The sequence below is a fragment of the Cryptomeria japonica genome, chromosome 7 (genome assembly GCF_030272615.1).
Source record: "Cryptomeria japonica chromosome 7, Sugi_1.0, whole genome shotgun sequence".
NCBI classification, from domain to species: Eukaryota; Viridiplantae; Streptophyta; class Pinopsida; order Cupressales; family Cupressaceae; genus Cryptomeria; species Cryptomeria japonica.
The window spans coordinates 851,000,882-851,072,970 of NC_081411.1; the positions used below are offsets into that span (position 1 = coordinate 851,000,882).

Below are 72,089 nucleotides of genomic sequence, written 5' to 3' on the forward strand. Positions count from 1 at the left end.
CAATCGAGAAAGAGTTCTTACACATCCTGAATTGCTGATCCAACCACTGAGACCTATGGGTATGCCTTGCATTCTTGTAGAAAATATTTTCCTTAAAATCTGAAATAAAATCAACAACACTAACTTCTCTGGAGACCAAGTCACATCTAGAAAATTCACCTCCACTCTTCAAAGTATATCTGACTGTCTCATATCTCTTTTTCTCAAAAATATTCCTTCCAAATTTGTGTTTGATTCCCTCATGAAAACACAAAACAAACTCTAACAAGCCACCACATTGTGTGCACTTCTCATTTAAACAATCATTTCTATACAAAAAGCATCGATCATCTCTAGGACATAAAAATAGATGTAGAAAGTCTCTTGATGATATAGGAAGTTGCATTGCACCACACTCCTACAACATCTCGTTAGTATGCAAAGTAGAGAGAATATAGCATAATAGTTCATGGTACATTGAAAACTCCACATGGTATTTGCAACAACGAGTATTGTGAATATTAAGAGGTATATAATAAAATGGGTTCAAAGATTCAAAATCCCTTTGTGAGATTTGCAAAGTTTTTGATTATGGGAAAAACAAGTTTTGAAGGGACCCTGAAAACCTTCACATCAGCTTACAAAAGATAGATCAAATAAAGTCCAATCATAACAAAATTACAGCATAAACAACCGCACATGACTGAGAGACAACAAAAGACAAACAAAAGACCACTCAACCCACAAAAACAACAAAAGGCCAACAAAATATCAGCACATAACCAACAACAAAAAAAGAGTAACCCATAATTTTAAGGTTCTCCTCAACATCAATGCTAAGTTGGTGCATCTTCTTAGTGATATTCTTCAAGTCCAGAGTGTCCTGAGGCAGTGCAATGGATTTCTTCTTCATACTGGCTCGAGTGTGCTTTCCTGGAGGACCCGATTCATCAGCACCAACAACTATCTCCTTATCCACGTCCACAATAGCCGTATCCATGTGAGATTTCTCCAGCTTGCTGACCATGGTAGACATAGTATCTACAGAAGCCTTCACAATATTCTGGCTAGTTTCCATAATTCCCCAAAGGGTAGCCTCACATTTTGCAATTTTAGCCTCCATATTCACAAATTTATCGTCAGATATTTCCTTAACATGTTGAGTAGCTTCCATATTCCTGGCCAAACAATCTGTCATCACCTATTTTTCACTTTCAGTCTACAAGACACCTACCAAAGTACCCTCAACCATCTCTTTACCAACATCAACATGGTGAGCACTCACCATACCATGCGACAAATCTTTAGCATTAACATGCGTAACTTCCATCTTGGAAGATAAAGACAACTGCTTAAGATTGATGTTTTTGATTTCATAGAATAACCACCTGAAAAGATTGGAAAACCTCCAATGAGTTGTTTTAGGCGACATTGAGCACATCAAAAGGTATCTCCTCTTTAGGATGAAAATCCTGTGGGGGAAAATCCGCTGAATCCTGAGAATTATATTCCGAGCCATGAGAGGAAGAAGACACCTTGATATTTTGAGTTTGGTCCAAGGAATCCTAGTCATCCGAGCTATTAGAAACCTTCAAAGTGGATTTTTGAGATTTTCCCTTAGGGCGTTTACTTGAGCCTCCACCACCAGCTCCAAGGGAACCCTTACTCACACCCGCAACAACTATCATCGCCCCAATTTTTTGCCTTTTTTCTACAATGAGGGGCATAATCCCCATCATCACTATCACTTTCCCATCCTTTCGACTCCGAATCCTCACTTTCATCAATATCTTCAGAAGTAATATGGGGTGGCTTACTGGGGTTTTTAGAAGCCCTAGCTTTCAAATGCTCAAATATCAGAGCAATTAAACCTTGGTATAAAACAGGATTAACATGGGGGTTTTCCTTAAAATCGAAAATACTAGCATTCAATGAAGATAATAAATAAAACGGAAACAACATTTTCTCATTATGATGGAAATGGTTAAGGAACACAAAATGATACCTGCAGATTTTAGTGAACTTGTCATCCAGAGTGAAGAACTCCATAATCACCTTCAGAAGCCCCCACCATATGGCTTTAATCCGCTTCTACTCAAAGTGGGTCTTATTGGCTTTCACCAGGTGTTCACGTTCATTCTCTTTCTTTGGGAATCTCTTCACAACAACATCATAGATTTTTCTATCTCTGTAAAATTAATCCCCTCCCTTGACATTCCCGTCACTTTAGCAATAAGCTCTTCATTAATCTTGGTCACCCTTCCAAATAGATGCACCTTACCATCCTTCCATCCCTTCACAAATTGTCTCGTAACACTTTGGTTATGCCCATGCAACTTCTCCAGAAAAGTCACCACTCCCCCCTTATGCAATCTGTGCTTGAAATGGTAGGATTCTTCTTCCAATTAGCACAGTTAGGAGGTTCCACCTGGTGCCGCTGACCCCCCATAGTATTGAAACTCATCTTAAAGACATCCAAATTCCAAAGAATAGGGTTTGCAGCAAAAAAACCAGCAACGACTTCAAAATCAAATAATGCCCAAAAAGCATACAAAGTCTAGCAGTAATAATAGAAACTTAAGGAAACCAACCCAAACGCTTGCTAGAGAATGATGAAAAAATTAATAACTTTCATCATCGAAAATAGTAGGGAGCTCCTCATATCTTCCATGTGTTCGATCGTGCATAAGGAGTAATCGAACCTCAAAATCCAAAGTGTCTTCATTAAACCACACCTTCTTAGTGTTAATTCTAACCCCTGTGTTAGCGAAATAGTCTGCTACAAAATTACCTTCTCTATAGTTATGAGAAATATAAGACTCCTCAAAAGTATTGATTATATTCTTATAGGCATTAATAATATTTTCAATCGTCCATGAAGATGAACTTTTCTCTTTAAGACATTGAATAATATTATTCGAATCTCCCTCAATCCACACCTTCTTGCATCGAAGTTGCTTAGCAATTTGCAAAGTTTGGAAGGTGCCCATGGCTTTAGCAAGGTGGTTAGTATATGTACCCATGGGGAGTGCCACCGCTGCAATACACCTACCATTCTCATCCCTTGTCACTCCCCACACCCAGCCAACCCAGGATTGCCCTTAGCTGCCCCATCGAAATTAATTTTAACCCAATCTGAAGGAGGGAAATTCCACACATAGTTATCTATAGTTTTATGCCTTTGTCTATGAAATTTAGGTAGAACCAATCTCCATTCCTTAGAAACAACAATCTCAAAGTCATTGATTAGGTTTGAGGAATACAAAGATCCAACACTGAAGGCCATATTAACATTCTCACAAATAGCCTTGCAAATATTTTCAGCAACCACATTAGGGGGGAGAGAGGAGTCTTTGAAAACATGATTATTTCTCTCCTTCCAAATCCCCCAATAAACATGAGGGAAAATAAAGGACCACAACAACTTGAAGGATGGATTAGAAGAGGGGCATCTCCACTATTGAAAGAAATCCAAAATCTGCTGAGGGAAGACCCAACTGAGGCACCACTTTTGGAACAAACAACTCCAAATTTCAAAGGCAAAAGAGCAGTGAAGAACCAAATGAGAAACCAATTCCTCCTCCTACAAGCAAAGAAAACATCTATTGGGGAGCAAAAAACCCCTTTTACATAAATTATCTGTAGTAAGAATTTTATTCTGAAGCATAAGCTAAAAAAAAATGTCAACTTTAGGAATAAGGTTCTTCACCCACACTTTCATCCAACAGGGGGGGAGAAGGAGCACGAGAAAACAAACAAACAACATATGCCACCGAAAAGCGGCCAGAAGAAGTCCCTTTCCAAATCAGAGAGTCCTTAGAGTTTAGACAAGGGAAACAAGAGAGAAGAGATAGCTGGATAGGATGCAAGGAAGGAGAAGCCTCAGAAAAATTAACCCAATCAGATTCTCTCTAGTAATCAACAACAAGAACACCAAAAGCCTCTTTACAATCATCCATAAAAGGAGCAAAATCTGGGAAATCACAGAGAGGACCAAAAGGGAGCCAAGAATCTTCTCAGAATATGGTAGTCTTGGCATCTCTCAACTTCCAAATACTTCCCTTTGAAGCAACCTCCCTGGACTTAAGCATATTATTCTAAAGAAAATAACCAGAAGGGAGAGCATCTGCAATAAAAAAATCTTTCAGAGAGGGGGAACAAAATAAATACTTTCTATGCCAGATCAAGTTCCATTCACGGTTGTTTTAAAAAAATCTCCAAATCTGTTTAGCCAAAAGAGCTTGATTAAAGGATTGGATGCTTCGAACACCCAAGCCTCCTCCAACTTTAGGTATACAAACACTCTCCCAAGCAAGAAGAGGCATACATTTTTTCTCTTCCACCCCAGACTAGAGGAAACGCTTATGAATTCTTTCAATAACTTCAGCAAATTTGGAAGGGATTTTGAAGAGACTAAGAGAATAGACAAGGAGATTTTAAAGAGTTGACTTCAAAAGTTGTAATTTCCCAGCCTGACTTAATAAAGAACCTTTCCAACCAGCCAATTTTTTATTGAATTTATCAATCAATGACAACCAAAAAGAATCAGGCGATTTCAAGCAAAGGGAGAGGCCCAGATAAGTGGAAGGAAAAGAACCAATAACACAACCAAGAATATTCACAATCCTTCTCTATCCAACCTTCAGGGTATTGAAAAAGAAAAGAGATCTTTTACTCCAATTAATCAACTAACCAGACGCTTTTCTATAAAGATCAATATCATTCTTCAAAGTTCTAGCTTCCTTAATAGAAGAACTTCCCAATAAAATAGTATCATCAACGAACTGTTGGTGGGAACACACAAGATTGGATGAAGACGGTCTCAAACCTTAGAAAGAGCCATCTATAACCAGTTTCAACAAATACCTACCAAGAGCCTCCATCAAAATAGTAAAGAGGCTGCGCAAAACTGGATCCCTCTGTCTCAAACGTCTAGAAGATTTGAAAAAATGAGAAGGGGAACCATTAACAAGAACCGCAAAGGTGGGCGTGGAGACCAACTGCCAAATGACCTTAATAACTCTTTCACAGAATCCAAACGCATGAAGGATTCTGGAAAGAAAAGACCAATCAACTATATCATAAGCTTTAGAAAGATCCAACTTCATAAGAAAGCCCTCTTTACAAGACACTCCAAGGAATGGATGTTCTCATACATCGTAATGATATAATCCAGAATCTGCCTACCAAGGACAAATCCATTCTATTGAGGAGAAATGATATCCGACAAGATGGACAAAAGCCTCAGCGTGAGAACCTTAAAAATAATCTTATAGAATGAATTACAAAGGCTAATTGGGCGGAATCTGTTCATAGAATCAAGCCCAACACATTTTGGAATCAACACAATAAAGGTAGAATTGAGTTCTTTGAGCAACGATCCAGCTCCAAAAAACTCTTTCACCCCATCTAAAACATCCTTCTCTACAATATGCCAAAAGGTTTGAAACAAAAATAGAGGAAAATCATCTAGACTCAAGGCTTTGTTACCTTTAAATGAAAAGACAACAACTTTAATTTCATCTTTAGAAAGAATAGCAGTCAATAACTTATTATGATCTTCTTTCACGATAGAGGGGATGGCTCCCAAAAGAGAATTATGAGCTTCAACATCAAGATTAGCCTCAACCGAGAGAAGGGAAGAAAAAAAACAAGAGGCCTCCCTATATATTTCCTCCTCTTTCACTAGCACACCTTCATCCACCACCAGCTTAGATATCCTATTAGCAACTATGTTTAAGGGTAGTTAAATGAAAAAAACTTGTGTTCTTGTCCCCAACAGACAACCATAAGGCCTGAGATCTTTGTCTCCAAAAGACCTCTTCCTTAGCTATGACAACATGATACTTTCTCAGAATATCATTCTCCTTTTCGAAATATCCTCAAGAATAACCCTCAACTTGAATTTTATCCTGAATGTCTTTCACCTCACACTGAATAGCAGATTTAGAAGTAGAAAGGTTGCCAAACACATCTTTATTCAATCATCAAGTTGGATGTGCTTCAGAAAAAAAATTGTACAACATTGTTTAGCTTGATTCCAATAAATGTTTAGGATATGGTGTGCAGTTGCAATTGCCAAATCTTAACTTTAAAATATCCTTTACATTGAGTTACAATCTAGAGTTAGAGTGCCAAAATTGTTGAATTTCCTCCTTTACATTATTGGTCAACTTCTTATCAGCACACGAAAACCTCCCAACAAAAGTCCATGTATCATTTTGAAGAGGATCGTCGAGTCTTTCTCTTCTTGCAAGTGCTCTAGATCCAAATTTTTATGGCCACATCTTCATATTGGACTGCCAGAATCCCAGTGGCTACATTAAAAGAATTCAAGTGCTCTTCAACTGAGACTTTTTCATCTCCATTATATTAAGGTAGGAAATCCCTTGCCCCTTTTGGAAGTGGATTATGAGCTACGAGAGCAAGAGGTCCAACAGCAGCACCCCATGGTTGGGCCATAATGAACACAGGATAAATGGTTACTAGAGGAGGAGCTTGAACTCCAGTAAGCGTTAGTGCTTGCCAAGGGTTTGAAGAAGAAGGTATAGGAGTAACTCTGATAGGAGAGGAAGGCTTGCTCTTAGTGTTTCTTTTGGGAGTAAAGTTTGTGGCGAATGACAACCCTTGCAATTCTTCAAAACAATTATCAATTATTCCTTCTCTCCTTTGTGATCTGGTATATGGACGAGAATCCAGTGTTATCACCCTTAGGAATCCTAAGCTGTTTAAGCAAATCTTAATCTCAACAGTTTTCCTGAATTATAGAACTGTGTCTTTGACAAAACAAACTCTGTGAATTTTTGCTGATTATAGGTTCAACTTTGTTATGTCTATGGAATACCAGTCTAGTGAATGTTTGGTTTTCCTTTTTTTCAACTCCCCAGCAAAGTCGTCAAAAATCTATTAGTGAACAGATTTGTCCCTTTTTAAAATGATCAATTTTGAACTCTGTTGCCTTCTTTTAGGAACAAGTGTTCCACTAAACAGTTGGGTAAGTGTTGTATAAACCACTTCCCTCTGAATTTTCCATAGGTACAACTCCCTTTTCAGTTATTTAAGGATTTTTTCAATTAATTTTATTTTAATAGTAGCTTTTAACCTGAAAGCGTGTAAGGCTGCCTACTTCATTCTTGGATGAGAGGCCAATATTTCACACATATTTTAGAGAAAAACAATCTTTCCTATCTTTTCAAAACAAGAGATAAAGGTAACTGAATCAAAGTTCAGTGCGTCATTTCCACAATTTCAATAAAGAATGAACAGATTAAAGAAACTGAACCTGTTCTTAAACACGAATCTTTTCTAAGAGTAAACAAAAACTCGAAGGAAGAAATACTAGAAGAATAATAATTTTCTGCAATGGAAAGATCGTTACTGTTATTTGATTAGATAAGCATATGCAAAGATATGTATCTATACAGATTCAAAACCCATGGATTTTCCTTCTCCCAAGAACAGTATGATCATTGTATATATATATTCTTATGCAACATAGGCACGATAATACATGTATAAATCTTTTTCCATTCTAGATTTAGCAGTCTGATTCTTCCTTCTACAAAATAGAAAATTCACACAAAAACTAACCAAAAATTGGTCACCAAATCTCCCCCCTATTCTATCCGTCTTTCCTTAATTTATAGTTTTAGAACAGGGGAGGTCTCCCTAAAAACTCGACCTCCCCCTAAAATAGTTATGAAACCAACAAGATGTATTTTGGGACAGATGTCCCGAAGTCTTTGCATAACCATGAGAAATTACAAAAATAAAAGGGAACCGGGCCTGAATCAATGCATTATGCCGCTTTTCCATCATCATCATCCTCTCCACTTTCGCAGGCGTCGTGAGCGGTTGTGAGTTCTTGAACAATGGATTGGTTTAGAACTTTCATCGCGTTGAGCTTTTCCTTCGCCGCCTCCTTATTCCACCAGTGCTTCACCATCTTTTCAGCATGTTTCGACAGCTGGTCATTTCCAATGAAAGTCATAGACTCAATCCTAGCCACCCTTGTTATATTTTTCGGAGTGAAATTACCCTTAGCCTTGATTTTCTCCATGTTTATTCGGAAAGACCTGATTGCATCCTGTGTGTTCAACCCGCAAATTCCCAATTGCCAATCATCATCAGGGTTAACCACCTTGTTATCATTAACTATGCTGCACTGGAGATCCTGGAGCTCGTAAACAAAGGTCTTAGTGTTGGAGATCACAAACATGAAGGTAAGCACTCGCCACATTATGGTTTTCTTGAGCACAAAAAGCTGACATTCATCCGCCACCAGCTTAATTGAGTGTTCAGTTAAAAACCTAGTAACTCCATATTCTTCTATTTTGGCAAACAAGGGCAAGATATTCTGCCATTTGTGTTCCTCCTTCTCCCACGACACAAGCTGATTTTGAACTTCAGCAATAAGACTTTGTATTTCATCGCATAGCCTCCGGGAGTCGGTGATGTACTTCTCACCGTCCTTGATTATTCCCTCAATCCATTTCTCCACGGCTTCAACAATACTCTTGGCCCGTTGAACTTGGCTCATTAACTTTTTATTTTCTGGCGAAGTTGGGTTGAAGTTCTCTGTAGCATGAGATATTGGGAGTGCCCCAAAGCAACCAATACTGTCGATGAATTGGGCCAGAACATTTATGTGTCGCTTTAGCTCTCTCTTTTCTCGCCCATCCTTCTCTGACCTAGTGAGCATTTTCTTTGCCGATACCTGGAAGAAATGATTGTCTGTGTCTCTACTCATGTTTCCCAATTCCACCTTCATGATCTCGAAATCATCGGGGCTAGCCTCCTTGTTTTCGTCCTTGGGTTTGTACGAGGCGATTTCAGCAACCTATTTTCTAGTTCCCTCATCATTGTCTAGGCGAGCGACAGTCTTGAACCTTTTCGGCTTAGGACTCTTCTCTATGTACTTTACAACCATTTCCTAAATCAGAATAGTCACGGGAAGAAAACTCCGCTTTTTGTTCACCGAGGTGGTCAACCACTTAGGAGTTGCACTGGAGGTGGTTGTTCCTTCAATCGCTTTGGAAGGTGGCATCATAGCCACAGACACTGTATGAGAATCCAGGGTATTGGCAACATCGCTATCCAAGTCTTCTACTTCAAATATCTGAGCATCGAGAATTGTATCTTTCACCCCTGTATCCTTTGCTTGATCCATCTTTCTTTGAGCGGCACTTCGGGACCGGGTATGCCGAGGAGTACAGAAATCCAAAGATGAATTAGACTTATGTCTAAGCTGGGGTGACTTGTTATCCTTACCTGCACGAACAGGCATAGAAGCATTGTTAGAAAAATGCTTTGGTGAACGTAGAGGGTCCTCATTACTTCTCGCAGAATTAGACTTAACGCCTAATTTCACTGCTTTCTTATTGGCAACCCACGCCGCGATCCTTTCCAAAACTCCTTTGGTCCTCAACTGTATATCATCTTTCTCTTCCTCATCCCAGTCAATTGGAGGCATTTCAATTTCTGCACAGGCTAAGTATCCTAGTTTGAATAGCTCTAGATAGTCCTCTTCGAGCCCCTTAGTATCCAACTTTATCTACAATGAAACGACTTGTTCTAACACCAACCTCATGTTTTCCCTTTTGAACACCTCAAGTTCATCAGTACAATATTCCCATAAATCTTCTAGTTGAGGCATTGGGAGGTATGGCATTAGACCAAGACTTCAGGAAAAACCCTTGTTATCGAAACCTTTCCTTTCATGATACAGGGAAAAATTGAAATTCCTGAGATGTGCTCCAATACTCAAAGCATCGGACATCGAACTACAGGATAACACGCCCAATTGGATGGGGAATGACCCTCCCATTTATCCCTGGGTTGTGCCTTTTTAATTACAGAGGTTAGTTGTCTGCATATCTTCGCCAGAACAAAGCAATCTGAACAAAAGTGAGGGAGCTTGAAGGGCTCCTCTTCAAAGCCGCCTACCCTTATGTAACAGAAGCATGGAAACTGGATATAAAAACTACCAAACCTCTTTATCAAAGTCTGTGCATCCTCGGAGATTCTTTTGGCTTTCATATTCTTCAATTCATGACACAAGTCACCCAAAAAAGCATTGTGCACCCTTCTGAAATCCTGTAAGGCCTTATCCTTTTGCAGCATGGGATAGAACTAATATACGGAAACATCCTCCTCAGTGAGTTGATTTGGTATTCCGACCAACTCCTTAACACAAGCCAAACAATACAAGAGATACGAAGACATAAAGAAGTTCTGTTTGAACTATTTAGCCATACTTAGTTGTTCTCTCATTGAATCAGCAATCAATTCAGACCAATCCAAGTATTGCTTCCCTTCCAAAACTAGCTGCACGTAGCAATAAATCCAGTCATCAAAGCTATAAGCTTCAGTGGATCCTCTGGCCCAATGCAACAAAAGCATAACGTCATGAATGTGAGGCAACATGTGATTCTTATTAGGATTCTTGGGTAACCTGGAACCACCTCTTTGAGGAACCTTCAACTACAATTTTGCTACATTGTTTCGGTGTCCGATTCTATCTGCGTTGAACTCGATGATTGACTGAGTAGGGGAAAAGTTGGAGAACTGATAATTAGGTATCTTGAAGACTGAGGAAATTATTTCACGATTTATGGCAAGAAGGGTTTCACCATTGTCTCTCCTAATGGTTTCAGACACTGGGTCGTATCTAGCAATACATTCTCGAATCAATTCTGGGCAAGGAATGGCTGGGGGAAAAACTGCCACTTCTATGAGACTGCTACTCAAAATCTCCACACCAAAAGATTTGTCAATTCCCTTGAACACCCTCTCTTTCAACACCTCAAGATTTTCCCCTTTTAGGTTGGAATCACTAACTATGGGTTCAGTGGATGCCAAGCTAAAAACATTCCCAAACAAATGTAGTGTGGACTTCATAATTCAAAGTAGTAAGCCTAAACCGGTTGCAGCAAAACTTTCTATGAGAGAGAAAATGCAAGCAAAAAACTACTGGAGAGAACGAGAAAAGGACCCACCTTCACAGTCAAACAACCACATGACGACTAGCAGCAACCAAGACTCCTATCGAGGAAAAACAAAAACTGTAGCAACGAGGAAGAAATGCAGAGCACTAATAATCCTTCATACCTTATAGTGAGGGCAATGATACAAAACCATTGAATGCAATAATTTCAATTATCAGTCTGAGTGTGTTAATTTTGTGGATTATACATCGCACACATGCATTGAATGCATGGCAGCATTTTTGAAGTAACCACCAGTTCCTGAAATGATTACTTACTTCGAAAAACCAAGGATTGACGTTACTTAAGACATGGTTAAGCTTCCACATATTTGGTAATGAATGCACCATCAAATCATAAAAACCCATGGGACCCACCAACTTCGTACACATATGAACATCCTGAGCAGACTTCATGGGCGTTCAAGTAGTTCAAGGTGTACGTTGTGCTCAAGGAAAATCTTGCCGAGAAAATTAATTATACCAAGTTGTTGACCATTTGTACTATATTGAACATGTTGAACACATTTGAGCCTCTTGAACTTGGTTCAATGAGTTCAAAACCTGGAGAGAAATAAAGTAACATATCACCGAACAAGAAACTTTTAGAGAGTGCTGCAAGACACTTGAAGAAAATGTTAGTATGAAAAACCTCCCTGAACACCTAGGAACCTAAATGAACCTGTTGAACCCGGTTCAAGATGGTTCAATGTGTTCACAGAGTTCAACCAATTACCTAAACTTGACATTTGTGATTGAAAAAGGACTTGCAGACGTACTAAGGACTTGAACCGAGGTGTCACAAGAAAGATAAGGACTCTGAATGAAAGTTTTATAGGATGACTCGTTCTTATCATGAGGAATAAATGACGCAGTAACAATATTATATATTATATAATATATTATTAATATAAATAATATTGGATATCTAATATTATTCGATATTTGATATTCTTCCATCTTTTCATATGGGCGCCAACAATTTGGTCGATGCCTTTTCTCAAAGGTATTGGATATTAGATAATTTTCGATATCCGAAAACTTGTTTAGGATAGGGATAGAAGGGGAAAGGAAGAGGGAGAGGGAGAGATAAGGAGCAAAGGGGAAAGTTCTCGAGGGAGTGGGCAAGGGAGAGAAGGGGATAGGGAGAGAGAGAGATGGATAGAGAGAGAGGGGGATGAATAGAGAGAGAGAGAGAGAGAGAGAGAGAGAGAGAGAGAGAGAGAGAGAGAGAGAGAGAGAGAGAGAGAGAGAGAGAGAGGGGAGGGGAGAGATGAAAGTATCAACAAAGGAAGAGATGGTGGGAAAGGGAGAGGGAAGAGAGAGGGAGAGAAGGGAAAACAAAGAGGGGATTGGCAAAGGATAGGGGGGAGAGGGATAGGTAGGTAGATAAGGGAAAATGGAGAGAAGGGAAAAGAGATCTAGAGATAAGAGATAAAATAATTAGATTGAGGGGGAGAGGGGAGAGATGGAAGTGTAAAAAAAGGGAGAGGGAGAGAAGGGGAAAGGGTGAGGGTGTGGGCAAGGGAGAGGGGTGAGAAAGGGAGAGAAGGGTAAAGAGAGAGGACCTTGTCCACACCCTCTCCCTTTTCCCTTCTCTCCCTCTCTCTTTTTTGATACTTCCATCTCCTTTCCTCTACCCCTCCCCCTAATCTCTCTCTCTCTCTCTCTCTCTCTCTCTCTCTCTCTCTCTCTCTCTCTCTCTCTCTCTCTCTCTCTCTCTCGATACTTCCATCTCCTCCTCTCCCCTCCCCCTAATATCTCTCTCTCTCTCTCTCTCCCTTGCCCACCCCCTTGAACACTTCCCCCCCTCTCTCTCTCCCTCTCTCTTTTTTGATACTTCCATCTCGTCCCCTCTTCCCTCCCACTAATTACTCTCTCTCTTCTAGATTCCCCCTCTCTCTCTCTCCCTTCTCTCTCTCTCTCTCTCTCTCTCTCTCTCTCTCTCTCTCTCTCTCTCTCTCTCTCTCTCTCTCTCTCCCCTTATCTCCTTCTCCCTCTCCCTTTCTCACTATCCTAAACAAGGTATCGAATATCGAATATTATCTGATATCCGATACCTTTGTGAAAGGGCGCTAACCAAATTGTTGGCGCCCATATGAAAATATATTAGATGTCGGATAATATTTGATTCTTTTTATTATTAATATATTTATAATATATAGTAATATATAAATTAATAAATTATAATATTAATATATAATATAATATATTATTAATATAAATAATATATTATATATATGAAAAACAAAATAATAATCGAATATCCGTTACCTCCAACAAAAATCTGTAGCCTTGGTATTTGCCTTGGGATTGCTTTGGGATTTGGCTAGGACATGCCAAACCTAAAAGGTTAATTGAAAAAACATGTTTAGGAGTTTTCCTTGTTTTTCCAGACTTCACGTTTTCCAGACTTCACTAAATATTTTTTCTTTAGCCAAAATTGATGAAATAAAAAGGGTTTTTTAAGGAGATTCTCAACTTTCCAACAATATAAATTTTGCCTTATTTTGACTTTAATAAATAATATTGTTCATTTTCTAATTGAATTTTGACTAAAGTCCTAATTGATAGGCTGATTGAAAAACATCTATAACTCTCAAATGATTTCACATTTTTTGAATCTAAAACATGTGTCACATTCTATGCTTCACATACTATAGGATTAAAGAAAAAAAAAGAATTTCATTAAGTTTTGACCAAGTTATGGTGGTCAGACATATGAGTTTTTATATTTTTAAAAAGATAGAGTAAAAAATTCATAATTAATTATTTATTTCAAAAAAATAATATAAAAAACATGTGTCATATCCAGACACGAGTCTTCTACTTATATCTAAAATCTTATAAAAATTTAATGATTTCATTGTGGTTAGGGTGATCAGACAGACACCTGCTTCTTATCTTTTTCTTGAGATTTTAGTACTACTACATTGAAATTTCAATTTTTTGTCAAATAGATTTTTTATTTATTTATTTTTATTTTTTCAGAAAACTACTAGTATCTTATAAACTACATTCAATTTTCTATAGATGCCATTCTTACATATATTTTTAAATAATGTCTGTAACTTATTCAAATTTTTACGTCAAGTTGCCTAACTCCGTTTTTCTGATTTTTCATTGCGACTTAAGGGCTTGTTTGGCCCACCATGATCCTACACACCCATATAATATAGATTTAGTTTTGTGCCACCTCTTCCCTAATATATTTGGTTATCTTGGTCACTACCATCATTTCATTATTCCTCTCTTGCTATCTCACTATTTATATTAGATTATAGAGAATGATCCAAATTGTTGATAAATTTTTTACATATTCAAATCCAGAAATCTTGTACAATTGTTTACAAAAATATGTAATGTAAAATAATATTAGCAACTTATCAAGAGAGATTATTTGTTGTTATGGGGAGGAAAAGTAGTAAATATTTTATAAGAAATCAAGACATTTAATATTAACAACTTATCAAGAGAGTAAATTTATTGTGATTTTATCCCTAACAAAATTCTTAATATTTTAACGTGAAGGACTTTTAGGGTAGATCTAGATACTTTGCTCAATATAGACAAGGAAATAATTAGGTTGCAAACTATCAATGAAGACTAGTAGCACAAATTTTATACATCACGTGATAGTGCTATTGGTCATTAAGAAGGCTTTGGAGATGTAGACTTTAAATGTGATTGTATGCCTCATGGACACCCCTACATAACATAGTACATTCATATTTATCTTCATGATTTGTAGGTTTTTGGTCATGTTTGAAAGGATATATAGTAGAATTAAAGCTCCCACTTCTACCTTGAGACCTTTGTTGCAGGGGGACCATCATTTGCTAGATATCCTAACACTTGACCTCATGTACCATACAAACATTTGCAACTATCATACTGATAACTTTCCTAATTGACCTTCCACACCTCTTCGACGTACCCATTACACACCAAAATACAATTGCTAGTTTTATAAAATTATAAACAATACACTTCTTTTTTACTACTTTTAAACCAAAAAAATTATCAAAAATCTTCCCTATATATTTAATGATTTTAAATTAGGCGTGCAGGTGGTGGTTTTCCAATTACGAGGTTTTCCAAGTACATAAGAGACTTCTCCTCCACGATAACAAATAAAACAGTAAGTCCATCGATATATACGAACTTTCTATCACTTAGGCACCAGTCCAAGGAGGAAATCCGCTCATACAAATAGCCTGCCAAACAGAAAACCTCAAAATCGGGCGGTTAATGCACAGATTCAATGTGACATCTTTAACCTTCCCTCTGATACCATTCACAAACTAATAAAATCATCCGGTGGAATCGAAGATAGTGGATTTCCCAAAGCCCACAGGAGGAACTATAAATAACATAGCACGAGAAGCACTCAAACACAATCTTGCCCAATCACATAGAATTGAAAGTTTGAAAGTGAAGTGATAAGAAGTCATGGAGGCAGAAAGAGCCGGAGCATTAGTGGTGATGGGTCACACGGAAGGCATGAAACAGGCAGGAGCTCTTCTCAAGGAATTTGGGCTTCCAGAAGGACTGTTGCCTCTTGCAGATGTGGTGGAAGTGGGTTATGTGAAGAGCAGTGGTTACATGTGGATTGTACAGAAGAAGAAGGTGGAACACACTTTCAAGCTCATCTCTAAGCAGGTCAGTTATGACAAAGACATCCATGGGTACATTGAGGCGGGGAGAATAAAGAAACTGAACGGAGTGAAGGCAAAAGAGTTGATCATCTGGGCTCCTGTCAGCGATATCATTTTGGAGAATCCTCCAACCGGGAAACTACAGTTCAAAAGCCTGGCTGGAATCACTAAGACTTTTCCCGTTGATGCATTCGCTGCAGGCCAGTAATACCTTGAGATTACAAAAAACTGATTAGTTTATCCATTAGTTTTACATTCCATGCTTTCAGTTTCAATCTCTGAGATTATTATTGTAGCAAGATCGTAATGTTTTCCAATTCCCCCTTGTACGAGATCCATCGATCTCAGTTTGCAGATAGCGTAAACAAATTTCTGCATAGCCATGGCTAAACCATATTTGAGGATATGCACTGTTTACATGTTCGTTCTTATTATAATATTGTTTAACTGGTTTTTGGAGTGTGATCCTAGGACGATGTTATTTTGGTTCTATAATGACATATGGTGCGACTAACACGCAATGTTTGTCTCACATTTTTTACCGTAGATTTTTTATTGGATGGCTGAGATTGTGTAACACGTCGCTGTTAGTGACAGATTCTCCCATTTTGGAGCCAGAATAGCATCGTCGGTGATCCTAAATGTTGATGGTAAAAAATTCGTTAATACAATCGAATCTAGAAGCTCCACATTAATTTACTATGGATTGTGGAAGTTTGATATAATTGATAATTATTAGTGATTCTGGCTTTTTTTTTTCCTAAAATGAGATGCTAAAAATATTTTGAAAATGAATTATCTTCAATTTAATTGATAGAAAATCTAATTTCTTAAAAGACAATTAATATAGTATCATTATTATTGTGGCTGAAATAATGGTCAGCGCAAAGGAGGTCGATTGATTACATGATTCTTTAAGAAAAAAGGTTTAGGGGAAAAAATCCATTAGTTGAGCACGCTTCAATAGATGAGATAGCGTTTGTTGATTTAATGTTCAATAATTTTGATAATATAGCACTAATAGTTGTGACTTTAAAGTTGTTAGTATTGATCATGAGTATATAGTTATGCATATTTGTGATTTTTATATTTATGACAAATTATTTGGAGTTAACAACAATACGTGAATACTTGTAAGGATTTGTTTAATTGATGGGGATATATGTAGTTTTTTACATGGTAGATATCTAGTTCTTCAACATTTTAGTTTGTAAGTTTTTTATTTCTAGTTGACAACATGTTACATGTGTTATTGGGTTTTGCACCATCTTATAACCAACATAGATTTGTGGGAAGACCTTGAAATCCTCTCTTTTTTATATTATCCTAGGTGAGGCATTTTTTATAACACACTAACAACTTAAAGAGATTGCACTTGGGTGAGCTAAATTTATTCCAAAAAAAATTTAGCAAGGAAAATCCCTACTCAAACCTTTTTTATGCTCTAAAAAATGATAACCAAGAGCAACCAAATAGGATCCTTTAGGTTCATGACCTCCACATAAGAATATACATCCTCTCCAAGGAGAAACAAAGATAAATAGAAAAATGGAAGTAAGAGTAGCCCAAGATTTAAACATTCTTCCTCTAAGCCAACCAATGGGCTCTGTACAATGATATTTTTGGGGACCCTCCAAATAGTAGAGTTCTTAAGAACTACTACTTTTGACCATCATACACCTTGAAAATATTTGTAAATGGTAGGGGGATGGGTATATTTCTTTGTTCTGGCTATAGATTTGTCCCTGTCGGGCCGAACTACTAAAGGGTCAAAAGTGGGGAGATGGTCAGATAATTGGGAGATGAAAATCCAAGAAACATTACAAAAAATAGCTCCATCCCTTTTATTGATAATCTATAATAGACCTTCCTTAACAAAAGAATCCCCTTCATAACGTTGTTTCAAACTATATATACTTTCGTAACCATTTCCATTTAGGTAATATCATCCTTAGGAACTTCTCCCAAATATTTAAAATTAAGAATTCTCACTCAAAGTTTCTCTCAATGCTTGCATCATCTCTAGTATAATTTAGTAGTTGAAGCCTCGTAATTGAATTCAATTTTCCTTAGCCCAAGTCCACCATACCTTTTAGGATTATAGATTTTGTCCAAACTAACTAAACTACCCTTTTAGGTTCAAATTCCCCACCCATAAGAATTTTCAAGAAAGAGTATCAAATTTCATGAATAAACTCTTAAGGGGTGATAAAACTTAAAATAAAAGATTGGGAGAGCCTACAAAATGTATTAAAAAAACATTAATTCAATTTGAATAAAAGATAACCACATGAATATCCAATTACTAACCCTCATATGAAATCTATCAATAATTATCTCACTTATCATGTTTTAGATTTCCAACTTAGATAAAGGGATCTCTTATAATCCAAGGGGAGATTACCTATTTTAAATTTAAAGATCTAAGCAATCTTTACTGGATAAGCATGAGAGAATGAAAAAAGGAAATTTTGGATTTATCTTAAATAATTAGGTGACCTAAAGTAATAAAACATATAATCCAAGACTTTCCTAAATTTGAATGCCTCGCTAACTTTTAAAACCCCCATTTAGGCTAACATCATCCATTAACAATAGGTGGGAATGAGGTTCATGGTAAGCCTAACACCAACCCTAGATGACACTATTAGCTCTTTGATGCTTAATTAATTTATCCGAATATTTTCCCATTCAAATATAAATTTATTGAGAAAGTGGATCTCCTTTTGAGAGTATTTTAGAAGCAAATAAGAGAAAAGGAATGCCATTAGTAATAAATAAGGTAGAAGAATCTACACAACATTAGATAATCAATCCACCACAAGAAAATTCCAAGTTGGTAACACATTCTTGAGGAAAGATCACCTAACTCTATCATATGATTTGGACATGTCCAACTTAATGATTTTCCCCCCCTTAAAATTAGACATATAATGGGTAGTTTTCATGAAATAATAATATCTGGCATCCTTTAAAAAATCTCCCTTGCTCAAATAAATTAAGAGAGGCTAGCAACTTCTTCAAATGGTCAACAATAAGTATAGTGATTATGCTACATAAGTACATTGCAAATGGATATGAGATGAAATAAATAAAAAAAAATAGCCTCGATTTAAAAAAAAATCAAGGCTAGAAAGATAAAATTGATAGATTTAAGCATCTACTTGTTGGTCTATGATTCATCGACCACCTCTAAAAGATAAAGTTTCAGAATATCTCAAGATTCTTAGAAAAAATTGCAATGAAAGCATTGTGATCAAATTATTTTCCTTTCTTCATTTAAAATACAATAATTTCAACTCTCTCTCTCTCTCTCTCTCTCTCTCTCTCACACACACACACACACACACACACACACACACACACACACACACACACACACACACACACACACACACACATAGGGGGGGAGATAATATAAAAAAAAACCAAAGAGATATACATTCTAAAATGATTTGCACCTCTTTCAAAGTCTTAAGGTCATTTACCATGAACAAGGTAGAAAAATATGAAATTTCCTCAAGGATATCTTGGAAAGAGGTGAGTTAGTCTCCTTGAGCTAAGAAGAGAGATAATATAACATTTCCACTTGTCCCTTTTTAATATAATTAAGGGGAAAAATGTCTTCTTATTGTTCGAATGTGAAGTCTAGCCCTTCATTTATAATGCTTCAATTCTTCAAACTATTTATCTTGTAAGGACCCACTAGTCCTAACCTTAGAAAAACTAACATAACTGATTCCTAATTAAATCTAAGTAATTTTTCACTTACATAATTGCAATGTGTTTAAATAAATGAATAACTATCAACATTATTATGAGTGCATTCACTGAAAAGAATAATATAAAGTAAGATCCATAAGTTATGAATAAGGAATGACAACATGGATAAATACAAACAAGTTAAAATAAAGATAACCACATGTTAATGTTTATGAAAAATGACTTTTACAAACTAACTTCTAACCCAAGCGTAACGTATTCAAGGAAAACTCATCAAAGAGAATGCTTACGTAATGGTTCGTGCATATGATTAATGTAAACTTAAAGTATGCATTAACTTAAACAGCATTCATGAAATGAAGGAAAACCAAGCATGGAACACACATTCCACAATCATACACAAGTAGGACACGTGTTAGTGGGTTAGTGGTTAGTAGTTTTCCTTATTTTCTGTCAGTTGAAGAAGATCAGACAGCTTAAATCACACACACTAAGCTTTGATTTCTAGACTTAAAAGTATTAAAACGCTCAAAATTGACTGACATTCTTTACGTTTAATATATTGCTTAATGTATGATTTAAGACTGGCCGAAGAAGATACATACTAGAAAATGCAATTACTAAGATTATTTCAAAAGAGAAACCAGAATTCTATAAAGCTTCTCTTACAAGGTAGCAATAGGCGTTGCTAAGCAGCTGACTTCTTTTTTAAATTGGGCGTGCCATCTTGTGCTTGTTTTTCAATTACAAGGTAATTAGATTAGTTTGCCCGGCCTCAAACAAAATAGGTGAGCGCATTGCATACGCCATTTAACCACGACCTTCTGTCTCCTGGAAAACACTAAATACATCGATATATACAAACCTTGTATTGTATTACTTGGGCACCTGTCCAATGACAAAATCTTCTCACACAAAGAGCCTGCTAAACAGAAAACCCCAAAATGGGACGATCCACACATAGATTATAGGTCACATCTTTAACATTCCCCCTGATACCATTCGCAAAGCAACAAAATCATCCGGAAGAATCAAAGAAAAAATTTCCAAGATGGTGGATTTCCCAAAGTCCATAGGAGGAACTATAAATACCATATTATGAGAAGCACTCAAACCCATTACTGCTGAATTACATAGAATCGATAGTGAAGTGACATAAGAAGACATGGCATCAGAGAGGGAGGGAGCAGTAGTAATGAAGGGGCACACAGAAGGGATGAAGCAGGCAGGAGCTCTTCTCAAGGAATTCGGGCTTCCAGAAGGACTGTTGCCTCTTGAAAATGTGGTGGAGGTGGGTTATGTGAAGAAAACTGGTTACATGTGGATTGCCCAGAAGAAGGAGGTGGAGCACACTTTCAAGCTCATCTCTAAGCAGGTCAGTTATGACACAGACATACATGGATACATTGAGGTGGGGAGAATAAAGAAACTGAAGGGAGTGAAGGCAAAAGAGTTGCTCATCTGGGCCTCTGTCAGCGATATTATCCTGGAGACTCCTCTGACCGGGAAAATACAGTTCAAGAGCTTCGCCGGAATCACCAAGACTTTTCCCGTCGAGGCATTTGCTGCAGGCCAGTGATGGTTCCCAAGTAGAAATAGTAGCACATAGATTATCTTATATACCCACTTACCGTATCTGCCTGGTTTGTCCATTAGTTTTAAAACTGTGCTTTCAATTGCTATGATTATCTTAGCAAGATAATAATATTTTTCCAATTCCACCCTTGTATGAGATGCATCTATGTTCGCAGGTAGTATGAACAGAGTTACTGTATGGCCGTGGCTAAACAGTATTTGAAGATGCAATGTTTACATTTTCGGTCTTATTGATTGTGCAAAAACTATAATAGAAGTTTTGGGTTTTCTTTAAATTTTACTTTGCAGATGTTTTCCATAATGGTAGAGAAATAAAATATATTCATTTATCTGTCAAATTTCATACGACACTAAGGTGAAGATCATTTGGATCATAAGGCTCAATATTATAACAGGTCATGTTGTGTCATGTCTACGGTTAAGAGATAGAGAGACAAATAGATTCGAAACAATCTATTCCTTTAAAATTCGACTTAGAGTAGTTAACCTTGAGACAAATAAATTACTTACAGCAGATTTTAAAACAAATGAGAGTGGACGCTCAACAAAAACTAAAAGTAATAAGTCAAATAAAATTAAAATCAGTAACACACAAACTTCTAATAAAGCATTATATGAATATGTTCTACATGATGTTCATTGTTTATTTTTGTTGAGACTATGAAGTCCAACAGTCATATGATCTTTCGTCTTCTCTCGTCTTTTCATTTACTAGCTAAATATTTGTATAAATAGATGAATATAGATCATGTACTGTATACTTATTAATACAACATATTTCCCTACTTTCCGATGGATGTAGTCTTTAATGGTGAACCATGTAATTTCTCGTGTTATGTGTTTTGTCTCTATTTTTCATTTTGTTGTTTTGTATGTGTTTATTAGTTTATCTACTTGTTAAAACTCAACAATTGGTATAAGAGCTCAATTAGAGCCAACGAGCATTTGTGAAGAAATTGAGCAGATATGGAAGATGCTAGTGCTCTTATTTTAACTACAATAGAAACTATAGAAAATGTCTAGGTGCTTGATACGGGAGCATCATTTCATACTACTTTGTGCAAGAAGTTTTTCAAAATCTTTCAAAGCGGTAATTTTGGTAAGGTATTTCTTGCAGATGATAAATCTTTTAATTGTTGGTGTAATTATTTATTCATATTAGATATAATTACTCTTTACTTAGGTACATGCATAACATAGTAGTTTGCATATGAGACACTTAGGGAGATGTGCATACATTGAGAGTGTGTATGTAGAAGAATTTCCACCTTTTATGGTGTGATCTTGTTGTTACATTCCACTTTTGGTGGGTGATCCACCTCATGTGGAATATTTTACTATTCCTCCTACCTACCTCTACCTACCCTTGCATTTCATTGAGCCACATGTCATTATTGCGTGCTCTCTTGTCTCTTAGCCTTGCCTTTATAAGCAGGTTCATCTACAGTGTATATAACTTGATGATCTAGTTGATCAGTATTTTCATCTTGATTGGAGTACAATTTATTCTTATCAATCTATTTTGTCTCTCTATTGTACTATTCATTATGCCCTAGATCTTGACAATCTTCAACAAATTCTCACATGGTATCAGAGGCTATAGGGCTTCACTGAGTAGTCATTTTTGGAGGCTTTTATTTTTCGGATCTAAGGAGCTGCTCATTTTGGGTGCATCCTATGGCGATTTGGATCTCACTGTTGTGTCTGGGTGGCCATTTCCATGAATTTTGAGTATAAACTCGGCCTATTTTGGTGAAAGTGAATTTCAGGGCCTTGGAGAAAAAAATTTAGCCTATAAGGTTAGCAATACGACTTTGAAAAAAAATAATAATAAAAATATGTATTTCATTTCTGCAAAATATTTATTTATTCTGCATTATTATTTTTTTGCAAGTTATTTTATATGTAATTTCTTTTTGGTTTGATTGTAAAAATTTTCCTTCCGGTGGCCATGCATCTATTCCTGTTGTTGCTTCTACGTTGGCCCATGTTGTTCCTTTCCGACACCGCAACTGCTGCCCCCGACAAACTCCTCACCTGGCCTGGTTTCTCCGACGATGATCTTTTTTCCGACCGCCCACAGCTCCGACAGTCGTGTCTTCCCCACTCCGACAATTTGCTTTCTGGCCCCACCACCGCTTGACGACCCCATTCTTCTCCGACCAATTCTTGTTCGACCAGTGCATTGCTCTGCGGTGACTCAACATTGTCGTCCCTGCCTTCTCCAAGCAGCCTCTCCTTATTTGCTCACCTGGCCGACATGCGGTGCCTTGTCAGCAGCCACACAGTGTCACGTGGCGCCGTCGTATTAGGCCACAGTCACCTATACACTCAGTAAGCGCCACATAATATTGCCACACCAGTGTACGGAGAATACAATCATCATCCACATAAGCACTCCATACAGCCTAGTCACCCTGCCACGCAATAGTACATCTTGCCACATCACAATGCCACTTGTGTCATCCAGTCAGCATGCAGAATACAGTCACTGTGCCCCCATAATTAGTTCGAGCCAATCAGATTTCGACATGTGTCACAGTTTGTACAGTACAGACAACCTGTGTAGGGGTGCGACAACCAGATGACAGTCAGATGATCGTCAATTTTAAGCTAGTGGAATATTGACGTCATCACTAAGTCGGCATTTTAGAAAAATTTTGGACCCCTCGCCATTTGGCTTTTTGATTTTGCAATTCAACTTCAAGAGGCCATATCTTGCTCATTTTAGCTCCTTTTTTGGTGCAATTTTTTTTATTTTGGCTAATTTTTCGTTCTCTTTGCAGTGGTCAAGGAATTTTCCGATTTTGATGGACATATTTTTCACAAGTTGCAGTTTTTTATGACTGTACCTGTCTAATCCTCAATTTTGCAACTTCAGAGGCTTCGTTTGGGGGTCATACGACCTCCTTTTCAGGTGCCATTTTTTTTGAAAGTGCATATTTTTTTGTCTAGTTTCATAGTATTCCATCTGTTTGCAGTGATTTTGAGTAGAATACTTTCAGTATTTGGTCATTTTTGGCCTATTTGGTACTTATATTTTGCTTGGATCTCAGTTTAGATCACTTGCAATATTTTTTGGGGTCTCTTATAGCTTATTTGAGGTAGTTGTAAAGTTTAAATTAGAAGTCCACCTTGCCTTGTTTTGCAAGTGGCCATTGTACACACACTAAGTATAAATTGCCAAATCATCATTTTGGGGGGGTTTTCTTGAATGAGTGATTTGGGGGGGTGTCTTGTGTGATTGTGACTCTCTCTATCTTATGTTTTTTCATTTTGGTGCTATGGGTTCTCCTAAATTTGGGGGGGTGTCGTGTGTGATTGTGCCTCTCTCTATCTTATGTTTTTTCATTTTGGTGCTATGGGTTCTCCTAAATTTCCACTTTTAACTTCACATAATTATGTAACATGGAAGGTTAAGGCATGGAGTAAACTAATGGAAAAATGACTCATTCATTATGTAAATGGAACAATATCAACGCCACCGGGTGAATTCACAAAGCTGGTTCCCACTTTTGCCAATGAAGATATTTGGCGAAAGTGGGAACTTCGATTTTCTAGGTGTTCGAGCGAAATAGTGGTATTCGCTCAAACTACCCCTGGGAGTTCGAGCGAACCACGTTGCGGACTTGGGTTCGCTCGAACCGCGGGTGACTTTGTACGGGCTGAAATCAAGCCTATTGGTTCGAGCGAATGGGGGTTTGCTCGAACCATAATGGATTCGACCGAACCCCATTCACTCGAAGTATTGTTCATTCGAACCCTCTAATTTGAGGTTTCTCCCAAAAAATTTCAGAATTCTGAAGAATTAATGAATTTGGAGCTCTGGTTCAAAGCACAAATGAAATAATCTTGATAACCCAAAAATATTAGATTGTAGTACTTGGAGCAAGCTTTCCAACGAGTATAATTTTGTTATATTTTGAATTTATTATGTTCTTGTTTTTTTAATTTTATGGAAAATTGGTTTTTCATCGAACATGAACTTCTTTGTTCAACGCATTGGGAAAAATAAGAAACTAATTCAAAAAAAATCTGAAAAAAATCTATGCCCCTGGTATTGATGTCTTCTTTCTAATAAAAAAAATAAATATGATTTTCGATTTATATAGAACAAGTTATGTGTTCAAACGTAAACCTATGTCTAAATTATGACTAGTCGGACTTCAAAACTTTATAAAATGAAAAATATTGAACATATAACTATAAAACCAAATGCAAGCCCTGGATATTGATGTTCCAAACCAAAATTCGAAAGAATTGAGTTTTTATCATTTATAGAAAAAAAGTTATACATTTCGGGAGGCACCTCACTCTTAAAAAATGTAGTTTATTGTAAAAAACTACTTTTCGAGGGAGATGGAAAATTTTAAAAACAAATCCTTCAAAAAAATTTGAAAAAAATGTATATAGAATCTACAAACAAAATGCTAGAAATCACTAATTTACATCATCTTCAAATTTTTAATAGTTTAAAAGTTATAGTTCTCAGAAGTTGAAGATTATTTTAAAAATGTACATCTCAGTGTCAAAAGTGGCAAAAAAGTGGGAACCATTATTGTGAGTTCACCCCACCTGATCCTAAGGCTGATCCTAATGCTCAAGTTGAACGACTCACTAAAAATTCTATGGCACTTGGAACATTGAGAAAATATGTATTAGATGACCTCATTTTTCACATTGAGAAGTGTACAAAAATTAAAGAGGCTTGGGATATTTATGAAAAATTGTATGGCCAAGTTGATGAGATTAAGGGCTACAAGCTTGATAGTGAACTCACAACATTGGATCCCAAGGGTTTTGATACAATGCAAGATTTTGTCACAAAATCAAATGAGCTAAGAGCAAAGCTAAATGATTGTGGCATTGATAAAAAGGATGCTCAATTGGTTTACAAATTATTGGACAAGCTTCCATTAGAGTATGTAGCCTTTGTATCTATCTTTGACACCCATTGGTTGGCTCAAGGTGCCTCCTACACTCCAACATCCTTTGATGCATTCACGAAGATGTTGATTCTTGAGCAATCTAAGTTGACCAAGATGGGGATTCTAAAATATTCAAAGTCACAAGCATTGGTGGCTAATAAAGGGAATCAAAGCAATCAAGGAAAATGCAAAAACCAAAAGCAACCTAAGCTCAAACAAGATGGAGCACAATCATCCTCTCCACAACAAGGTGATTCCACATCCTCACCTAAGAGGAAATCATATAAGGACTTTTTTTTTGTGCATATTGCAAGAATTCAAGACATGATGAACAACGTTGTTACAAGAAGGATATTGATGAATTGAAAGATCTTCTTGAGAAGAACGAAATCAATTTGCCTTCTAGAATGTCTACATCGGCTTCTTTTTCCAAAGGAAAGGATAAAGGGAAGGATCATACTTTTGGTACAGATAAAGGAAAGGGACAAGCTCTTTGTGCTACTACAAGTCATGATTCAAGGAGATGGCTTCTAGATTCAGGGGCTTCTCATCATAAGGCATCTTCGCAGTCTATGTTTTCTTCATTTGAGCCTTGCATCATGCCACAAATTTTGATAGGCAATCATACATACATGGATGTGATTGGGAAAGATCTATTGCCATTGGGGATAACTCCTTCAACGATGTGTTGTGTGTACCCCATTTGACAAACAATCTTATCTCCATCTATCAAATCACACATGGGGCAACAAGGAAAACTATGGAGTTCACACCTGATTCAGTTATCATCAGAGACTTGGAGACTAGAGCTATCATTGCCACTGGGGTGGTTGATCATGCATGTCGGTTGTACTCCTTCTCACATTTTGCTCCTATTGATGAGGTTGATTCTTCACATGATGATTCAAATTTGGAGGAGAACTTTGGGTACTTGAACTCGGGGATTCTCACATGTGACCCCATTCTTGAGCCTTCCATTTCATCTCCTTCTATTTATATCACATCACCTATTTCACCTGATGATGCAGATGTTGTGACAATTTTGCCTTCTTGTGATTCAGTGCAGCAGGGTACATATATTGTCTTCCAACTTCAGTTCATTGGGATGACTACTTGATAGACATTACAGGTTTGTTTGTGGAGTCCTACATTGTAGATTTGGGAGACATCATTAATGACATTCATCTTCTCTTTGATGAAGATGATCCCTCTTTGATTGTTGTGAGAGAACATTCTGACCCTCTTGTGCATTCTCTACATGATCCTTTTTTTGAGGTTGATATTATTGTAGATTCTTATGTACAACAATTGGAGGAGGTCTCTTTATCCTTAGAGGAGACCTATGAGTCTTTGGATCTTGTTCTACATTCATCTCCACTAGATCTTGGAGTGCTTTTTTCAGTAGTGTGGATCAGTACACCACCTTTGGAGGGGGTATCTTTCAACATCGACATGGGGACACTTGAGCAGTTTTCAAAGATTTCATATATCATGAGTTTTTTTCCTACACCTTCCCTTCATGATTGGGGAGGCTTCATGGATACACCTTTGGTTTTGTTTCATCCTAAGGGGAGGAACATTGTTCGACATTCGTGGAGCAGTTTCTTCATTCAGTTTCGATCTTCTACCATTGGTGCAGATTCTACATTGAGGGGAGGCTACTTGGTCTCTCTTCTTCTCTCATATGGGGGGGGCTTTTTCCTCACATGGGGTTTTGTCCTTCACATAAATATTTGAGAGTTCTTTGTATATAGTTTCCATCTCTCTTTTGGGGGAGGGTTTTTTCCCATTGGGTTTTTCTCTCTTTCCCCGCTTTATGGGAGATTGTATTTGCATTTGTACATGGGTACCTAACATGGCCTTGTAGCCAGGACCCATCTTGCATTTCTTAGTCGAATTGTAGACTTAAGTGCAATCCCCTAAGTTGCACTTAAGGGGGGTGTTGGTGTAATTATTTATTCATATTGGATATAATTACACTTTACTTAAGTTTACTTAGGTACATGAATAACATAGTAGTTTGCGTATGAGACACTTAGGGAGATGTGCATACATTGGGAGTGTGTATGTAGGAGAATTTCCACCTTTTATGGTGTGATCTTGTTGTTACATTCCACCTTCGGTGGGTGATCCACCTCATCTGGAATATTTTACTATTTCTCCTACCTACCTCTACCTATCATTGCATCTCATTGAGCCACATGTCATCATGTTGTGCTCTCTTGTCTCTTAGCCTTGCCTTTATAAGCATGCTCATCTACATTGTATGTAACTTGACGATCTAGTTGATCAGTATTTTCATCTTGGCTTGAATACAGTTTATTCTTATCAATCTATTTTGTCTCTGTATTGTACTATTCATTGTGCCTTAGATCTTGGCTATCTTCAATAAATTCTCACAAATATTGTTGGAAAATGAGATATTTTGTTGAAACTAACAAATGGAAATAGTTGGCCACTAAGAGATGTTAGGTATTTTTCTCAGCTTAAAAATAACTCAATTTTAATTGGGTAATTGGTCTCTCAAGGATTCAGTGTTTCTTTTAAATCAAATAGATGGAAGGTGACCAAAAGGGCCTTAGTAATTGCAAAAGGCTGCAAATTAGGCATCTTGTATGTAGAGAGAGACACTAAAGTGGGAGTTGTTCAACCCATGCTGACTACTTTATTTCCTATGTAGTCTCTATCATTGTGTGAGGCTTTGACTACTCAAAAGAGGATTTTGGAGAAATTCGATGTTGTAGCTGACTCAATTATTGATGAATTCTTTAGTATCTCAGAATCTGGTGGTGACATGTAGCAGATACAATAAATGAAAGGTGTTGTGGCTGCCAAGGTTGAAGGAGATGGAGACTCACCAATATCTGTATTGGAAGATGAGGGATTTCATCATGTTAAACACAAAATGGAATCAACTGAAGAAAAATATGAATCATTGATCAAAACTATTTATTAACAATTTTTATTTATTAATTGCATCAACTTTTCAAACAAAGAAAATTATAATAAAAATATATTATTTCAAATAATATCATTTTAATTAAACGTTTTAACTGTTCCAACATTATTAATATATTTTTTTATTATTACAATAATAAATTACAAATAACTAATAACTAATAACTATTACATAGAATTTATTTAAAAATCTTTCAACATGTTGAACATAATATACATGAATTTAATACGAACCTCACATCTACAAATGAAATTAAATGATTTTGAAAGAGTCCATCAAAGATACATTTTTTTGAGTGCAAGGCCCTCACACTACAAAGAATGAGGTTGGAATTGTTTCTAAGATGCATACTCCCAATCAAATAGTTGATATAAAACCTTGAAAAACAAATATTAACTAAAACAACAACCAAAAAAATAGAATTTTTTTTAATTACAAACACAAAAAATTGTAAAGGGCTAATACCTTTTCAATTGCATTTCTTAAAATTTTAGAAAACCTAGTTTTGTGGAGTATAGACTAGGGGAGAGGGACTTGTAGTCATGTAGGCTAACTTTGTCAACATGTAACCATTACATAAAATATTGTAAGACTTCCATTTATTTTAGAAATATAAAGTGGACACTTATCTACTCATCATCTAAATCATAAAATAGTGTCTAGTGCGAAGTGTCTTAAACATGACTTTTTAAAGATCCAATGAAAACATAATCTAAAACTCCCTAATAGTTGAAGAAGAAAAAATTCATTTGTTAATATAATATAATATTTTTATTTAAAATATAACTTATATGTAACCTAAATGGACCAATTACCTATTAGTAATCATAAATCTTTGTTATCTCTAACTTTTATATCCAACACAAATAGACCAATAGTTGAACACAAAACTATATGTTGTTATAAAAATAACACATTATTATATAAAATACAACTTATGTCCAACAAGAATGGACCAATAGTTGAACACAAAAATTATTTGTTATTATAAAAACAACACTTTAATGTTTGTGATACTTAAAATGCATGAAAAGCAAAAAAAAACATATTATTATTTTTTAATTTAATTTAATTTATTTTCTCCTCCCATGCACTCAATTAACGAATTTCTAATTATTTAATGTTGATTATATCTTTACTTCCATCTCTCAACTATCAGTCAATTTGTCTATGTCCATCATGCAATCAATAAACCTCTAATTATCTCAATCTAATATTATTAATTATGGGGGATTGAAATGTCCCTACATAAAGTCCACTTTTTTATCTCAATATTATAATGAAAAATCTAAAAAATAATAATATATTAATAATAATTATAATATCATAATATAATAATAATAATTCAATATTAATTACAATATAATAATATAATAAAATTTTAAGTGGAATAGTGAATAGATAAATAAAACTATCTAAAATAAATATATTGTAAATAAATATTCTATAAATAAATAAAAATATATAGATATTTATTAGTTTTATTTATTTATCTTAAAATATTTATTTACCATATATAATATAAAAATGTGACAAAACTGAATATTGTAAATATAAGTATCTGAAAATAAGGTACTGGTATAGTGTTTATAAAATAATAATTTCCTCTTTTTACAATTGGGGAAAAAGTATTATTAGAATAGAAAAACAAAATTCAAGCGAAGGATAATGAAATTCACAAAGGTTGAATAAAAAGAATAATAGTACGGTAGCGACGAGTAATAATAGAATCTACATATACACAGACAGCAGGCAGACGATTTTTCCAATTCTCTCATTGGGTAACCCGTCCATTACTGTTAAAAACGCCAATCTCAAAATCAGATTCTACATAGCCTCCAAAATCAGTCATGGCCAACGGCGATTATTTCCGCACAGGTTGTATGTCACATTTAAAGAAACCCCATTCACAAGGGAACAAAATCATCCGGTCCATCTAAGGAAAGATGGTGGATTTCCCAACGGTCCCAAAGAAACTATAAATAACTTACAAACTAAGCTCTCCAAACACAAGAAAATAAGATCAGAGTGCACTCAAAACTCAATCTACGCTTTCTTATTAGGTTGACATTATTGAAAGTGATCAGAAGGCCCAATGGCTTCAGAAAGAGAGGGAGCTGTCGTAATGAAGGGGCACACAGAAGGGATGAAGCAGGCTGCGGCTCTGCTGAAGGAATTCGGGCTTCCAGAAGGACTGTTGCCTCTTGCAGATGTGGTAGAGGTGGGTTATGTGAAGAGCAGTGGTTACATGTGGATTTCTCAGAAGAAGAAGGTGGAGCACACTTTCAAGCTCATCTCTAAGCAGGTCAGCTATGATACTGAAATCCGTGGGTATATTCAGAATGGCCGTATAAAGAAGCTGAAGGGAGTGAAGGCCAAGGAGTTGCTCATTTGGGCTCCTGTGGGTGACATCACTGTGGAGAGCCCTCCCACTGGGAAAATACAGTTCAAGAGTCTGGCCGGCATTACTAAGACTTTTCCAGTCGAGGCCTTTGCTGCAGGGCAGTGAGGCCTTGCACTCATTAAAACTGCTTAGTATTGCATAGATTGTCTTACCCGCCAGCCTGATTTGTTCGTTGCGCCTTTTATTATTATTAAATCTAGGCTTTGAATCACTTAGTATGATTTGCTAGCAAGATATAGGAATTATTCGTATTCTCCATTCATTGTATGAGATGCAGATGCATCTTCATCTTATGTTTACTATAATGTAACCGTGCGTTTGATCAGATTGCTTCACTTTCAAATGTTTGAATGTTTAGTTTGTTCTTTTATTCTGTAAACAAAAACAGAGGGACGCAGCTATTCTGGTTTTTAAAAAATCATGATTTTTGTATAACATGAAGGTTATACGCATGTTATTGACCGTTGATTTTGTCATTTATCGCTGCGATTTTTTCAGTTGTCAATATCACAGTCTACTGATGAAGTTGAATGGTTCCAAATGAGCCCACCAAGGAATGGATACCCCTCAGTCTCCTGTCCCCATATCTCAATTAAAAATTTATAAAAAAAAAATAAAAATATTATGTTTTTTTTTTTAAATTTGAAGTATTGTATAATGTAAGGAAATTTGTTTTCTTGAAATTAATTGTATTTATATACATTCTAGTTGGATTTTTGAATTTAAAAAAATAAAAATGATATTAGTAAGATTATTTTATTTTTAATAAAATGTGAAAAATCTTTCGATATATATAATTTTTATTATAAATTATATTTAAAAAATTACATAAAAGAAAAAATTGATATGTTGAATAAAATAAATAAAAAATATATAATTTATCATATTTTAAAATTTTAAACGATATATTAAGTAAGGAGAAATAATAAAGAGAAATCATAAAATTTAAATAGTATTTATTTGATTAGTTTGGTCAATTGTTCCTCTATATTATTATGAAATAATCCAATCTTAATTTAGAAACATTAAAATTTATATAAAATATAATTTTTTTATAAGACTATGCACATTGAAATTTGGAAGTATATATCAAAAAATTGTTGAATGTTTTAAATGAAGTAATATTGTTCAATTAAATAAATGTAATTAATAGATATAAACTAATTTAGATTAATTAACTTTTTTTAATGGGAATAAAAGGAATGAGTTTCTCAAGGGTTTTCTAATTTTTTATTTTGGTACTTCCCTCTATATTTTTTGCTCATCTATTTATCCTAGTTCTATATCAATAGATCTAGATAGTGTTATGAAATCTATGTTGTTTTGGTAATAAGAAAAAATGGAGTTTATAAAGAATGTATTAATTTTTTAGGAAGGATTGTGATATGTGTAATCTTTAACATGTAATTTCTTGAGGATTTGTACACATGCATTTAAAAAAAATAAAAAAATGTTATAACTTTCTAAAATACAATTTAGAATACTTCATAGTCATATTTATGAATGAATTTGATAAACATATGGTTTTAGTGGAAACCCTTGTTTTTATCAAAATGTTTCTTTATCCAAAAGGGTTTCAAAACATCTTAAAAAACATTCGCTATGACATTGGTTTGGATATAGCCTCCGAAGTTGTGATCCTATCTATTTTTGGAGTGATTGTGAAAGCCTTTTGGTCAAACCCTTCTCATGGAATATAGTTTTGCTAATTGATTGGCCTTGTCTCCCATTTAATTTTTTCTAAATTTTTCATCCTTTCAAGTTGGAATTTCTCTTCAATATTTAGAAAGATACAACTTTAACTCTCTTTTTAGGTTGTTTGGTTCATGTTCACTTTCCTTATATACTAAAGTTGTGATTTTTTCTAGTGTGCTTATGTAGATTGAAATGCTTGCTCACAATATTGCACTAGAAGTTGTGCATTTGTAGATGATTTTTTATCACTAGGGTAATGCTCCCTACATGATTGCCAAGGTTCCAACTCTTGTATCCTCCCCGCCTCATGGGTATATGCATGGATTTGTTTAATCTACTAGATGAGATCAAGAATCTTAGTCCCAAGGCTTGAAGGATCGTGCTATTCATGGGTGACCTCCATTATTGTGGATACCTTTTGCCACATTTCATAGGCATAGTGCTCTAAGCTATCCAAACTTTGCCAAGCTCCTTCACCAATAGTTGGTTATTTCCCTTATTCATGCTTCATAACTTTTTTTATGAATAATATATTATCGTCATTTAATTAAATAAAAAATAAAAAAAACAACTTCGTATATAGATTGTGGAAACCTAATATCATTAACTTCTTTATATATATATATATATATATATATATATATATATATATATATATATATGTATATGTATATGTATATATATATATATGCTAAATAAAGCAACTATAGACCTATGTCAAAGCTGTACCCTAATTATGCTAAATTAAGCAACTTTTCACCTCTCAGATAGTCCTTACTACAAATAGGCCGCCTTAAATATCGTCCTTAGACTGAAAGGTCTCTAGGTACATCGTTTACAAGAAAGGAGACACATTGCCATATCAATCTGCCCTACTCTAAATATATCGTGGAATGGAAGCAAAAAATAGCACTCAAATTCTAATCTAATCCATGTCAGGTAAAAATACAATTAGCGCCCATTATCAAATCTTAAACAACCCATCGATTTTAAAACACAAAATAATTGTTCAGCTTTAAACCTGTTCAATTCAGATAAAAGTATCTATGGCTTTATGCAAATTGCAACTAAAAATACTCAAATCAAAGAAAATAAAATCTACAAATGCTGCAACTCTTGATGATTAAATTTTCATTATCTGATCTGAAAATAGATAGAATTATCTTATAACTCAAGACATAATAATCCTTTTAAATTGAACTTCTACTTTTGACAGCCATTTGTCTTTAAATTTAAGGCCTGTTTCTACAAGATCTCAGATAAAATAAATCATAATGATTTTATGTCCTTCAAATGGTATGACCAAGCAACAGGGAGGCCAGAAAACAAATTATAAAAAAGATTTAACATTCATAAGGATCATTTGTTAAGAGTGTCAAACTAGGTGATCAATTTTTCAGAAAACTTCCATGACCATGGCCAAAAACAACAAATCATTTCTCACAAAACACATGGCAATAACAGTTAATCTTAAGCATAAGCACCACTACCAAAAGATGGTGAAGGATCATCACACAGAGGGTAATTTAATCCAAAGAGATCAGATCAGTCTTGCTTATAAAGGAATTACAAGATTACTACTAATTAAATGTTGAAAGATCATCACACAGAGGGCAATTCAATCCAGAGAGATCAGATCAGTCCTGCTTATAAAGGAATTATAAGATGACTACTATTACTATAGAAAGTTTCATACGAAGTGGCTGCTTAAAACATTACTGAGTATTGTTTATGAATAACTGTTTTGAACGGAGGCGAGCCTGTAGACTCATGAGGGTCTCCATTCGATGCAAAGCTAAGTGCACCTGCCGCCTCACCAAATACCCACGAAACACAGCCTGTAATTTCACCAACGCTTTCAGTACACTGAATGCCTGCTTTGCCTGCCATTACAACACACAGATTAAAAGCATTTGGAGAGAAGATTTCTACGGTTTATGTTAAATTCATATATTCTGCTTTTGAAGAATTTTTTTCATCAATGTTTCGAATCACTTTGAATGCTGATGCAAAAAAGTTTTACAGAATTGAACCTACAAACACTAATGCAAAAAAATCTACATAACTGAATCTAGAAACAGAATATATGCAATTGTTTGTTACCAGATAGCCTCGATAAGCTGCTTGGATTTTGATAGCTGCGTGCTCCTCTCTTGACCATCCCAAATCTACCTCGCTCATACTTCTCTGCAGTGCACTTGTTTTAGCTATTTGTGGTGACCCATTCCAAGCTGGTGTTGTATGGATGGAAGAAGGGGATTTGATACTGCTTATTATGAAATCTTTCACACTGCTCTCCTTCGCCATATCTCAACCAAAATCAGAATAAGCGTTTAAATCCTGAGAATTGTGATTAAATAAGGAAAGCAACCGCGTATGAGTGATCTGGCTTAGGTAAGAAAGATCACACAGTGTGAGAAACATGAGGTGTTGTGTTGAATTTCCAATGTCCATACGTAAGATTCAGTTGCTTTGTAAATTTTGTTATTCCCAAAATATTAGCTGTTTTATATTATAATAATTTTTAACAGTGAAAGAGTGGTAATCATGGAAGACGTTAGCTGTATATAGATGGGTATTCGAAAATCCAAAGAGATTACTTACATAAGAGATGACTTTTGTGAAGAACTCGAACTTTTTAATATTGGAACCTGTTTATATGCTCTCTTACTTTTTTAATATAGAAAATCTGAAATACAACTCACATATTTCATTTTTCTAGATGTGTATAAAACCGTTTATACCTGTTCCTGTGCTTCCGGCATTTAGATTAACAGATAAGAATAATAGCAGCATAGTATCGTCCCCCTGGACGATATAATTATTTTTTACAGTTGTAGGAAATTGTTATCCAATTTCTAGAATGCACCAAGTATCTATTAAAATGTATATATAATATATAAGAAATAATGATATCTTGATGCATTCTAGGAATTGGATAGCCATTCTTCAAGAAAAATACAAATATCAGCCTACACAGTTAGATTACTTTACAGCTGGAATGAAAAAACTCAAAACTTCCAGAACAAATAGAAAAATCCACCAATAAGATTAATCTTGTTGAAGAAAATACTCAAAAATTTAAGTTGACCAAGGCAAACCATGAAGATCAGCCAATACAGTTAAATTTATTTATTGAACAAAGGAACACTAATTACTTTTCATATCCACTAAGCATAAATTTGATGGGTGTATGCCCATATTTATACTTTCTATCTTTGAAGTATTTGGCAGGTCATGAACAATTCAAAAGGGTTAGTAGTTATACATGTAGTTTATGAAATTTTTTATGATCAAAGTGTGTATTAATATTTATAATAAATAATATTATATATATTTATTAAAAAAAGGGTGGGTGAATATAAAATTGCATTCTTAGATTTCATATGGGTAAATGTTCATATCATAAGAACAAAAATAAATAAAGAAATCATTAAGTGGCAACAATAGTAGCATGGGGGAGGAGGAGGAGGATCCCAATCAATCAATTTACTCAAAACATTAGCAGGGTCTCAAGTATTTGTAAGAGGGTCTTAACCTTCATCATCCTTATCTTTATTTTTATCTTCTTCTTCAGGGGATATCGAAATAACAAGATCTAGCCAAGGAAACTTGTTGGAATCACACTAGCTATACACTCAACCAAAAGGCCCCTTAGAAGTCCCCCTATGAGAAGCAGAGAGGTGGAATGTCAATAAGAAAAACATATTAGTTGTTTTATATTATAATGGTTTTTAATAGTGGAGGAGTGATAATCATGAAAAACATTAGTTGTACGTGAATAGGTATTTGAAAATTCAAAGAGATTACTTACATAATAGGTTCAAGGAGATTTTATGGAAATGGTCTCTCAATCTATATCAAAATATGTACACTGAGATTGATAATCCTCTTCCAATGAGCATCGCTCTAAAAGTTGATAAGGTAGAGTAGATCTAATATTTTGGTTATTAAGCTTTCCTTTAAATTGGTCTAATTGTCATGAATACATGTATATCTTGTTCCAGAGTGGCCAAACCTTAATAAAAAAATATAATCACAAATCAATCATGAATTTCTTTAAAGTACATAACCAATGATCATAATATCATTTAGTCTCTTACATTGTTGATCTATCTCAAATCAACAACTCCAACTATTTCTAGAAATAAGTAACAAAGATGTCTAGGGTAAATAATACTATTACTTGTATCAAGGTTTTATGGCGTAAGGACCATCTAGTCAAAGTTTCTTATGAAGTTTTTTAATTATGACTACGAATTGAGACCATTTTTGGTGCCGCATGTCACTAACCCATAAAATTTGGAGTATATAGGACAACTACATTGTTCAAAGTCTCATTAATCATTGATTAATGATAATGTGTTCAAGTCTTGTTTAATAAGGGATACTAAAAAGAAGGTAATATATTCAATATTCATATGTACTATTTAACCCTAGACAACGGTCTTACATTGATCAATATGGATTGTTATATGGTCACACTAATGAATTTTAATAATATAGTTGAAATACTAGTGAATTAAGCTTGATTTATTTTCAATCGATCTTTATTATATTTATAAAAGAATTTGATACAATCAAGTCAATTAACTATCGTTTGAGGGAGAAATTGAAAGGAAGATGGGTGAGAACAAGCGAGCTGTTGGGAACAAACGAGCTAGGGTTTCTGTGGGTGAAGACTCAGGTGAAGGGGATGAGGACGATGATGTAGATAGGTTGGGAGAAGGTCTTTTCCTTTCAGCATGTGCTCGTTGTTTATCCCCGCGTGTCGGTTTTGCTTTTAGTTGCAGTTTTCTGAAGATCTAGGCTATCTATGGTGGGGAAGGAAGTGATCTTTTCCTCCTATTTTCCATTGATCTCCTTGGTAAGGGTTGGGGACTGCTAGCTTTTTTGGGGTGCTGGAGGCAGGGCTTTGTCTAGTTATAGGAAGGTGCGACTATTTTGGTGGGTGCTCTTGGCTTCGGGTGTGAGCTAAATGCTTTGCAGCTTTGGAGATGAAAGCCCTAGTCTTTTGGGGTTGGGGTTTTCTCTTTCTGTGGTTGGTCTTCTATGGGTTTTTCTCTGCTCAGTTTTTGTGGGGCTTTCACTAGTGTGGGTGGTTTGGTTGTTTTGGATGATCCGTCGCTTATGTTCATTGGTTTTTTTGTGTGGACCCTTTGTTCTCTCCTAGTTTAGTCCTTAGTGAGGGTTGTTTATGCTCTACCTGTCAGTTGTCATGGATCTTTGTATGAGGTGTTTTTCTCTCCTATGGAGGTGGAGTGGTAGCATGGGTTATGGGTTGTCTTTGAGTTGTTTGGGAAATAGGGTTGCTCTCTTTCTTGTCCTAATGAGGTGGAGAGTAGGTGTGGGAGAGTTTCTCGGTTGCTGCAGTTCATGTTTTTGGTTGAGGGAGCCGGTCAAAACCCTCATGGTTTTCTTCATAGACGGTTTTAGGTTTACTATTTTTCCCCTAGTTCCTAGAATGGTTTGCTAGTTGTGGGAGCTTGTAAAAACCCTCTTGGCCAGATTGCACTTTCAGGACAAGATGTTTTTTTCTGGGCCTTAGCAGGTTGTGGGAGCCTTGTAAAACCCACTTTCTTGTCGACCTGTGTCCCTTCTTGTCCTATTGAGGTGGAGACTAGGTGTGGAGGAGCACGTTGGTTGTTGCAATTCGTGCTACTAGTTGAGGGAGATGGTCTCAACCCTCATGGTGGTCTTCACATATGGTTATGGGTTCACATTTTTACCATTGTGTCCCAAAATAGTTTGCTAGTTGTGGGAACCTGTAAAAACCCTCTTGGCCAGATTGTGCATACAAGTAGTGCTGCTATTTTTTGGGCCTTAGAAAGTTTTCTGTGACTGGCTAGTTGCTAGCAATTTTCAAGGGCCCAGTCTGGCCATTGTTTGTTTTTGGTTAGGTATTAGCTGTATGGTATTTTATGGCCAGGAGCTTCTCTTATCAGGTTGTGGGAGCCTTGTAAAACCCATTAATCATGTTATGGGTGCCTGGAAAAACCCTTGGTATCTGTTGAAGGTTAAGGGAGCCTTGATAAAACTCTTGTGCTAGTGAAAGGCTCTGGCCTTCTACCTTTCTAGCTAGGTTTCATTCATATCACTTTGTTGCTAGACTGGTTTTAGGTTGTTGATTATCTTTGATGTATCTTTTGCAGTAGTTTGTTTTGAGTTTCATATCCTAGTAAAATCCGAGGGTTTTGGGTCCCTTCAAAACCTACTGTAAGGAGCTTTGGGTCCCCTCAAAACCTGTTTATCCTAATCAAAAACTATCCTTTGAGTTTTCCTATGATTCGATGATCTTGGATTGATATTTCATATCCTACACCTTTGAAAGGTTATATTGTAGGTCACATGCCCAAATCTTTTGCACTTAGGTAAATCATGAAAAGATATTAACATGCTAATTTACATCTTTCTAGTTTACCCATAATTATTGATCTTGTATCATTCAATATAAGATGTTAGATATATAATAATTTTGCAATCAAGTTTTGGGTCCAAAAAAATGGTTAGTAAACCTTGTAAAAGGGATTTGGTTTAATATGTCTTAAATCTATTTGTTAAGTACTGAGTACATGGTTTTCTCTTATGGGAACATGTAATAAGAAAAAATAAATACTCACCAAATTTCATCCAAACGACATATAAGAATGGTAGGCCCATTCTATCTATATAGAAAACACCCACTGATAAGTTATTTGCAGTGAATTTTCATTGTTGTTTCTTCACTAAATATCACAATCAAATTGAATTAGGAAAAAAAAAAGTAATGGTATTTACTTTTGCGCTTCTCCATTTTACTAATAATCATATATCATGTATCAATCAATATGTGTCATCAAATTTGGTTGACATTTAATAAATTTAAGTGATCAATATAGTTCGAATAGTCAAAATATTTTAAATATCTCTTCAATAGTTGGCCTTTTCTTTAAAAAGGCTAGAATTTTCATATATTTTTTATCTTGAAAAAAATAAAGTGTATGCAATCAAATCAACTACTATTCCATTAACTAAGAACTTGGTTAAGGATATTTTAAAATACTGTATGGTGAAATATAATACATAGTAATTTGTTAATTGATTCACTCTAGTAATATAATGACGATCTACATAATAGATCTTAAGGGTGAATATTCCTATGATCCATTGAATTAAGTCACAATATTAAGGGATAGCTAATAGTTTGAGGGGAATGTTTCAAATTGTCTAAAGGGTGAACATGAAGAAATTGTATAGGAATATTTATCTCCAAGGTAAAATAAAATAGTAACACACGTCTCAAGTTGTGATTATATGAAAGAACTAGCATATTATGTGAATTTCATGGGGAACCTTAGTAAAGTAAACTTCTATCAAGATATAAATTTGATGCCATATGGCACAATCTTGATAGTGGTATATAACCAACTAATGTGATGCATCTTATAATTACAGGAATATACTAGTTTCATATATATTGAAGGTAATTAAATACTAACCATCAATTATCATCAAAACTAAAAAGATAAAGGGGGAGCTCTAATGGAATGTTGAGAGGAATGAGGAATTAACACATGATAGTTTTACATTGATTACAATATTAGCTAGTGATGCAGGAGCATCCGAGAGGGTGACAATAAATAATATTGCACTTTTTTTGGACAAAGGACAACACCAAATAAGGTTTACACAATGAGATAAAAATGTTTATTTCTCAATTTTGAAAGAGAGAATGTTAACAATATTCCATAGCCAGTAAATGATGAGGGGAGTTGAAGAAGCAAAGAACACATACGCAGGAATAAAATCATTGGTAAAAAATAAATAAAGAAAAGTTAAATGAATGGAAAATGTGTGGTAGAGGAAGTAAGATGGGCATAGAGAAGAATTAAAGAGAAAACAAAAAGGCAAGAAAAAAAATTAAAATTTTTATGAGGATAAGGTGCAGAAGAAAGATATGAAGAGTTTTAAGATTGCAAATTTAAGATGGAGTGAATAGAATGTTGGAATTGTAATTTCCTCACATGCATAAGTTGATTTCTAGTCTAAGTTCATTGCATGAGATAAAAGTAGAATTTTGATAATTTCTCTCACTTACATGAGAAGTTTGAGTTTATTGCATGAGATAAAAGTAGAATTTTGGTAATTTCTCTCACTTACATGAGAAGTTTGAGTTCATTGTATGAGATAAAAGTAGAATTTTGGTAATTTCTCTCACTTACATCAGAAGAACTGTAGTTTGTTGGAGCTGAAAATAAGAGTTCTAAAAATAGGATTTACATCAAGATGCTATTTACAATTGTAGATATGTTTTTCTAAAAATATAATTTGAATCAAATAGATAAATATATCTATACTTGAATATATATTCATCACTTCTATTTTTAGTTGACATTCAATGTGTCAAAGACCTCTACTTTTTGAGGTAGAATTGTAATGTTTTCTTTGTCTCTGATCTTCTAAGATCAATTAATCCTCGATCTCGTGATCAAGAAAGTTTTGTAATTCATTTAAATGAATAGAATTTTTTATCTATTATTGAGCAACTTTTATGTGGTTTTTTAATTTATTTTGCGAAGGCATGCAAGATGAAGGGAGCGAAGCTAGCACTAGGAAAAGGAGGAGAGGACATGACTTGGGGGATAGATTGGTCCATATAGGAGCATACATTAAAGAATTTAAAATCTGCAAGGTGAGAACAATGAAATGGAGGCGACTTAGAGAAGAGAAGCCAACACATGTAGAATGAGGAAGAAAGGTGCCCAAGTAAAGATTGTTAGAGTGCACAAGATATTTAATAGTTTTGGCAAGCATAGTAAATGGTAAGGGGCATAAGGGAAGAGTTTTAAAGAGTCAAAGAAATTCAAACTAAAATGCAACATAAAATAGAGTGTGTTGGAATGTAAGCTAGGTGTGGAGGAATAAAACTGGATGTGTGTCGCGTTGAGTTTAGTAAGAGAATGGAGGGCACTAAAGAGAGAGGAAGTGCATGAGATAGGTTTTCTTACTTTGGCATCCTTTCAAAGTGGAATTTCTCTTCAATATTTAGAAAGATAGAAATTTAACTCTTTTTTTAGGTTATTTAGTTGATGTTCATTTTCCATGTACACTAAAGCTGTGATTTCCTCTAATGTACTTATGTTGATCCAAGTATAGGCTTAACAGATTGCTCTAGGAGTTGTGCATTTGTAGGAGATCCTTGATCTCTAGGGTAATGCTCCTTGCATGTTTGTCAAGGTTCCAACTCATGTCTCTTCCCCATCTCATGAGAATATGTATGGATGTGATCAATCTACTAGATGAGATCAAGAATCTTAGTCCCAAGGCTCTCAGTCACAAGGCTCAAAGGATCCTTCTACTCATTGCTGGCCTTAGTTGTCTTGATCACCTTTTGCCACTTCTTGTGGGCATAGTGCTCTTGGATAGCAAGGCTTTGGCAAGCTCCCTTTCCTAGAGTTATGTGTTTCCCTTATTCAAGCTTTATAGCTTGTTGATGAAGACAAAGTGTAGATGAGGGTGCTCTTACTAGCTAAGATCCTATTGATGACAGTTTCACTCTTATTGAATATAGGAAAAATTAAATGATTATGATCATTCTTCTATTTTTACTACTCTGGCTACTTAGCCTTTTATTAAATAGATGTTCAAGACTAATCCTACTTTAAATATTATTTTCTTTTGTTTGAACTTGATCCCTTAAACTCTAAATATGTTCCTCTCTACCAACTACTTTTTGTCTACCAACTACTTTTTTTATGAATAGTATATTATTATCATTTATTTAATAAAAAGCGATCTATGCTAAATACATCAGTTGTATACATATGTCAAAGTTGTTCAAAGCCTTAAAGGTCTAAGGGTAAGGTCCCATGGAGAGGAAACTCCCTAAAAATTCATTGGGTGCTGCTGAGATTTTTTATGAATATTTTGAAGTTGGTGGTCCCATGAATTTAGTAGTGCGGTTCAGCTTAAAAGTTTAAGCTCCAAAATTTAGGGAAGCTAATGGTCTCATGAATAATGTTGAAAAAACCCTAAGGTGGTGGAACGAATTTCACCTGCTGAAATATACAGTCTTAAAAAAAAAACTACTATTTTTCAAAAAAACATCCAAATAATCATATAGCATAATTACATTTATTTACCTCTAAACTCCTACTCCCTAAAACTAGATCCCAAAGCTCTGATGAGACCTTACCCTAGGTACATCATTTACAAGAAAGTTAGATACATCGCCATATCAATCTGCCCTACTCAATTGTGGAATGGAAGCAAAAATGAGCAACTCATATTCGAATCTAATCCATATCAGGTGAAAAAACAACTATTGCCCGTTATTAAATCTTAAACAATCCATCGATTTTAAAGCAGAAAATAACTGTTCAGTTTTAAAACCCGTTGAAATTAGATTTAAAAGTATCTATGGCATTATGCAAATTGCAACTCGAAATACCCAAACCAAAGAAAATAAAATCTGATCTGACATATGCAACTCGCGCTGGTTAAAGTTTCATTATCTGATCCGACATGTACAAAATTTTGGTATAGATAAAATTTTCTTATGATTCAAGATATAGTAATCCTTTCAAAGTGAACTTTTACTTTTGACAGCCGTTTGTCTTTAAATTTGAGGCCTGTATCTACAAGATCTCAGATAAAATAAATCATAGTGATTTTCTGTCCTCCTTCAAATGGTGTGACCAATCAACAGAGAGGGCAGAAAACAAATGTTAAAAGAGATTTAACATTCATAAGGATCATTTCTTGGAGTCTCAAACTAGGTGATTAATTTTTCACAAAACTCCCCTCACAATCGCCAAAAATAACAAATCATTTCTATTTTTACAAAGATGAATTTTTCAAAACATTTCTCACAAAACCCATGGCAATAACCTTTCATCAAACCAATATAAATCCGAAGCACAAGCAACAGTACCATAAGATGGTGAAACATCATCACACAGAGGGTAATTCAATCCAAACAGATCGTATCAGTGCTGCATAAAAAGTAATTATGAGATTATTATAGAAAAGTTCATACGATGTGTCTACTCTAACATTACTGATTATTGTTTATGAATAACTGTTTTGAACGGAGGCGCGCCTGTAAACTCATGAGGGTCTCCATTCGATGCAAAGCTAAATGCACCTGCCTTCTCACCAAATACCCACGAAACACAGCCTGTAATTTCACCAACGCTTTCAGCACACTGAATGCTTGCTTTGCCTGTCATTACAACACAGATGAGATTTTCACAATCCATGTTATATTCTACTAAAATTTTCTGGATTCGATAGTGTGAATTTTTTCTTATCAACATTTTGAATCACACTCTGTGATTCATCATCAGAATGAAAGAATTCCAAAAAGATGATATCCTGATGATGAATCATCTCTTTGGCATTCTTTCATCCTGATGATGAATCACAGAGTGTGATTTGAAATATTGATGGGAAAAAAATATACACAATCGAATCCAGAAAATTTCAAAAGAATATCATCTCTTTGAAATTCTTTCATCCTGATGATGAATCATGGAATGTAATTCAAAACGACACAATCAAATCCAAAAAATTTCAAAAGAATATAAAAGAAATGAAAAACAACTTTTTCTTACCAGATAGCCTCGATAAGCTGCTTGGATTTTGATAGCTGCGTGCTCTTCCCTTGACCATCCCAAATCTATCTCGCTCGTACTTCTCTGCAGTGCACTTGTTTTAGCTATTTGTGGTGACCCAGTCCAAGCTGGTGTTGTATGGATGGAAGAAGGGGATTTGATACTGCTTATTATGAAATCTTTCACACTGCTCTCCTTCGCCATATCTCAACCAAAATTAGAAATGAGTGTTTAAGTCCTGAGAATTATGATTAAATAAGTAAAGCAACCGCGTATGAGTTATCTGGCTTAGGTAAGAAAGATCACACAGTCTGAGAAACATGAGGTGTGTTATGTTGAATTTCCAATGTCCATACGTAAGAATCAGTTGCTTTCTAAATTTTGTTATTCCCAACATATTAGCTGTTTTATATTATAATGATTTTTAACAGTGAAAGAGTGGTAATCATGGAAGACGTTAGCTGTATATAGATGGGTATTCGAAAATCCAAAGAGATTACTTACATAAGAGATGACTTTTGTGAAGAACTCCAAATTTTTTATATTGGAACCTGTTTATATGTTCTCTAACTTTTTAATATAGAAAATCTCATATACAACTCACATATTTCATTAAAATCTGATATACAACTCACATATTTCATTTTTCGAGATGTGTATAAAACCGTTTATACCTGTTTCTGTGCTTCCAGCATTTAGATTAACAGATAAGAATACTAAGCAACATAGTCAGCCTGGAATCGATGATCTGTCAACTGGAATATATAAGGTAGTGATGTCTTGGTACATTCTAAAGGCTGTATAGCTATTTCTTAAGAAAGTATAAATATTAATTAACACGGTTAGATTACTTTTCAGTCAACTGGAATATATAAGGTAGATGTCTTGGTACATTCTAAAGGTTGTATAGTCATTTCTTAAGAAAGTATAAATATTAATTAACACAGTTAGATTACTTTTCAGCTGGAGGGAAAAACTCGAAACTTGCAGACTAAATAGAAAAGTCCACCAATAAAGTTAGTATTATTTAAGAAGATACTTGAAATTTTACATGGACCAAGGCTAACCATGAAGATCAGCCAATGAAGTTAAATTTGTTTATTGAACAAAGAAACACTAATTACTTTTACTGCCCGCTAGACATAAATTTGATGGGCGTATGTCCGTAATTATACATTTCTATCTTGAAATATAATTAGAAATTTATGAAGAATATATCACATGAAAGGTGAAGTAGGCAGGTTGTGAACAATTCAAAAGGGTTAGTAGTTATATGTGTAGTTTAGGAAGTTTTTTATGATCAGAGTGTGTATTAATATTTACATAAAAATAATATTATAAATATTCATTAAAAAAGGTGTGTGAACATAAAATTACATTCTTAGAGTTCATAGGGGGCAAATGTTTATATATTGTAAAACATATTTAAAAATAAATAAATAAATCATTAAGCAACAACAATTGTAACAAAGGTTGGGATGACCCCTCAACGCAGTAGTTAGCTGCGAGCCTCCTACATGGGAGGTCTTGGGTTCGAGTCTACTCGATTGGTTCTTCTAGGGAAAAGCTAAAAATATCGCTTTGGTTGTGACTTAGGTACTCGTTTGTAGTGCAATTAGGTACCTCCCCCAAGGAGTACAAGGTAGTCCCATACTGCTCTAACCCATATGTATACCTATACACAGATGGTTGGCATCATGGACTATAAATGCCCCTTTTCCTTTCCTTATATAAAAAAAAAAATTATAACAAGGGGGGGAGGAGGAGTATCCCCATCAATCAATTTACTTCAAACATTAGTTAGGTCTCAAGTATCCACAAGAGGGTCCTAACTATCATCATCCTTATCTTTATTTTTATCTTCTTTCTCACAGGTTGATGAAATAGCAAGAGCTAGCCAAGGGAACTTGTTGGAATCAAACTAGCTGGACACTCCACCAAAAGGCCACTTCGAAGTCCACCTGTGGGAAGCGAAGATGTGGAGTGTTAACAAGCAATTTATGACCATCCTCATTGACCATAATCTCCTTTGGTGGGGAAAGGAAAAGCCTATGAACAAGCAACACAATTGTCAAAAGTATAAATACTTTGTCCACATTGATGTCTGCAAGGAGGCAAGCAAACCCAAGAAAAGGAGGGAGACATGGGAGCTCTAGCCACAACATAAGGGGCATTTCCCCAGTGGTCAAGGGGCATCTATATGTGAGACACTTCTAGTGCAATTTTATTAGCTTGCACCTAGATCTATAATAACACTTTAGAACAAAAAATTCTTTAAAAACAAGAGAGATATGCTGATCAATAAAGCAGTTAGCAAAAATTGTAATTTTTTTATCTTCCAATATGCTAAAGAGAACATCCACCCTAAAATCATGCTAAATCTAGTTAAAATTGGGAGGGATCTGCAAGGGCAATCCCCCAAAAGAATCATATGCCAAGAGAAAGGGTCTAGTCGGAAAGGCTTTAAAAGTAATGAATTCAAGTTCAAAACTTTTGGGCTCTAGGACATAGCAAGAATAAATGCTTGAAAGACTATAGCTACTCATAGAAAGGGCAACAAGGATCGTATACACCTAAATGAAAATTATAGAGCCCACAGAATGGCCTTGGAAAAGGATACACTAGGAAAGGTGGTCCAATTTCAGCTTCAAAATAATTAACTAAATGGTGTGGAATTAGTGCTACGACACAAAAACGGGTGAACATGTAAATGCCATCTCTAGTTTAAAGCTAGCACCATTGGAAGATGGGGAGAAAACTAATGATAACTATGTTGGGGCTTATTATTGTCACTTGGATATGCACCCTTTCCAAGTACTCAACACAGCTATCCCACAATACATGAGAAGATCTCTTAGAGTGTGGGCTCTGATAACTAAGATCAACCTCCTAAGAGGGTTGGTTCCCTTGGTACTTCACCTAAACTAATACAAACTACTATTATTCTATTGAGGAAAGAGATAGAAGATAGCATCAAATGAAGCCTATGATCTAAGGAGGTGATGCACCAATTGATTTTTACCTACACTTTTTTAGAACTTACACAATATTCTCAAGAACTTAAAATACGACATACACAAGTCAGATTTCACATGTGTCTTTACATAAGTATCTCATAACCAAGCCCAATATCTAGGTCAGCATTTTGAAGAACCTAGAAATATTGTTACAACATAAAATTTACCCTTAGGTAATTGAACACAAGTCATGACCTACAAAAGTACATATTTTCTACATAAAAGTAAGAAAGATAGCACAAAAATCGAGGGGGAAAATAACATCACCACAAGATTACATGAACTATCTTGAGAGATATGTGTTTTGAGAAGGTAAAACATCTTATCTTTATTAATCAAAAGGTACAAAAACATTGAGTACAGGTATAAAAACTATACTTCATCCTCAAGAAAATTATTCTACAATATTGTTCTCCTTGAGAAAAAATAAATTACAATATTGTTAAAAGACTAGAAGGAATTGGTTAACATATTACAATGCTTAGTCTAAAAAGCAAGAACTGGTTAGAAGACTTCCCTATGCATACCCTTGTTCTTCTCAACAACTTCCTAAAATTTTGCATCATGATTTGAGGGAAAAAAATGACAAGTTTTTGCAATAAATAGCTATGTAAAACCTTCTTGGGTGCCAAGGAGACCTATATACTATTTTTACTTCTTGGAATCCTCCCTGGAATGCTCATTTCTAGTGGTGGAGAAAAGTCCTTGTTTGTTTGATCATCATTTATTGATGATGTTTCATAATCTAGTCCTAAATGCTTGCAATCTATTGCACAAGTCACCAAACTACCTTAGATTCTCTCTAATGCTTATGACTAACATATACCTCTCCAAAATAGTATAACCTCAATTGCGAATATTTTAAGGGAACATGTGCAAGAGAGTTTAAAGTAAGTAAAAGACCTAGGAGGGTGTGGGTTCAATCTTTATGGGCTTCTACTCAACACAAATTCAACTTATTAATACTTTCTTTATGCTCACATCAACACAAGATATTATCACCTTTCATCTCTTTGTCACATAGGTATCACCACCTTCTCTCATCTTTGACAAAATATTATTATATTGACTAGGTCTCTAGTCTACTAAACTCTCTTCAAGAAGACTTGTCTCTTAAATTGTCTTTATCCAATTTTCCTTATGTTCAAGCTAAGAAAGTCTTCCTTTGGAATGTGGATCCTCAAGGTTCTTCATAGACTAAATTACAACATTTGTGACTATATGTGTCATTCAAATCATAACCTCCTTCTTCATTCCCTTAGTAACTCCTCATTGGACTATCGCCTCTATTATATTTTTCCTTGTTAAGTTTGACATGGTCTTCTCTTTTCTATCCCTCTTCCCTACCGACCTTTGGCTATCTTGTTGGTCTATATCCTACTAATAACTATCCATGGTAATAATTTGTCTACCATATTTGTATGTTATTATGTGTAATATTCCAAATTAAATTAATTTAATAATTTTGAATTATCAAATTGTAGCAAAGGAAAACTAATGAATGTAACCTATCAATCCAAAACCCTTCAAATTTGAAATCTCTCAAGAACTTCTTTATTAAATTCAATAAACATGCAAATAGGGTAAAGAAAGATATTCACCGAACTTCTTAGAAATTGAACTGAAACTTCATGCAACTAATTTTTAATGTTTAAAACTGATTTTTAACATGAAATACATCATATTTACTGTTAAGTATTGTAGCCAACAATAGAAAACATCTGCAACAACTTATCTCTTAAACAAAGATGGGTGATCTCATAATAGTGGGTTACACATTTTTGCCAAACTCAACATTGAAATCAACATTTTACACAAAATCTTCACTTTCTAACACCTATAGCAGCTAAACCGTTAGGAATTTGAAGATGATGTGAATTAGTGATTTTTGAGATTTTGTCTATAAAATCTAAATGTATTTTAAGAAAAAATGGAATTAATTTTTTTTTGTTGTCTCCTTTGATAACTAGGTTTTAATAGTAAGTAACATTTTTAAAAATTGATGTGCATGATGTCATTCATGACTTTTTTCTATAATGGATAAAAATTTGATTCCTTACACCGATATCTAGTGCTTGCATTTGATTTCATAATTTTTCGTTCAATGTTTTTTTGATTGAGTTTTGAAGTCAAACCAATTATAATCTAGACATAGATGTATGATATCCAACCTAACTTGTTTTGTATATATATTAAAGGAAGCGGGTAATCTCCACACAAAATAGCACTTCGTATAGTTTTTAAAATCTGCAAAACACAATGGATTTTTGCAAAAATTTAAGGAGTGAAATCTTCATTCTCTATATCCCCATTTCTGTTAAACCACAAAAAAATCGACGAAAAAACATTATGTTTTATACATTTGAGAGATTTTTTGGAGTGTCATTTTGTGTGGAGATTAGCCTAGGCTTATATTAAAATTCAATTGTTTTTTGTTGGAACAAGGACATCAATACCTAGTGCCTGGATATTTTTCAGAATTTTTTACTAATTTACTATTTTTTCGCATGTGTAGAACCAAGAACTTGATATTTAGTGGAAAACCTATGTTTAGTAAAACTCAAAAAAAAAATCATAACCAAAATATATTAAAATTATACATGTTAGAAATATTATTTAGAGGACTACGATTATACAACTTGGTTTGTCAAGTTGAATCCATTTTGATCCTCAACCCGAGCTTTGAAAGCCAAAAAGTTGCAAAAAGTTGCAAAGGGATGGTGTAAAGTGAAAATATAGGGTCTTTTCTCGAAGATTCCTTCGTTTGAACAAAGGGGTCTTCAAGTGAAGACCCTAATATGACATAAACAACAAGGTTAACAATTACCTTCAAACGAAGGTCTCCCAATCAAAAAAATATTAATTTTTTTAACAGCCAACCTTTGTTCGAAGGTCTAGCCAACATTTTTTTATTTTATTTCCTAGTGCATATAGATAGAAAAATATTTTTTCGTCTTTTTAAATCAATAGAGCAAGATAAACTCACATTTTTTTCTACGAGGAAAAATTGGAGGAGAAAATCTTTGAGAAAGGAATTGTCAAGTCATGTTTTATAAATAAAGAGATGGGAAACAAAAGGATAAGACAAAATATGAGTGCACAAAACCATTCAATAGAAAATGAGAAAAGAGTATGTGAAGAAAGAATGCAAATATATTATAGGCAAAAACAAAGTATACATCTTTTCTTTTCTATTTAATTAAAAATGTAAATTTTTAGTGGAACCAAAATTATCATTTAATCTTAGGTCACTTGATTTATGCTTAAATATATACGTGCATCAAGATTTCATGTAGTAGGATGTCAGCTAGTTTAGGTCATTCCTCATTTTTTTCTATAATCCCTACCCCTCTGCCTAGAGATCATTGCATACATCTCCCTCTCTCTCCACCTCTCTCTCTCTCACCCACTCTCTTTACCTCTACCTCTCCCTCCCTCTCTCTCTCTCTCTCTATCCCTCTCCCTCTTTCCAACTTTCTCTCTCTCCTTCCTTTTCTACTCTTTTTCTCACCACTATCTTTATCTCTCCCTCCACCTAACTCTCTCTCTATCTCTTACCAAACCCTCACTATCCTTCTCTACCTCTCTCTCCCTCCCAAACACTCTTTCTAAATATATCTCTACCTCTCTGTAGACATTGAAAAATGTTTTCATCATACACTAATTATTCATCCTAATTAATTAAGCAATTCTTTAATTATTTAATTAAGCTAATTATTCTTCTAGACTGACTTATTCATCACATTCAACATTTCTAATTATTTAATTTCTATTCCTTAATTAATTAATTAATCGGTTAATCCTATCTCAAATATTAATTATTTAATTAATTACGATTAATTTCCTTAATTAAATCATCTTTATTTTTTAATTAATCCTATTTCTAATATTTAAATAATTTCATTTAAATTATTTAAATTAATTAACCTTATTCCTCCAATTCCCCAAATTCAAATTTTAAATAATTCCATCTAATTTCATTTCTCTCAAATCCACAATTCCCCAAATGTGGATTTCAATTCATTTCATCTAATTCCAAATCATCAAATTAATATTTCACCAAATCTGAATTTCATGTGCATTTCAGCATTCAAAAGTCCAAATTCAAAGCCAAATTGAAAATGAGAATCAAATTCAATTTCAATCTCCTACAACACATGTTGAAATCATAATTGATTGATCAGATCAATTGACTAATCAGTTAACTCAGTTAACTCTCCAATCTCCCCTTTTCTGATTGATCAATCAATCCACTTATCTCTCCAATCAATTCAGTCATCTAATCCATCAATTTAGTCAATTGACTAATCTATTCAATCCACTATCCAATCTATCTAGTTGACTACCCAATCAAATGAGTTAACAAATCAATCAACTCTGTTAACTGATCAATCTAAATCAGTTCACTCCCAATTAGGACTTGAGTTCAAAATCCCTCCCTATCTCTCATAAAAATCTATATAAACAAGATCAATTTCTCAAATCAAGTTAGATCACACTCTTCAAAGCAATTGCCAATCTATGCAGGAATTTCAGTGCAATACCTAAGAGCCACCCACACAATTTCGTAGAAGAACAATGGAAGCACAAATCAGAAATAGGGAGTTTGAATTCATTTAAAGCTTTCCTTTCTTTCATATTTTATAATCTATTGTGTTATGTTTGATTAGTTAAAGATTTGTGATTGTCTTTACCCCCTAATCAGATTTAATTTTATGATATTCAATCACGAGGACAATTGGTGAACCCGACATGAAACATGCTTACTGATCTGACTTTTTTTTTATTTTTTTGTTGATTTGCAGGGTTGTGCAGGAAATTGAATGCACAATTGCCTTGACAGAAATCCACAATTGCACATTTTGATGTGCAATTGTTATCATTTTCATTCGCAATTGCAAGGATAGCCCATAAATAAAATTTTGTTTAATTGCTTTTCAATTATTTTCATTTGCTAGATTAATCCATTAAAATCTTTCAATTCTATAAAAATTAATTTTTTAGGCATAAAATGTTCCTAACTCCATGCCAGGCAAGGTAACTTTGAAGATTTTAGGTGCAAGGAGGAGGAAATAGCACAACAGACAGCTAAAAGCCTATCACGGGCTTATAAAAGTAGAAAGACAACCTCAAACCATAAACAAAATCCTAGAAAAATTTGACATTTATGATGATGTCGAAGAAATGGGCAACCTCATCTGGAATGACTTCACTAAAAGAGAAAAAATTTCTCTTCCATCTTTTTTTGCTATTTAATTTTTTTTCAAAGTTGCAGGTTTAACTAATGCGCAATTGATCTGACAGTAATTTGCAATTGGTACAGAAATTCACAATTTCTATTATGTTTTTTATTACGAGAAAAACAGGTTTTGAAGGGACCCCGAAACCCTTTACAAAGGAACCATAAAAGATAAAAGCATTAAGAAACTAAATGGGATAGGCAGCAAAAAAAATAGCAAAGTACTGGACAAAAGCTAGCATAAAATTCCAACACTACCAGCAACAACCAGCAAAAACATAAAAAAGATAAATTACATTATGTTTTTAAGGGCATTAGCCAATTTCTCGCTAATCCCTTGCACTTCTTTGATATTCTCCCTGAGAATTGGGATTTCCTTTGAAGAAGCCAAGGTAGCCTTTTTCAAGCTCACCCTGGTCCTTTTAGTCGCACCTCCAGGAGCATTATCCGCATTCCCAGCCTCAGTAGCAGCCTCTTCAGCATCAAGGTCCATAATAGATTTGGTAGGGCTGGGACCATCAAGGTATTTGGCTATTTCCTCCATGTCCCTGGTCACAGAGTTGAGGATCTTCGGAATCAAAATCAGGAAGTTCTTCATGGCAGCCTTCCCTTCCTCCAGCTTGCTTATTTGAACTTCCAGCTTCTCCACCTTTTCGTCCATTTCCTTTTTCCATTGCTCCAGGTTGCTTTCACCTTTCTATCCCTACTCTTCCTGATGTTTAGCCTTTTTTTCCATTTTATTAATTCTTTCATAAACCCATCTATCGAAACCCAAACGAGCATTAGAGTGGTTCTTAAGCTTATCCAGGATAAGCATACTAGTATTCATCTCATCAATAGCTCTATCCTTTTCCATGCTCATATCCTCCTTATCCTTGTTCAGCTCTGTTTCCATTTCCTTATCCTCCTATTTTTTCTGGTTATCTGGCTCATCCATGGGCTAGTTGTTGAGATCACCAGGGCTTGCACTGTGGGTAGGTTCCTCCTTATTACCCTCATCCTCTTCTTGATTTTCCTTCTCATTACCACTATCCATTTTGGATGTTTCCTTGACTGAGCTTTTCTAATCAGAATCTTCCTCTTCTCCTCCTTCCTCTTCCCCCACTTCCTCATCTTTCCATCTCTTCGCCCTGTTAGTATCATCAGTCTCCATATCACTACCTTCTTTTCCCATATACTCAGGATCAACCTCTACATCCTTATGTTTATGGCTCAAATCCATGTCTTGAACATTTTTCTCCACAAAGCCTTCTTTAGCCTTTTTACTTTGTTTCTGCTCATCCTTGTTGGGCCCAGAATCCTCACTTTTCCTCTTGCCTTTGCCCGGGGACACCGACAACCTTTTATTTTCTTGAATTGCCAAAATATTACAATGCTCATAAATGAGCAAAGTAAGACCATAATGAAGCACAAGAGAAGAGGGATTCTTTTAGTGCTTGTTCAACGAGCACAACAGGGACCTGAAAAGGTAATAAGGAAGAGACAATTTCTATTATGTTAATTCACATTTGATTAGATATTAATTCACACTTGAATAGAGGTTAATTCACAATTGATAGAATAGGTTAGTTGGATTCTGTTTTGATTTTTTTGTCATTTTTTTGTCAGATTTCATTATGTTTCTGCAAACAGAAAAGTTGTAACTAAGAAGAAATTTAGGCTGGAAAGCCCACCATGTGTCAACTAACTTTTTCTGGTTTCCTTGCAGGGGTAGCTTAGAAAATCTTTCATTTTGGTGCATTTAAAATAAACCACAAACAATCTACCTTTTTGCTTCACAATTTTTATGAAGGATAAAATGAATACCATATTTTCATGGAGCAACATCTCCATTTAGACTAGAAAATTTTGCAATTGAGGTTAAAAAGAACATTGTTTTGTGTGTTTGTGAGGTGATAGGTATATTCTATCCCCTTCAATGGGTGATCAAAAAGCCAGAACCATCTCTTTTATAGTTTCTTTCAATTTTATGTATTAAAACCTTTAGAAGGCCTTCCCTCCTAAGTTGCCCTTAGGGCGCCATTAAGGTCAGTGAGAGGGGAACGACCTAAGTGGCAATGGCTAAAGCCAAGTAATCCAAGCCACTATAAATAAATGTGTTTTTGATGAAAATAATGTGCGACGAGTGTTACATGTTGTCACAACAACGTTATGCCTCCCTCAGTGCCTGTATGGTATGTTAAAATCTATAGAGAGTAACCTCTACATACTGGAAGATCTCCCTTAACAGAGTATAAAACGCCGCTGGTTGTGACCACTCAAACGGAACCCTTTCTAAACACCTTAGAAATTAGAAGCCCAACCAAGTCGGTAACAGAACACTCATATTATCATAGTGCAAGGGTGGGGAAGAATCTTCCCCCAAGACACTCACCATTTATATCTCCCAGGATAATGAGCCAATTGAGGAGCGATCCTCTTTGGTTTAATTTATGGACAAAGGCAAAAAAATGTGCACACCTTAGGGTGTCACAGGGCTGTTTGACCTAACGGAGTATCAAATGTGGGTTGTGGTAATATTTGTGACCTTTTGACCTGAAGAGAGTCTACTTGTTGTGCAACTGATTGACCAATTACAACAAAAACAAAATGGGGTCTTGAAAAAGACTCCAACATTCATGAGGATTTGAAAAAGTTCCTTAAACAAGTATTCTTTCTATGTTATTATGCTTTTTTATGTGTCTGTTGTGTCTTTGCTACTTGATCAAACATTTCAAAGTGGAACATCAACCAAGTTTTCCATACCAAAATCAACCCAAAAATTTCTCAACAATCAAGAGCCAAAAATTCAAGAGAACAACCAAGTGTTTACATCCAACAAGTTCAACATATTTTGCCAAACATTCAAGAGTATGGAATAAAATGGTGCTTCATGTGAGCATAGGTCCTCACACATATAGGGAATGCATCGTTTAAGTTTTTCATCCACATCTTGCATAAGTCTTCATAATTAGGAGAGTAAAAGTTCATCATTTGCATTCAACTTAGGATAAAATCCACCATTCACACTCCTCTTAGGATAGAGTCCTTACATTGCACATCTTAGTACCCAAATCAGTTTGCATAGTCTTCATTAAACATTTGTCATAGTCCTTTTCATCATAGAAGTATTAAGAACATATCCTTAGCATGGGTCTAAAAGGAGATGGTGATTTTCCATTTGAACAACCCAATCTTGGACTAAACAATGATCAATTAGAGATAATTAATGGTTTGGACAATCTTGCCTGGGAATTAAGAATTGATCTTACACAATATGAGGAAGTAGAAGTTGTCATAGATAACAAAATCCAGAAATCTATCCGCCTTGATACAATGCTAGCAAAAGAAATCAAGGAACAAAGAGAACAAGAAGAATTTCAACAATTTGTTGAAAAACTTATGGCAGATGTTCCTCGCCAGTAATATTAGAAGGGTGTCTTCATTCATAGATTGCATACATAGTTAAGTCATAAGTCTTGCATCCATATCAATCTACCATTTGTATTTAGGAGATCATAGTGAGTCATAGAGTGTGAAGATCACATGATAGTAACAAGATCAAAAAACTCAAAAAATCAAATGGATCCGAACAGTGACCCATACTATAACCCAACTTGGAACATGAACACAACCAGAAGCTCAAGCTCTCAATCAAGAAATAGAGCTTTGATACCGACAAATCCTAATAGATTACCAACAATAGAAGAGATGCAAATAGGGTTAACACAAGAGGAAATAGAGGCAACTCAACAAGACCCTCAAGTATTAATGATAATCAATGCTCTTATCAACAACAATAGAGACAAGTATCTATATCTCTTGATTCAAAATAGAGAAAAGTTGCCTCCTAATTTCAATATCTCCACAATAACACCACCAGGAGTGACAGTGAATCTAAATGCGACATAGATGTCCAATACATCTACAACAACAACTCCTACACAAAGTGCTGCTATAAATTCTACACCAATGTTAGGGGTTAATCCAACAAGGTTCCAATCAATGCCCATGTTCAACTCACAAGCCAGTGGTACTCCACAAGTAACTACATCTGTATTAGCTGGATTTGGGACTAGTAGCCAAGGGATACAACATGGACATACCAATCCCTTTGGGTCTACTCGGGCTAACATGGTGCCTCAATTTACATACTTCACAAAGCCTAGTAGTGGTTTCAATACAGTGCAAATTCAAGCATCTTCAACAATGCTAGTATACACCACCACTTCACCATATGTTGCAAACATGTATGCATCAAGCATACCATTGACACAAACATAAGTTTTGACTCAACAAATCCAAAACTTACAAAAGCAAATGGTGAGCTTGCAAGCAAGCAAGGACAAGAAAAGCTACACAATGGAAGATCTCAAGCCTTATTCCTATGATAGATCTCTATATATGTCACCATTTCCTCTGCACTTTGAGACACCTATGTTTGATAAATACAAAGGAAAGGGTGATCCAAGGGATCATATGAGAGAATTTTTCACATCTTGCATAGAAGTGGCACACGAAGACACTTATCTACTAGGACTATTTCCCAAAAGTCTTGGAGGGCCTACATTAGAATGGTTCTCACATATACCTCCTATAATTACTTCATGGAGAGAGTTAACGGAGTTGTTTATCTCAAACTTCTCTCATAATATAGACAATCCAATGAGCTTGATAGATTTGTGCACCATGAAGCAGAAAGAAACAAAGACCTTCGCTATGTTCTTGCAAAGATGGAGGTCATTATATAGAAGGTATCCAAGAAATATACCAGAGGTAGAACAAGTGGACATATTCAATGAAAACCTCCTTCCACCGGTCAAATATCCTTTGCAAATGCAATGTTTTGATACATTCAAGGATATCATAGAAAAAGGTCTTAAATGTGAGAAGGGATTGTTGGAGCAAGGTATCATTAAAAATGGTAAAGATTCAGGAGCACCCAACAATACAAATGTAGATAAACCTAAATTTTGGTCAAGGAACAAGAATGTTACAAATGATGGTGTGGCTAATGTGAGAGTGGTCAATAGAGCTCAACCCACACTATCATTACAAGGACCAAATCAAAATGTGAATTAGCCACAAACAAATAATGCAACTACAACTACTACCAATGCAGTCCAATCTAATATAGTTAGACCTCCAAGAAATATGGCACCAAAAAGAATTTTCACACCTTTGGGGGAACCTATTGATGTTTCTCTAAAGAAGTTGATACAAACAAACATAATCACCTTGCCAAAAGAAAGACCGTATGAACTGATAAGTCGATGTTTTGACATGTTTTTTATCATGACTCTTAGGTTTTTGGTATCTTCTGGGTTGCATTGTGATAGTAAAATATTGTGAATTGACTATATGTAATCCATGTTTTAAAACTGAACTTAAGAAATCATGTTTGAACTTTGTCGGTTAATTCCTGCAGCCATGCCAATTTATTCCTGTAGCCAAATGGTTTGTCCCTGTGATATGCGGATTATTTGGGATGATTTCATATGTGAGTTAATGAATGTATTAGTTAAGTAAGATACATATGCATGTCCTTGTATGTTGTTTTTGTTTTAGTGCAGATAATAATTGATGCTGCGGTGGAGGATTTTCTATTGCGCCTAAGGACTGGAGAATCACGTTCGGATAGATGGAGGTCAAATTGAAGGAGATTCAAGCGAGCACAATGTATGGCATAATCGGAGCAGTTGTACTTCACCATGGGAGTTTAACTCTGGTGCATATTGGATTCGCAAAATATCGCTTTGGCGTGCAAAGACTATGGTTCGGTTTCAGATCCATAGTTCCTGCAGCCAAGCTCTCAGTTATCCCCTTCATCTGACAATTATTCGCCTCTTCTTCTGGGCGTAACTGGAGTTGTCCATTTTAGTTTATCTTTTCTTTATAATAAGCTCTTCCTTCTTTTCTGAGAGTTAGACAAAATGGAAAGGGATTGAGCAGAGTTTTTGTCAAGCATTTTGAACTTTCTCTTTTAGAATATGTAATCATCTTTTAGGAAGAAATGAATAAGAATATGTTATTCTGATCTATTAATAGTTCTTTGCTGAGAGTTTGATATCACTCATCCAAGGGGGCCCACTTGGTGAGTGATCCTATGTTTATGATTAGTGAAGTTAATTTTTTCTTAGTTGCAGTAGAAGTTCATGACTGGATTGTTCCTGCAGCCACTGGAAATAGATCCTGTGACTGTTCCTGCAGCCAAGGCAGAACGGTGTGATTATTGTTATTTTCATTAGATCATTTCAGCAGAGTTTTGTAAAGCTTTCATTTAGCCTTTTATGATTTCCATTCCTACCTTTCTTGCAGTAATACAGAATAATCATTTAAGGAGCTTAGTGCATATATATTGGAGACCCATTTCAAGTTTTACGTTCCTGGATTGACAACTAAATGAACACCAGCCATGAGAATAGTAAACTCTACCATATGAATGTCCAAACTTCGGATTGAGATTTCAATTAGAGGTATTATTATTGTCATTATAGTTGGGGTAGACATGAACCAGTCCCATTCAAACTAGACTGGTGGAATGAAAATGATTTATGTGATAATCATCGTTCCAAAGGACACAAAACATCTAGTTGTTACAAGCTCAAGAATCTCATACAGAACTTGATAGATCAAGGTGTGATGTAAGATTAGATCCAGATAAATGATCATCAAACCAGACACATATCATATCCAAAGATCCTTTTGTGAAGCATAATCAAGGACAAGCATCTACATTAAAAGGACAAGCATCTACGTCAAAAGGATAGGACAATATGACCAACTACACCAAGGTTGCATATGATTATACAATCAACGCAATTACTGAAGGGGAGGCAATGGTTGCAACCATTTCCATCAACCCTCGAAACATAGATTGTGCATTGGTAACCCGCAGATCCAAAGTCACATTACAAGGAGTACCTCCTTAGGCACCTCATCAAGAAAGCAACTTTAATGTTGTGGATCAACTAAAAAAGACTCCCACTCAAATCTCACTCTTTGAGTTACTCATAATTTCACCAAATCATAGAGAAATTCTGGACAAAGCATTGCAAGATTCAATTGTATCGAGGGATATGGATGAAAGTGTATTACAAGCAATGGTGGGAACTATTACTGCTTCATCTAGGGTGGCCTTCACAGAGAAATACATCCCCACAAATGGAATCAAACATGATGATCCTTTACATCAAGGAGCCTATGTTCATAACAAGAGAATAAGAAGAGTGCTCATAGATGGAGGGGCAACACTAAATATATGTACCCTTAAGTTGATCAAGGAATTAGGTTATTCCTCATTTCACATAGACTTAACCAAGAAGATCAACATCAAGCCTATGATGATGAGGAACGTCCTTCTGAAGGGTTGGCCACATTACTAGTACAAATTGGACCAGTTACTACAGACATCAAATTCCAATTGTTGGACAAAGAGATGGGATACAACATGCTATTAGGACACCCATGGATACATGCCATGTAGGTGGTGCCTACTACATTTCATCAATGCATCAAATTCCCAGTCAATGGAGTAGAAATAACTGTGGATGGGGATCTTAACCCCTTTCAACACTGCAATAGTTTAAGAGATAGCACAAAGGTTAATCAAGGAGAACCACTTATTACACAAATGGACTCATTGACAATCAGAGAAGCACAAAAAGATACACCTACAACATCTTCTTTGCAGGTTAAGGATGTTGGTTGTGGAGAATACTCTATCTCCAGTACATCAAATGCCAAACAATTATCTCTTTCTCTGAGATCTTTTGGTAAACCTCAGAATATAGTGATGAAACAACATAAAGGAAAGGAGATAGTCAAATATTTAGATTCATTCTCCTTCATCAGATAGGGAGACTTAGAGGAAGAGTCCCTTGAAGAATATGTCAATCACTGGTTATATAGAGAAGAAGATGACGTGACAATAGCCCGCTTACCCTTAGATCATTATGGAAATGGTTCTAAAATGCTATAAAAACATGGTTATGATGGTACCACATGCTTGGGACTACAACAACAAGGAATATTGTAGCCTATTCTACCTCAAGAAAACCCAAAGAATCAAGGGTTAGGGTATAAGCATGTCACGAAAATAATAGAAGCAAGACAACGAACACTGGATATACTAAATAAGCCAAGCCTAGCATCAGAGTATATACCACAGAATCATCTACCAATATGGAGACTCCCTTCTTCATCTCATAGAAGCAAGAAAGCAACAACATATCCTAGTAAAAAATCAAATGGTATAGACCTTGAATGTCTTTTGAAAGAAACTAATGAAACACCATCTAATAGTATGGTGCTTGAAACAACTTCACAAGCAAATGTGGTGGCAGAAACTGGATCACCGCCTGCAAATGTGCCTAATCCTTAGATTTTGTCAATAATTTTACCAAGTGAAACAATCTTAGCTCCACCAAATGAGTTAGATGAGGAAAGATTGCAACATCAAATACCAGGTTTAAGAAGAGTTTCCACCACACAAGGAAGATCCTCAAGTCAGGAACAAATTATGTTACAAGATCAAGATGAGATAAGCGACAACCTCAAACAGTGGGACATATATAGAAAGTATGATAGATTCTCATGACTATGAGTTTTTATCTATTCAAGACAATAGCCCATGAACAATAGACACAACAAATGATATTGTCTATGAAGATGTTCATAATAACCAGATTTGCATGATGTCAATCACTTCTCTAGTAAACGAAAGCAAATATTTACCCCTTGTACTTTCACATCTATGACCGAGGGAAAGAAGAGGCAAGACACTTGAAACCATTAGCTCAAATAACCGAACCATGTGTGGGAGACATCAAACTTTTTTTTCAAGGAGATACTAAAGAACCAAAGCAAGATGATATGATGACAGGACAAGATCTCGGAACAAAAGAAAATCCAAGTGCTAAGAGAGTAAAACTCCTCAATCCAAGTATCAGAGGTTGTGTCATTATAACACATCATCATAATCAAGTATGTATGATGCAATAAACTCTTCACCCAAAGCAAATTGATTGGCATCCAACTGACTTGGAATCACAAGTGCTACCACAACTAGAATGGACCAATAATGACAATACCATAGCAGAATTTTTGGGTGAGGAGAGTGAACTCCCCTATAATGTTTATACAGTGGGATTCACTCAAGAGGTGGATAGGATAACATCTCTCAATGAAAGAAGCACATAATATCAGTAGGTTCAGTAGACATTTCTCAAAGATGTGATACTTGATAATGAGAAAGATTATGTGAACAACATAAAGCAATGGAAAGAAAAGGCAAGTTCAAAAAATTCTATGCTTTCACTCCCCAACGCTAGCATTGATATTACAAAGGCAAACAACATCTGCAAAATATCGTTACCAACCACACCTCAACAATTGGAAAATCTATGAAACAAACAACCATTTGCAAAACGATGCAAAATCATGAGGGAGATCCACTCCCCAAACCCATGAACAAAATACACCTAAAAAGATATTACATCTAAGGGATGGGTTCATTTAAATTTTCAAGTACCACATTTGCATATTTCTTTACTGCATTGTAACGCATATCTGCATTTCATAGTGCACAACATATAGCTACAAATCATTATTACATTCTCATATAGTTGCAACAAAAAAGCAAGGAGATTGTCAAAGTCATTCACCTGTCTGCACTAAAAGAAAAGAAGGTGGTCTCATTTCCTAGATACTTGTTCATGAAGTTTTAGGAGGTCTTTACTAATTTATCTTCAATGTCACCTTGTGATTGAGCTTTGTCCATAGTTGAGTAGAGGTTTCACTGTTGAGCGTTGTTACCCAAAATCTATCAATTGCTATATCTCACACATTAATCAAATGCTCCAAGTCATTACAGATACCTAGTTGGTCATGTGGCTAGTGAAAAATCCAAAATTCTACTTCAGCGCCACTATAATTATCATACCCAAGTAGGTTTCATTACTTACAAGTCAAGGCAAGAAAATAAAAAAGAAAAGTTATGCCAAATATCTATCTTAAGGCAAAATAGCACAGATATATAACTAAAATATCATACAAAAATGTGCAATAAATCTTGACTAAGGGAACATGCGAGTAACTCCATTAGCGCTATGGATGCCTGTTGGCAATGAAGCAATATTCAAGAGATTGCAATGTATAACCTCGTCGGAGCCCTAAAATCTTGATGGTAGCGAGGCTTTATTCAGGTTGCTTTTGAAGTCAGAATAACACACGTAGCTATCCACATAGGATTCCAAGGGTCTTTTGATGGTTATAAGAGTCAAAATAAATGCAAGTGCACACACATGGGCAAAAGGAGATCAAAGTTTCAAGAATTGATGGAGAAGTTTTTTGTGCCTCTTGTCTACTCCAACTATAATAATAATAACTCTAATTGAAATCTCAATCCAAAGTTTGGACATTCATCTGGTAAAGTTACTATTTTCATGGCTTGTGTTCATTTAGTTATCAACCCAGGGACGTAAAACTTGAAATGGGTCTGCACTATATATGCACTAATCTCCTTCAATGGCTATTCTGCATTGCTACAGTAACTAACATTATGCAAAAAGGAAAGGCAAGAATGGAAATCATAGAAGACTACATGAAAGCTTATAAAAACAATGCTGGAATGATCTAATGTAAATGAAAGAAATCACTTTGTTCTGGCTTGGCTACAGGAACAGTTAGCATATCTATTTCCAGTGGCTGTAGGAACAATCAAGGCATGAACTTCTACTATAACTAAAGAAGAACTAATTTCAATGAACATAAACACAGGATCACTCACCAAGTGGGCCCCCTTGGATGAGTGATATCAAGCTTCCAGAAAAATACTTTTAACAGATCAGAACAACATATCTTTCATTTATTGCTTCCTGAAAATGATTACATGTTCTAAAAGAAAAACTCCAGAATGCTTGTCAAAATTCTCTGCTCTATTCCTTTCTATTCTGTCTAACCTCAAAGAAAAAGGAAGAGCTTATTATAAAGCAAAGATCAACTACAATGGACAACTCAATTCACGCCTAGCAGAAGAGGCGGATGATTGACAGATGAAGAAGATAACTAGAGCTTGGCTGCAGGAAATGTGGATCTAAACCGAACCATAGTCTTTGCACGCCATAGCGATATTTTGTGAATTCAATGCCCACTAGAGTTAAACTCCCATAGTGATGTATGGTTGCTCCGGTTATGTCGTACCTTGCGCTCGCTCAGCTCCTCTTCAGTTTGATCTCTAGTTATCACATATGTGATTCTTCATTCTTCAAGCGCGAAAGGAGAATGTCCACCATGGCATCATTTATTATCTTCACTACAACAATACAAGGACATGCATACGTATTTTACTTAATTAATACATTCATTAACTCACATATGATACTATCCCAAATAATCCGCATAACAACAGGAACAGATCACTTGGCTGTAGGAATAAATTGGCATGGCTACAGGAATAGACCGGCAAAGTTCAAACATGATTTCATAAGTTTGGGTTTAACACATGGAATACATATAGTCAATTCACAATACTTCACTACCACAATGCAACCCAAAAGATGGCAAAAACCTAAGAGTTTTGATGATAAAAACATGACAAAGTATCAGCTTATCATGCCCCCCAACTTTAAGAGTTTGTTGATCCTGCAACAAAAGGAAATTTTCTGATTCTCGCTATAACTCTTGAATCGCCAACAGTGCCCTGACCTGTCCCCACTGAAGCCAAGTTCCAATAAAATCCTTTCATTTTTTCCAGTCTGGACCATCTAGCTATTTCTTCTATGACTGCATCATAGTTTTGCTCTATTGGTTGGCATGCCAAAAGTGGCCACATAAGGATTAGAGGTTGAAAGATCAATGGTAGCCAGTTGTTGGCTTTCTCCCTGCCTAACTGTATGTATTTGGGGGCTCTTTGTATGGCTGCATGAAAATTTTGTAGTGAGTAAGGTTCTCCTTGTTTTAAATGTTCCGGTAGATTATTCCAAGGCTGAGTTAACCCTTCTATTGCAGTTTTCCTGTTAGTTTGAACCAATTGCTCATATGCTTGATAGACTTCCTCTCTCATTGGAAGCACTAATTTACTAACATCATCTTTTACCAGTAACTTTTGCCAATCATAATAAAGAACCCTTGGTGCTTGTGATTCCCTTCTTAATGGTAATGGATAGTCAAGCTCTAATTTTTCATACTCCTTGGCTTGTGGCCCTATGATAAATCTCATTTTGGATCCATGACATTAAAGCTTTGATATGGATATCCCCAATATACAATAAAGGATTCCACTCCGTCTGAGGGTACAACATAGTTATGTAAGTATAATTCACATAGCAAATTCTTCACAGCAGGTGGAGAGGTTTGACAAGCATAAAAGAATTCTTCAGGTGTTTCTAAGGAAGGATTAAGGTCCCTAACAATGTGGTTTAGTTTGAAGTTTAGATACCGCTCTTTCAAATATACTGCATAAACTCTTGGAGGTGCCCTACACTGCATCAACTCAGGAACCATACCATAAATTATTTCTACCTTAGCCTCTAATTCCTCAATTCTATTATCTCTCTTTTCAATCTCTCTTTGTTGTTTATCAATAATCCCCTGCAACCTATCCTTCTCTATTTCCCATTGTCTATAAAATGTTAAAGCAATAAATAAACTACTTAGGGATGAAGAAGGTCTAATAGGTACTACCTTAGATCGCGGGATTTCTTCAATAACCTCCTCATTCTGAGCTAGCATATCTCCAATATTTTCCTCAGGCTATTGTAGAACATCTTCAATAGTTTCTTTAAATTGCAGTGCCACAGAAGCAAGATTTGCTAGTTTATCCTCAACAACATTTTCTTGAATTTCATCCTTCGCAACATTTTCTTGAATTTCATCCTCCGCAGGGCTTCCTTCTTCCGAAGTTTCTACTACAATAACCTCTGCTGGATTACCCACAGGATGAGTCTTATGTGTCCTCCTTCATGTTCTTCTTACATACACTTTTGGAATGGTTGTAGGAGTTTTTATTTTTGTCCTACGCCTCTTGGCTGCAAGAGGAATCTGAGTTACCTGCGACTGGGTAATAAGTTCTTCATTTGTTTCACTCCTTTCTAACTCTTTTCCTTTCCTTCGCAAAACTGGAGAATCTCTTTGAAGAGAAGTAGAGGGTTGTTCTTCAATTGATTCCGCTTCAATATTTTCTTCCATAATAGTTGCGGCTCCTTCAGCAACAAGCAAACCCTTATCTTCAACAGGCGGATTATTTGCAACATTCTCTTCTTCAACAGGCGGGTTATCTACAACAGGGGCATCATCAACCCTAAATTGATGTATATCCTCAAATACACCCCATTCAATTTGTGAAACATCTCTCAGGGACCGTTGTACAAGTAGCTTAACCAATCCATGATGGCTAACGGAGCGATTTCCATTTTTTCGCGTTTCCTTAGCACTTGTAGAAATGAGATGGTATAAGAAATTAGGAACATTAACTCGCCGACCATGTCGCAGATGACTAAGTAACTTAAAATGAGGTGAATGCATATTTGAATAACGCCCTTCACATGTAATTTATTTCATAACATACAAAGCTACTTGAGGCCAATGTGCTAGTAGAGAAACCCTTCTAGTTCCTTGTCTATCCACCATTAAGGGTTCGTCAGTGGGAATTGTGAACTCTGTCCTGGCACTCCTTGCGTCTTTTGATTTCGGAAAGAGTTCTCCTTCCTGCAGCAACCCCGTTACTTCTGCTATTCATTGCTTCGTAGTAATTACCCTCAAACCTTTAACTGTAGCTTCTCCTTCATTATAGGAATGCATTAATTCTGCAGCAATTTATTCGTTGTAATCCCTGATTTTCAAGAAGTAATCCAACTAGCCATAGTTTTGGAAATAATGCTCACAAAGACCATCCTGCAACAACCCTTCATGGACCGTTGTCTCATGGCGAATTAGATCACCACCCATCTTTTACTCTGATATTTTTTCTCTTTGCAGCTGAACCAAAATATTTGACAGTCTTGCTAAAAATGAAATTTCCTTACATATCTTAATTCTAGTAGCAGACTTTATTATTCACTTGCGTGAAATAATAACATAATAAGTAATGATGGGGAGAAAATCAATTCTGGGTACCAAAAAGGACTGATAATTAATTATATTGGAAAATGAACCATAAATTACCCCCCCCAACTTAACCTAGCATGTGTCCACACAAGCTGACAAGATTTCAGTTAGTGGAGCGGATTTAAACACGATATAATCATAATGAACTAATAAATGCATAATTAAAATAAAATACAATATACGCGTACCTGCAATTGCACGACAATGAAGGCGAAATGAAATGAAATGACAGGTAAGAACGTGGGATGGAATGTCGTGGATGGGATTTTATGTACGGAGAAGAATATTCCCATATAAAATGGAAATATTTTATTATGAAATGACAAATATGTTCATTGCAGAGGCTACAGGAACATTACCTTTATTACCTTGCTCAATTGCAACAGGAAGCTCATGAGTTGTTGCAGAGTCATTGTCAATTGCTGCAGGAACTTTTTCAATTGCTGCAAGAACCTTTATGTCCCTTTGTGGAACAAACTGCTGCGGGAACTCTTCTCTAGTAGTTGGCTTATGATATAGTCATAGTCGGTGTCCATTTACTAAGAGTTTAAATCAAACAGGATCAATTGTGGACAAATGGACTGCTCCATTCTGGAAAACTTCTTCTATCTCATAAGGACCTAACCACCTAGTTTGAAGCTTTCCCATAGCATCTTTATATCTGGAATCATACAGTAGTGCCCAGCCACCAACTTTGAATTTATTTTCCCTGATATATTTATCATGCCATTTTGCTCTTTGATTTTGAATCAATTCTGTCTGTTGAACAGCTATCTTTCTCCATTCATCTAGAGCATTTAATTGTTGAATGTGTTCTTTCTGTGCTTCAAACAATGTCATATTTAATTGAAAAGTTGTCCTCAAAGTTTTATGCTCAAATTCAACAAGCATCATTGTTATTTTGCCATAAACCATCTCAAAAGGTGTGAAACCAATTGGTGTTTTCCAAGTTGTTCTATATGCCCAAATTGCTTTTGAAAGCTGGTAAGACCAATCTTTCTTGTGAACAGACATTGTTTTTGTAAGAATAGCCTCAAGCTCTCTATTTGTAACTTCTACCTGTCCATTAGACTATGGATGATATGGAGTAGATTTCCTGTGTCTTATATTGTATTCATTGACCAAAGCCTTTATCAATATTGAAGTAAATTGAGATCCCTGGTCTCAGACAATTTCCCTTGGTACTCCATATCTTGTAAATATCTCTTCATAGAGAAACTCAGCCACCTTATTATCTCTTGCATGTGTCATGGCTCAAGCTTCTACCCATTTTGTTACATAGTCTGTACATACCAAGATATAAGATTTGCCATTAGAAGGTGGAACAATTGGGCCAACAAAATCTAATCCCCACTTGTCAAATGGTGCAATTGATATTTGAGGATATAGTGGCATCTCATCAGATTTTTTAGGTTTGCCCATTCGCTGACATCTATCACATTTCCTTGTGTACTGAGTTGCATCCTTGTGTAATGTGGGCCAATAGTATCCTGTATTGAGTATTTTCGGTGTTGTTCTTTTGGTAGCAAAATGACCTCCACATGGATCATCATGACATGCATGCAGGATATCATATGTTTCATCTTCTCCGACACATCTTCGCATGACTTGGTCAGGTCTAGTATAAAATAGACAATCAGCAATCCATTAAAAGTTAAAACTTTTTTCAACTAGCAACCTTCTTTCCTTAGGAGAGAAATAAATTGGCATCTTAGTTGTAGCTAAATAGTTGGCAATATCAGCATACCAAGGAGTGTGAGCCTGAATGAGAAACAAATGTTCATCTGGAAAAGTGTCATCTATTATTGTAGAATCTTCCTGCAACTGAAGACGTGAAAGATAATCTGCAACCACATTAGACTTCCCTGGCTTATCAACAACTGTGATATCAAATTCCTGCATCAACAATAACCAGCGAGCTAATCTATCGGTGATTGATGGCTTATTCATGAGATATCTAATTGCAGTATGGTCTGTATGCACAAATATGGGATACCCTGTGATATAGTGTCTAAATTTATTAAGTGCATATATGACAGCTAGTATTTCCTTTTCAGTAACTATGTAATTCAATTTAGGTCCCTGCAAATTCTTGCTAATATAATATACTGCATTTTCCAATTTGTCAACTCTTTGTCCTAGCACTGCTCCTATTGCATAATCAGATGCATCTGTATGGATTTGGAATGGTAGAGACCAATTTGGCCCTTTAAGGACTGGTGCTTGAGTCAAAGCATGCTTCAGCTTTAAAAAAGCTTCATTGCATGTTGGGGTCCATTTAAATTCTGCATCTTTAGTAAGCAGTGAATATAAGGGACTTGCAATTTTACTGAAATCTTTGATAAACCTTCTGTAGTACCCAGCATGACCAAGAAAACTTCTCACATCTTTTTGCTTCACAGGGTCATTAATATGCTGAATGACCTCAATCTTTGTTGGATCCACCTGTATGCCTTGTACAGATATATGATGACCAAGGACTATTCCTTCTTCCATCATGATGAAACACTTGTCACTGTTTAAAGACAAATTGTAGTCTTCACATTGCTGCAAAACTTTCTTCAGATTATCCAATGCTTGATCAAATTCAGAACCATAAGTTGTAAAGTCATCCATGTAAATTTTCATAATATCTTGAGAAATATCAAAAAAAATATTGATCACTGCTCTTTGAAAAGTGGCTGGAGCATTACACAACCCAAAAGGAAGAACAGAATATGCATGCGTGCCCCATGGGCAAGTAAATGTTGTCTTCTCTTGATCCTCGGGAGCTATTTGTATCTAATTGTAGCCACTAAATCCATCAAGGAATGAAAAATATCTCTTACCAGCTAGAGAATCCAATACCTAATTCACAAATGGCAATGGAAAATGATCTTTTCTTGTTGCTAAGTTCAGAGCTCTATAATCAACACATACCCTCCATTTGCCTCCTTTTTTAGGTACTATCACCAGAGGTGATACCCATTGACTGTCAGAGATAGGATAGATAAACCCAACTTTCAACAATTTCTATAATTCTTCTTTAACTATCTCCTTCAAGGCAGGATTGACTCTTCTTTAAGGTTGTTTGAGTGGGCAACACTCATCCTTTATGTAAATACGATGAGTACAAACTGCTGGATCAATCCCTTTCATATCCTTGTAATCCCATGCAAAAGCATTTTTATGAAGTTTCAGCAAGTCCACAAGGCCCTCCTTTTGAGTATCTGATAGATCTCTATTGATATTCAAATATTTATTCAATTCCACCTCTATATTAATAGTAAGATCAATCTGGTTTATATCAGAAAAATGAGAAAAAGATAATTCCTGCGGCAACAGAGTATGCAAGATATCAGTGCCTGCAGGAAAGTCCAAACCTGCAATATTCGGAACCAATTACTGCAATTTTTGCTCTTCTATAAATTCATTTATCAGTATTTTATAAAGAATTGATTCCTCATCATATAACTGCATGAGTGGTCCTCGATTAATCATCATAAGGTGATTAATAGAGTCAATTTCTTCAGATTCCTCTCCCAAAATAGGCCAAACAGCCTGCTGCTACTCAAGTTGAGGTTGTGCTGGAGAATACAAGGCTAATGTTTTTGTAGAACTCCCATCTGAAATAGTCATGTCCCCCGATCTACACCCAATATATGCATCAGCTGTGGCAAGCCAAGGTCTACCCAATATGATCGGATATCCTCCCAATGTTGCTTTTGGAGATAAAATCATAAAGTCTGCAGGATATTCCAAGGAATCCAGAATAACTACTACATCCTCTATGATACCGTCACGTCTCACTGTAGAACCATCAGCAAGTTGGAGAATTGTGGGTGTAGCCCTTAAATTATTGATCTCTAGATGTTTCATTACTTCCCTTGTCATTACATTAATGGCTGCCCCTAGATCAATCAAAACATTTTTTATTTGACTGCCATTAATGACTATACTCACAACAGGACTACCCAGATCAAAATACTTTGGAATAGCAATTATACCTAACATAATATCAGCCAATTGACCCATAACATGCACTATTTGTGGGTCCTTTTTCTTCCTGCCAGGTTTCTTTAGGCATGCTTCTCTCAATGCCTTACCATATATGGGAACATCCTTTATTGTTTGCAACAATAGAATTTTAACACAAATATGTTTCAGCTGATCAATAATATCAAAGCTTTGTTGTTGTTCAATGGGAACCTCTTTTTCTTGCAGTTTATGGGTAAATGGTGGCAATATTTGATTCTGGGGTATTGTATCTGTTGGATTAGAGATTTCTTGCTCCTCCTATACCTCAGTGATAATTGGATGAGAGGGATTAGGTAAAGTTGTTCCAGATCATAGGTGAATGCCATCTAGTGATAAAGAATAGGTTAGGTACTGATTAACATCAACCGAATAAGCTTGTTGTTATTACTAAGATTTGATATTTGGATTTGGCAACGGTTGAGTAGGCAACTGTGTTGGTTTGGGCGGTGCAGTCGTAGCTGCAAGAGGAGGCATAAAAGCAGGAGGTTGTGGCTATTGAATAAGAGGCTGATATCCAGAAGATTGGGCTGGCCAGGATTGGTTTCCCCTCCATTGAGAGGTAGGTTGCCAATTCCCTTGAAACTGGTTTCCTTAACCCTAAGGTGGATACCAGTTCCCCTATGGCTGCAGCCACTGTGGTATTTGATTAGCAAATTGCTTCCCTTGGGCTTGTGAACCATACCAATGTGGATAGTTACCAAAATTTTGAGAATACTATGGTTGCCATTGGTTATTTGGTGCATAAGAATTACCACTATAACCAGAAAAAGAAAGTGGATCAGGTGGCATACCTTGTCTTTGAAAATTTGATCTTCTTTGAGCAACATAGAAGACTTGCTCGTCCTCACCTTGAACTGGTTTGAAGTCAGGTACTTCCACGTTTGCAACCATCTTACATCTGCAATATTTTTTCCGATGTTTACAATGAGGACATAATTCTGCAAGGAATGCATCAGCTTCCTCAAGCTTCTTCTTAGCTGCCAGTGTATCCAACTGGGTAGCCATATTGTTTATAATGTCCTCCTTGAAATCCTTTAATAGATGACTAAGTTCCAATCTAGAAACTCCAGTTCCAGATGCCGATAATGGTGCCCCTAGCTTAAATCTCCTATTCTTCTTAGAAGTAGATCTGGAATATTTCTTGCAAATTTGTCCTATTTCAGCCCAAGTGGATTGTGTAATGTCACCTCCTCCCATAAGATCTAAGGAAT

At 35.5% G+C, this 72,089-nt stretch overlaps 5 protein-coding genes across 6 annotated transcripts; 3 read left to right on the plus strand and 2 right to left on the minus strand.

Annotated features, from left to right (window-relative positions):
• Positions 1 to 15,296: 15,296 nt before the first annotated feature.
• On the plus strand, positions 15,297 to 16,078 carry LOC131028918 (uncharacterized). Its single transcript, XM_057959292.2, has one exon. The coding sequence runs from the start codon at positions 15,416 to 15,418 to the stop codon at positions 15,827 to 15,829; it is 414 nt and encodes a 137-aa protein (XP_057815275.1). The 5' UTR covers positions 15,297 to 15,415; the 3' UTR covers positions 15,830 to 16,078.
• Positions 16,079 to 20,450: 4,372 nt separating this feature from the next.
• Positions 20,451 to 21,220, plus strand: LOC131028916 (uncharacterized). Its single transcript, XM_057959290.2, has one exon. It carries the CDS (start codon positions 20,510 to 20,512, stop codon positions 20,921 to 20,923), a length of 414 nt encoding a protein of 137 aa, XP_057815273.1. The 5' UTR covers positions 20,451 to 20,509; the 3' UTR covers positions 20,924 to 21,220.
• A 9,332-nt stretch (positions 21,221 to 30,552) lies between these two features.
• LOC131028905 (uncharacterized) lies at positions 30,553 to 31,336 on the plus strand. Its single transcript, XM_057959280.1, has one exon. The coding sequence runs from the start codon at positions 30,923 to 30,925 to the stop codon at positions 31,334 to 31,336; it is 414 nt and encodes a 137-aa protein (XP_057815263.1). The 5' UTR covers positions 30,553 to 30,922.
• Positions 31,337 to 34,298: 2,962 nt separating this feature from the next.
• On the minus strand, positions 34,299 to 35,297 carry LOC131028933 (protein IQ-DOMAIN 20-like). The gene is made up of 2 exons (XM_057959308.2): positions 35,030 to 35,297; positions 34,299 to 34,809 (listed from the first exon to the last, which is right to left on the minus strand). Exons 1-2 carry the CDS (start codon positions 35,231 to 35,233, stop codon positions 34,642 to 34,644), a joined length of 372 nt encoding a protein of 123 aa, XP_057815291.1. The 5' UTR covers positions 35,234 to 35,297; the 3' UTR covers positions 34,299 to 34,641.
• An 8,418-nt stretch (positions 35,298 to 43,715) lies between these two features.
• LOC131028932 (protein IQ-DOMAIN 20-like) lies at positions 43,716 to 44,804 on the minus strand. 2 transcript variants are annotated; one of them, XM_057959307.2, is made up of 2 exons: positions 44,521 to 44,804; positions 43,716 to 44,084 (listed from the first exon to the last, which is right to left on the minus strand). In XM_057959307.2, the coding sequence occupies exons 1-2, from the start codon at positions 44,722 to 44,724 to the stop codon at positions 43,962 to 43,964; spliced, it is 327 nt and encodes a 108-aa protein (XP_057815290.1). In that variant the 5' UTR covers positions 44,725 to 44,804; the 3' UTR covers positions 43,716 to 43,961. The 2 variants fall into 2 exon arrangements, with proteins under 2 accessions (XP_057815290.1, XP_057815289.1); XM_057959306.2 differs by having other exon boundaries at positions 43,716 to 44,129; positions 44,521 to 44,794.
• Positions 44,805 to 72,089: the final 27,285 nt, after the last annotated feature.

Bases quoted from the DNA above. Each gene is read 5' to 3' on its own strand.
- LOC131028905 (XM_057959280.1), top strand. From the start codon at position 30,923: ATGGCTTCAGAAAGAGAGGGAGCTGTCGTAATGAAGGGGCACACAGAA.
- LOC131028916 (XM_057959290.2), top strand. From the start codon at position 20,510: ATGGCATCAGAGAGGGAGGGAGCAGTAGTAATGAAGGGGCACACAGAA.
- LOC131028918 (XM_057959292.2), top strand. From the start codon at position 15,416: ATGGAGGCAGAAAGAGCCGGAGCATTAGTGGTGATGGGTCACACGGAA.
- LOC131028933 (XM_057959308.2), bottom strand. From the start codon at position 35,233: ATGGCGAAGGAGAGCAGTGTGAAAGATTTCATAATAAGCAGTATCAAA. The intron at 34,810-35,029 runs GTAACAAACAAT...TTGTAATGGCAG, and splicing joins CAGCTTATCGAGGCTATCTG to GCAAAGCAGGCATTCAGTGT.
- LOC131028932 (XM_057959306.2), bottom strand. From the start codon at position 44,724: ATGGCGAAGGAGAGCAGTGTGAAAGATTTCATAATAAGCAGTATCAAA. The intron at 44,130-44,520 runs GTAAGAAAAAGT...TTGTAATGACAG, and splicing joins CAGCTTATCGAGGCTATCTG to GCAAAGCAAGCATTCAGTGT.